This window comes from Phragmites australis, chromosome 22, assembly GCF_958298935.1.
Source record: "Phragmites australis chromosome 22, lpPhrAust1.1, whole genome shotgun sequence".
NCBI lineage: Eukaryota > Viridiplantae > Streptophyta > Magnoliopsida > Poales > Poaceae > Phragmites > Phragmites australis.
The window spans coordinates 16,770,603-16,842,544 of NC_084942.1; the positions used below are offsets into that span (position 1 = coordinate 16,770,603).

At 45.0% G+C, this 71,942-nt stretch overlaps 2 protein-coding genes and 3 pseudogenes across 3 annotated transcripts; 3 read left to right on the plus strand and 2 right to left on the minus strand.

Moving 5' to 3' along the window:
- The first annotated feature begins 16,386 nt into the window (after positions 1 to 16,386).
- LOC133904539 (uncharacterized) lies at positions 16,387 to 18,731 on the plus strand (annotated as a pseudogene).
- Positions 18,732 to 19,550: 819 nt separating this feature from the next.
- LOC133905393 (deaminated glutathione amidase, chloroplastic/cytosolic) lies at positions 19,551 to 33,309 on the plus strand. Its single transcript, XM_062347149.1, has 9 exons — positions 19,551 to 20,013; positions 20,830 to 20,966; positions 21,336 to 21,464; positions 21,886 to 21,944; positions 22,472 to 22,584; positions 22,716 to 22,808; positions 32,387 to 32,489; positions 32,791 to 32,873; positions 32,991 to 33,309. Exons 1-9 carry the CDS (start codon positions 19,834 to 19,836, stop codon positions 33,030 to 33,032), a joined length of 939 nt encoding a protein of 312 aa, XP_062203133.1. The 5' UTR covers positions 19,551 to 19,833; the 3' UTR covers positions 33,033 to 33,309.
- A 2,219-nt stretch (positions 33,310 to 35,528) lies between these two features.
- LOC133905221 (DNAJ protein JJJ1 homolog) lies at positions 35,529 to 38,886 on the plus strand (annotated as a pseudogene).
- Positions 38,887 to 39,596: 710 nt separating this feature from the next.
- On the minus strand, positions 39,597 to 40,162 carry LOC133904540 (uncharacterized; annotated as a pseudogene).
- Positions 40,163 to 42,840: 2,678 nt separating this feature from the next.
- LOC133904778 (ureide permease 2-like) lies at positions 42,841 to 47,882 on the minus strand. Of its 2 annotated transcripts, none has more exons than XM_062346320.1 (8): positions 47,534 to 47,882; positions 45,447 to 45,737; positions 45,202 to 45,340; positions 44,513 to 44,681; positions 44,251 to 44,294; positions 44,068 to 44,177; positions 43,546 to 43,920; positions 42,841 to 43,349 (listed from the first exon to the last, which is right to left on the minus strand). In XM_062346320.1, the coding sequence occupies exons 2-8, from the start codon at positions 45,681 to 45,683 to the stop codon at positions 43,191 to 43,193; spliced, it is 1,233 nt and encodes a 410-aa protein (XP_062202304.1). In that variant the 5' UTR covers positions 45,684 to 45,737; positions 47,534 to 47,882; the 3' UTR covers positions 42,841 to 43,190. The 2 variants fall into 2 exon arrangements, with proteins under 2 accessions (XP_062202304.1, XP_062202303.1); XM_062346319.1 differs by lacking the exon at positions 47,534 to 47,882 and adding an exon at positions 46,266 to 46,545.
- Between the last annotated feature and the right edge of the window lie 24,060 nt (positions 47,883 to 71,942).

Genomic DNA, 71,942 nt, shown 5'->3' on the forward strand with positions numbered 1-71,942 from the left:
GTAACCGCGGTTATCGCGCATTTTCAGTTACCACCGGAGCTCGGTAACCGAGCTTCGGTCGGTAAATGAAACCTTGCTCAGCATAGCAAGCTGATTCCTTCATAGATTTTTTTACTCAAAATTGCTACACGTACATAGATCACGTACCAGGAAGTTTGCGTTGAGTTCTTTTTTAGTTGAAAATTGCTATGTGCACCCACAACATACCAGTAAGTTTTTTTATTCAGAACCCACCATATTTTTTATCTGCATTTTTTTCTCCACCATGTCATCTGATAAATTTGACATTGAGAAATTCGATGTCAAAATATATTTTTCTATATGACAGATTTAAATGAAAATTATTCTCACATAAGTAGGCGTATAAAAGGCGTTGCTGGCTAAACTAACGGATATGTCAAATATCAAATAGGGGGAATTTGATGAATAAATAATTTCGCCATACAACTCAATTTGTCTACAGACGAAAGTTATTAATAAGACATCTACGCATCATTGTGGGCGAAAATTGGAGACATTATACATGAAGAGAAGTCTCACCAATAAATTGCATCTCAAAAAAATGTCTATACACAATTAGCATAGCAGAAGATAAATCCATCCAGGCCCACCTTAATAAGCTTAATTCACTTATCATTGATCTTGAGAAGTTAGATATGAAAATTTACGATAAAGATAAGACCATTTTTCTGATCATCTCTTTGCCTGCTACCTTTAAACACTTTAATGAAATTATGCTTTAGACAATCATGGTACTCTGAGTTTTAAAAATATTAAATTAAATTTATTTTCCAATGAAAAAATTGATATTAATTCTCATTTTGAAGTTAAAGCTAATGGCTCACTCCCTCCAATCTTCAAAAAGCTGACATTATACATATGATTTCACATACCAACGAGAGGTTAATTAGGAGGCTTGTTTACCATTCTACCCATATTAATTCAAACAGCATTGAACACAAAAAAGTTTGAGATCACTCATGTCGAGTAAAGAATATAGGGATCCCCGCTGGGATGGTCCACAACGGTCATTTTTGTTAGTATCAGTTTTCTTTCTCTACCCTCAGCCCATCGCGTGACCAGTCGACGCCAGCACGACCACGACCCTGACCTTCAGGGGATTTCTCGTGACCAGCCCTTGCTGGTCACAGGGCAGGTATTCATCTGGTCAATCAAACCTCATTTAATGCCGCTACTCACGCTGTTTTTCCTTCTCTAGGCGGTTCACTTCGGTTGAGGTGGTATGGTTGGCGCAGGGTTCCCGTGTCCCATCCCGTAACATTAATTGTTGCGGGATGGGCTCGTAGACGCAACAGGGGGTGTGGCAGGCGCACGTGAGAAACTGGTAGTGGGACAAGACAGGCCGGACGACTCGAGCGTGACAAGCGGGGAGGCGGCCGATAGATGGGACGGGCATCGCAGTGCTCCTGGGTAGGCACAACGCATGCGTATGTTGTAATAATAGCCGATATTGATCATCTAAGCAGGCATGAGTCTTTTTGTTAGGTCCGCATGTAAGACTCTTACCCCTCTGGAATATAATGGGGAGGGTATATATTTTAAGAGCAGGGACAGACTCCTTAAGAAGAATACACATGATGTAGGACTATTACCCTACGGGGAGTCTGAACCTGGATATCTCTAGTGTTCTTGAGTAACACACACACACATTCCGCAAGCACACCCAGAACACAGATCACTCACCCGTCGTTCGATACACCTGGAATAATTATCAGGGATTAACCCATGCCATTTGGCACGCTAGGTAGGGGCACGTTTCAAGTTCTGGTAAGTGCTGTTAATTTATTTTGGACTACCCATGTTCGAATCCCCGATTACCGACGAGTCCTGCTCCGAGGATCCAAGTCGTGGTGAGGTGTTCTTCATTGGATACGACCCAGACGAACCCGATATATTCCAGATTCAGGACATTGGATCAGGATCCGAAGGCTTCGGGATTCAACGGAGAGCAGTAGAGGCATCCATGTTCCCAACATCGAGGGGAGCTCACGGACCGCAAGCCCTGAGGAAACCAACCTCATCAATGGTAGCCTCACCCGAAAGAGTGCTCACCGTATCAGGACAGCCAACACCCAGCCTCGTGGCGCAAACCGAAACCATCGGCCAGATATGATCCGATCAGGTAAAAGAGTACCTAGAAACTAATCGGGTGTGTTGTTTCTTCGAGCAAGTTCAACTTGAGGACGAACAGAAGGGTCTACACTTTGCACTTCTAACATGAGTAATGACCACTTCCTGTTGGATAACAGTAAGGGAGGTAGCCTACCAGGATCTCAGAAAGCTAACTCTATCCTCCCCTGGTGCTGACCACCCATCGATCAGAAGAGGGAAACCTTATCCTACCCTGCAGGATTTCAAGGAGTCACGGGCACGGTACTGGTCACTAAGCGAGGCACGCTTCCCTTGACTAGGAACGAACGAGAACATGACCCTGCATCGTTAGTTTCATGGTTTAGTTATGTTTTTCCAATTAATAATAGCATTGCGGAGTATGATGGCCTCTTATCTGGAATGCGAGTAGCACCCGCATGGAGGGAGAAATGCCTAATAGCGATGAGGGACTCGCTAATGGGTGTGACCCTAGTGCCAAAAGGTTTTCTAGTGCTCGAACCAGGCGACGGCGACATACCACTCTGAAGTGAGAAAGCTAGAGCGACGCGCCATCGACCAGGAAGTCACGCACGTCCCTCGCAAGGACTACTTCCTTGGTCGATGGGCTAGTCCATCTGACCTCTTCTTGCGAACCTGCCCCGATCGGAGTCTTTGAAAAAAGATTCACACGACCACCCAGCGTGGTCTCAGGCCAACATGGAAGGGATGCTCCGCTGGGAAACGAAACACCAGAGGCAACACCTCCCTTGGTGCCATCGACCTTGGGTGTCCATCATGTGGTCTCCCTGCTCGATTTAGGTACGACCTGGATGGATCAGATCTTGAACTACCTTCAGAATCATGCAGCCTCTAAGACGATGTGTCAGCAAAAAGGGTCACACGGGCAGACCGCGAGAATCCTCCTTGGTAGAGGGACGCCTCTACCACCAAGGGAGCAATGACTCTTTACTGAAATACATCACTTAGGATGGGGGGAGTATAGCGTTCCCTAACATCCTCAAAGACATACGTGGAGGCCGAACCTCACACCACACTCCAAGATGCTTGCAAGCAAGTGAAACAATGCGAGTTGTACCAATACCATGGTTGAAATACCAACGTACTAGTCCAGGCATTGTAAACTATACTACTCTCCCAACCTTTCGTTGTCTGGGAGCTCGACATCATGGGGTCATTCCCTAAAGCCCCAGACAATTTTAAATTCCTACTCGTGGCAATCGACAAATTCATGAGGTAGATGAAAACTGAGCCCGTTAGGGATATCACCGCCGCAACAGCGATTAAAGTCCATACGAGCACTGGTAGGGTGGCTTGGCAGTCCAAGTCGCATAAATATAGACAACAGAACTTGATTTACCAGTTGGGAACGCACACGGGTCGCCTCGAATGGCCAGCCATCCGGGCTTGACCAGGTGGCCGGGTGAGGACGATGATAAAAACTCGAGAGAAGGGTTCCACGAACATGCTCTAAGGCTCGAGCAACCCGGTCCCAACAAGGCCTCAGGTGCCTCCGCGACCACTAGGCGCGGGAATGGCACTGGTCATGGGTGACCTCGACCTGGGTTCATTCCAAGGCTGGACAGGTCGTAATAGGCTCCTCCCGGGGAGGGAGGGGCACTCCAAAGCAACCTATAGTTCCCAAGCCTAACGGGGTCAGGTTAGCTAAGGTGGTCGGTCGCAAATTACACAATCCGTGAAACGCTGGTTCTGTGTATGAGGCTGCTCAATAATGAGCCTGTTTTTTCTATTTTGCAGGACTTTCCGGACAAGCGTGGACATTGACTTGTAAGTGTTTCAAATCCAAGAAACCAAGCTTTTAGTGTTGTAGGACTTCACGAACAAACACGATCTCCCACCAAATTGTAAGCATATCTGTTTCAAGAATTTGACCGCCTGGTCGGTAGTTTCTTCTACCGATCAGACAGTCGGGGGCTAGAATTATTGGGATATGTGATTTGTTTTCTTACAGCCTGATTTGTTTAGCCCACTCGCTCATGTTAATGGGACGAGATCCAAAGTTGACCGCTCGCACGCTGCCAGGCGGAAGGCGCCCAAGGGTTAACAACCACGATGCCACAAGCTCTAGCTCGGGTCCAGCGCTGGTCGCCACTGAAAGGCTTATCGTGCTAAAGGCCATCCTTAGTGCCGAGAACCTAGCTAATGAGTGGGTCAACACAATCCTCCCTAGGTACGGAAAGGCTTGGTCCCCCTAAATGTAACAAGCACTCAGAACCTACTCGCCATATGAGCGCAGGGAAAATTTACATAAAAGCAGGTTCTTTCTTTACAAAACAATCACTCGGGTAATACCGAGGGTTGTTTCTAACAGTTTTATTCAATATTCCTAGGATCCAAAGATGCCCTTCTACGGGTCAAAACGGACGAACCAAAGTAGAGACTGAGCCGCAAAAAGAAATGACCCCGTAAGGTCGTGAAGCTCCTTTGTGGTCTTCCGGACACTGGCGAAGCCTTCAAAGATTACCGTAGCAAGGTCCAAATCAGTGAACTGCTCGTTGACACAAGCGAAGGCAAGACAAGTGCCATGGATGGTGGTCGCAAACAAGTGGCCACTAATGTTCCTGCGCAGCCTCTCCTCGAGCGCACCCGTCTCCTCGGAGGCCGCCAAGAACTAGTTGACGTGACCAGTTATGATGTCTCTAGGAGTGGGGCAGATCTGAATGCTGGTAGCCTAGAGTAGTGAGTCGAAGGGGGTGAACGCCTAACTGAGATGATCATAGAAACACGCCCGCAGCTAGTCATCCTCCCTCATCACTCACTCCAAGTCTCCCTCCACCGCCAACAGCTCCTCCTGACAAGCTGGTCATGGAAACATGTCACAAACTATGCAGGAGTCAGCTGGTCGAGTCTCACTTGGCTAGCTTGGGAATTCACGTGACTTAATGGTGGTAGGGCCAACACACCTCAAAAATCACATTTTAGGATCCGTTGCTCGACCGCAAACCTAAGCTCGCAATCATTGTAACATCCTGAATCAGGTATGTGGTTGATTACAAAGTTAGCCCCAAATTAAAACTTTTTAGGATTAGATAAGTTGGCTAAGATGAGTACGTGGATGTGTGTGTGTGTCAGTATATGCACACTCATATCTGTTGGACTTGTTGAGTTGAGTAGGTGTTCTAAAAATAATAGAAGGAGTTCCAATTTAGTTGCTGCATCAAGTTAGTTTATATGTGTTGCTAGAGATTTCTATGGAACCTTGTAAGGAGGATCGAAATTGAATGTTTCTCAATTTCAATCTTACTCTTAGCCTCTGCTCAGCTCAAATCTATTTTGAATTCAAATTTATGGATTCAAACCATTTTCAAGGTCTCTAGATCAAGTCCAAATATTTCAAAGGAACTTGATCTTAATCCCAATTCAATATTCCAAATTGAATTATCCCAAAGATTCCAACTAATTCTCTCTTTCTTTTCTCCTTTAAATTCCAAGTGGGCCGACTTCTCTTTCTTTTCCCTTGCGCAGCCCAACTTCTCGGCCCTTTTAACCTTTACCTCCTCCCCTGCGCTGGGCCGCAAGCACGTCGCCACGGCCCACTCCCCATCCTCTCGGTCTCGGCCCGTTGCTACACGCTCGCGCTGAGAAACGTTGCCTGAGCCGTCCCCTCGTGCCACGCGTCAGCCATCGCCGCCGCCTGCGCGTCTCCTTCCTCCCCCTTCTCTTTTCGCCAGCACGGCGCACCAGCTCGCTGGCCATCGCTAGCTCTCCTCTCTCATTCCCCCCCCCCTCTCTCTCTCGGCCCCTTCAGCGCCCATGCCCGGCGATTGCGCTGCCGTACGCTCGCGCTGGCAGCCTTTTGCCGCGCGTCGCCCGGTCGTGGACCAGAGCCGCCACCGCCACCGCCACGCTACCGTCCTCACGCCGCACCCTGCCGCTCGCCGAGGACAGTACGATGCGCCACATTCCCGTGTCCCTCTCGCCGCACCGACCTTTCTCTCTTGCTAATAAATAGCATGGCCGCACCCCTGTTTGCCTCCTTTCACCAGACTTACCACCGCCGCCTCCAATTCACGCCACCATCACTCACCGCTGACGACGTGCCACCGACGTGTTGTCAAGGAGGACCGGGCGATCAGACGCTGTCCCCGTGCCACCGCCTGATCGCTATAGGCCGTACGTGAGCCATCCGCGTAGAGAAGCCGAGCCGCTCCGCCATCGTCCTTCAACCAAGCTTCAGCCATCACGACCACCGCCATCCGCCCTTCTGGTGAGTCCCCTCGCCCTCCTAGAGTTGCAGAATTAGCATATAGGTGGCCCCCGTAGTGATTCTGTGCGCATAGCCGTGCTCCGTCGTGTGGTTGAGTCCGCCGCCGGCAACTTCTCGCCACCGGCTTGCATTGGTACTCCATGTGACTGCCGGCCATAGAGCCATGCTGCCCGGGGCTTTAGGCCCCATTTTCTTGCAGGTAGATCACCTCCCCGTACAGGGGAAGTGCTGCCCGAGTCGCGCCACGCTATTTTTGCCCTCCGACCGCTGCCCGACGCTGTATCCATGGCTAGCTATCGTCGACGGACCGCCAGATGAGTCCGCCGTATTGTGTAGAGGCCTGGCGTGCTATCGTCGCTGCAAAATCCGGCTAGAGCGCGCCGCCGTCGAGGTTCCCGGCGCTGCGCTGCCGCAGCCACTCGCCGCCGATGCCAAATCCCCTTCCTCCCGCCACACGCCAGCGCGCGTGCGCCGTCGGGCCACACCCGCGCGCACCCGTACCAAAACGGCCTCGGGCCGTAAACTTGGCCTGGCCAGCAGGCCTGAATTGGCCCAGTAGCCGGCCTGGCCGGCTTAACTACTACTGGGCTATGCCCCGTAGATCGGCCCAGTTCCCCGAGCCCGTTAACCCCCAGCCCAGAGACTGTGCGAGCGCGGTACTGTGCGACCCAGCCCGTTCAGAGCCCAAATCCGGCCCATCCAGGCCCGGGTTGAAACTAATTGGGTCCTATTGGTACTGTTCACATGGGCCCCACCTATGAATAGTGTATTTTAGGATTTTATTTCTGAATTAAATTCGATTTAATCTTCCGAGAGCCGTAACTTTTCCGTTCTGGCTCCGATTTCGGTGATTCTTTCACCGAGATTCATCAAAAATCGAGATCTACTCATTGGTCACGTTGAGATGTCCTTTACGGCTTATTTGGATTTCCAAATGGTATTAAATGAATTCTCCCTAGTATAGCTCGTAGTTAATCGTAGTTATAATTGCAGGAGAGCAAGAGCACATATTCTGCGAGTTCTGCGCCGGGAGTGTCAGGACTAAGGAGGATCCTGACTTCAACCAAGACCTCGAGGAAACCTCTGGAGAAGGCAAGTCCTATCTCCTTGATCATATTGAACCTATGGTTTTCAAATAATATACATGATCAACTAAAATCGAACTTATTATCGCATGTGCTATATATTGCGTTTTCCTTTCAAACTACATGTAATAGTTAATCCTATCAACACTGCTATACCTTATATGTCATCATTCAGAATGCATATCACCCTAGGAATACCTGTTATTACATATATTAACAATAGACGACGTCTTAGTATCTAGCATGCTTAGGATGGAATACATCTCCTCGGAGATATCGCTTTTAAAATACTTCTCTTCAAAGGCAAGATTTACTATTATCAATGATAACTCATATACCATGCTTCCTTGATGGTTGTGAATTCCGTGATGGTCGGGAAATCCTTAATGTCATGTGGGACATGGAAGGTGATGTGTAAAAATGGGTGAAAACTGTTTTGGCGATGGCAGGTAGAGTAGTCCTCCGGGGAGGGTGCTCTTGGGGGCGTGAGGTATCGTGGGGGTACTCATTGCTGGAAGATACCTGCCCTGGTCGCTTAAGGACCGAGTCAATGCGCCGTCATGCTTAGCCACCCCGTGCAACCATGCGTCTTGTATGGGCAGGACTTGACTTTTCTTTCACCAAACTGAGTTGGGCATAATACCAGGAGGCTGAGAGCAACGCTTGAGCCAAGTTACCAGTTGTCCTGATGTTTGGAGGTTGCTAGCCGGCTTAGGCTTAAAAATGGGACTGGCCTTCGGAACATGGCCTTTGGTACTTGATGGATCGCGTGGAAAAGCCCGGCAGGAAAGGTGTTTGGAGAATCTCGTTATGATTCGCTCCTCCGCTTGCAACGGTTGGAGGCTGAGCATATCGTATGGGTAAAGCTGTACAACCTCTGCAGAGTGTAAACCTATTCGAATAGCCGTGTCCACGGTTATGGACATGCGACAGCAGTAACCGTTTTGACTAGACTCTGGGTGCGTGGGTTTTGATAAGTGAGTGTGTAGATTAGATATCCATGTGATGAGGTTTCTGGCTCGATCCGCCAGAAGCTGTGTGGTACTAGAGGTACACTAGATGTGATAAAAGGGACTGCGGAGTGAGGTGTAGCCCCTCCCATGAACGAAAAACCCCCAGATACAGCTGGTTACTGGTTTTTGAACTTTTGAAATTCTTTTAAAATCAATAGCTGATGATAAAATGAAATACCTGCATAAAATAGCTTTATGCTAAAACTATAACTGTAAAGCCTTATCCTTGAACTACACCATTATGCATCTATCAACCCTTGAAAGTAGTATAGGGCTTGCTGAGTACCTTCCGTACTCACTCTTGTTGTCATTCAGAAGAAGAAGCTGATGTCGACTTCGCCACAGGTGAAGCCGGGGATGAAGAATAGTCATGAGTGTCGTGTTCGCACCCTCACTGCTTGTGGCTTGGGCATGGTTTCCGCTGTGTACTTTGATGGCCGTAGGCCAGGTTTGTAATGCGTAGTACGGTTTGTAAACCTTTATTACTCAGTACCTTAAGTTTATGTACTAAGTTAGACTATGATACTACAACTATTATACTGTGCGTATTAGCTACGTAATCCAGGGACTGATACAGGAGGCACAGGAGATCCCGGCAGCGCGGGTCTTACAATCATCCACCGCTTCTAGGCTACTCTGGTCATAAGCATTTTCAACAGGCGTGGTCGGAGGCTAGGAGCGAGCAGGAGGGGTGGTCAATTCTGGGACTCTACAACCATAGCAGTGACACAAGCTTATCAGAGAAATTAAAAGCTTCATTCATGCATAATACAATCCTAAATTATAGTTCGAGATTTACTCTTCTTCTACATCCTCCTCAATGGTCTTCACCTGGAAGATAGGCCCTACGAAATCCACCGGCCCTTGACACTCTGCCTCTAGCATCTCCATGGCTATAGGACCGGCGGTCACGACCCCCTCCTGGATGGTCCTAAGGTTGAAGTTGGGGTGACGACAACAGTAGCACTTGAGAACATATGCCACCGTGGCTTTCACTGTCGTCGTCACGTCCTCCAAGGTCCTCACCGCCAGGATGCTCGGGAGTTAGGCAAACTTCTCCGTTAGGACTTGGATGGCGTAGACCCAACCCTAAGTAGCTTTGTCGTCCTTCGGGTCGACGGCGTTTAGCCCAACACTCTCAGGGGTTGCCGGGTTATCTTAAAGGCTTCCTCAAGAATATCGCAGGTCTTTCGCTCATCTTCCTTGAGCTAAGAACATTCAACAGTGAGCGTGGTATTTTCCTGTTGAAGCTTGGTATTTTCCCACTGAAGTAAGCGCCTCGTTTCCTTCTCTTTGGCCACCAACCTCTCTAGCTCGGCGTACCTACTTTCTATTGCCTCCTTCTCAGCGATCAATCTTCGAATGGAGGCGGGAAGGCTGGCGACTAAGGAAAGAAGGTCGGAGGCTGGAGCAGGATCCACGACCAGCTCCGTTGACGTGAAGGTCACGACCAGTGCTCCTGGCGTTGGAGCCACTGAAGGCTGGGGGTTGGAACGTCTTGATGAAGCATCGGAGGAGGAGTTATGACCGACACCTATGGTGGGGTTGAGGACCTGTAGCAACAACAGATCACAGAGTCAAAAAAGAAAGAAAACTTCCAAAGCATCTACACCTAACCAGGAAACTTACCGCATGGGTGGAGGGGTCAGCACGAGCCTCATTCTCATAAAGCCGCTGATGACCGGTGTCCCGCGGGCGTGTTTGGATGCTTCTTCGGAAGCCAAGTCCTCCGCCGCGCTCTCCCCCACTGGCATAGAGCCTTGTTCAGCAGCAGCCAAATAGCTTTGGCCTGGTCAGGGCGACGCTGGTTGAAGCGAGCCTAGTCGATGTCGGTCTGGTCGGTGCGAGCCTGGTCAGGGTGACATTGGTCGGAGCGAGTCCTGGTTAGTGTAGACCTGGTCGGTGCTGGGACTGGTCAGAGCGAGTCTGGTCGGGGCAGGGTTGGTCAACCCTCTGCCATCCAGCACTACTAACAGGGCCTCCACCAATGGTCTATATTCGGATCCGAGCAACTCGATCATCACCGCAACTAGATTGACTGCCGACCGGAGCGATGCTGGCCGATGGAGGAGTCGGGCGGGCGCCAAGTTGATTTCCCGGACGACATCGACCTCGAGAAGACCATGTCCTCGTCGATCACCAGGCCCAGGACATCGACCTCGAGAAGACCCTGAAGCGACACAAACCATGACACCCACACCCAGGAGAAGGCTTGAAGGTGAAAACTCCACGGGATGGCCTGGCAGGCGAGCGTGATGGACTGGCAGGCGAGCGTGACGGGCTTGCAGCTAGCATGATGGTGTTTGGCAGATGGGACAGGGTGTGCAGGATGAACACGGTGGGTTGGGTGTGCCCACTCCGTGTAATGATGAACTAAGAGTAATTATTTTCGTCAGTTATAGGGTAGCCACCGTACTTGACATGGTCTGCTTGTATGTACATGGTACATCTCACCTCCTGCTTGAAGGAAATCGAGGACGTCCTAAGAGGGGGTGAATTAAGACACTTAAAACTATTGGCTCCAAAACTTTCACAAGATAAACCTATCTCAATTTCTATCTAAATGTGCTCTAGGCTTATCTAGTGTGTCTATTCTACCGCTTAAGAGAATTGTAAGGTAAATTCCAAGTAAGTAAATGCAGAAATGTAAATAAGGTAGAGAGACAAACTCAGCACGAGGGATTTTTATCCCGTGGTATCGGTAGCACACAAGCCACCTCTAATCCATGTTGGAGCTCCACAAAGAATATGCTCCCAGTCGTCAAGTCTCTTCCGATCACGGCTCTTAAGATACCAAGCCACCAAGACAAGGCCTCAAGCACCATGAGCCACCAAGCCACCAATGTGAGGTCTCACCACTAACCTCTCTTTCGGTCACTTGTACGTCGTCTTTACTTCAGAGCTTTAGTCACAAAGATAAGGGTCTCCGCGTCCCTGCACAATCCTCTTGCCACCGCTCTACACCAAGTCGGAGGGTCAACAAGTTACCAGCGAGTCACAAAGACTCTAAAGCGCCAGCGTACCTCTCGGTACACTTTTGGATCACTCCTTGATCCACACTCTAGGTTGCATCATTTAGCAACTCTTCTCTCTAGACCTATAAGCACTAATCACTCAATAAGGGTATGTTTAATCGCCTTGGATGAACACTTTATGCTCTTGGATGGCTTGAATGTCTTCTTAGGTGTACAAGGGTTTCTTTGGACTCCAGCCGCTTCAAATGAATGAGTGGAGGGGTATTTATAGCCTCAACCCCACAGACTAGCCGTTGTCCCAACGGCTCACATATTCGGTGACCATTTAATGATCCGACGTTAACAGAGGTACAAGCACCGGACCATCCGGTGTGTACATTCTCAGAAACTAGCTGTTGGAACTCCATTCAGAGTTCTTATGAACACCGAATTGTCCAGTATAATCTTCAATCTATTACCAAACTATCCTATGAGTACACTTGAGCCTTCTCATCTTCGGCAGCATCTCTGTGTAAATTGCTGCGGCGTTCATTATCTTCATCGCCAGACGTTTCGGTGTGTTGAACTTCTCCTTTTCTGGATTTTCCACACCTTCTGTTAAATACTCCGGTGAAGCCTCCGGTGTGCATCACTTCATCACTGGACTATCCGGTGATTAGATCTTTGATCTTCTGCATTTGGATTTTTCTCTGCAAGAATTAGTTCGATGTACATCTCTTCTGATCGCCGGACCTTCCGGTGAGTGCAATCCACTCTGACTCCTTCTGATAGAATTGCTCCAGTATGTATATTCCTTATCACCGGATCATCCGGTGAGGCAAACTTCCTCTTGACATAATGCTCCGGTGAGTGCGATTCTTCCAGCGCCAGACCTTCTGGTGAGAACAATTTTTCTGGGACTTTTTCTAATTCAATCAAACTTTATCTCGGTTGCGGTAGTTTCTTGATGGATTGCATCTATGAGACCTACTAACATATTTTTTTTGATAAACATGTTAGTCTCAATGACTATGCTATCAGATCACAATCATAGCTTAATAGGACCATTTTTGCTACACTGCTATATGAAGGGAGAGGACCGGGCTTGTAAAGAGCGATACTCTGGATAAGTTCATCCAACTCATAAAAGAATACTCAGAACGTAAGGCTACTATCTTAAGAGAGGTCTGAACCTGAATAAACCTTAGTGTTCTTGAGTTTCTTCGACACACACCCACCAACAGCCACCGGAAATATTGATCACGCACCCATCATCTGGTATTCTCCGGATACATTATTAGAAATTAACCCTCGATACTCATATTTTTTCTATAGGGTTTTGTAGAAATTTTCTATTTGGTCTATACATATATCGATATTGATCAAGGGGAGTATCGTGAACTGATCAATCACCCTTAGCAACTGCCTGGTAGTTGCGAACGGACATAAACTCACCCGTTCAATATTTATTTATATGTGATCAAATCAATGGAATGAACAATGATTCTCTCTTTTCGATCGACTGTCTCTTATGTCTCGATTATTCTACAATAGTTTAACCTTACAAAACAAAGGGTTCCCAAACAGGGTTCACAAAACCGTTTGAAATTCAGAAACTGCTCAGCGGCCATTTTCTGAAATTCACGAATATTATGAAAATCACTCAAAATTCGATGAGAATTCGCTCAAATTCAGTAAGTCAATTTTGTAAATCAGAGAAAAAAACCGACCAAATTGAACCGCTCGATTTGAACCGAAAACTGATTGAATTGTAATGAAAACCAACCGCATTTCCTGCATCTTGTTTGTGATCGAAAACCGCTTGAATTCGATCGAAAACCACTCAGTTTTCGATAAAAAAAATAGCCCAATTTTGTAAAATCGATAACTAATTCATCTGAGTTTCAAATCAAGTGAAACAAATTTTGTTAGTTTTCTTGTAATATGATCTACATTATAAAATTATTTACAATCATAAAAAAGAATTTTATACTTTCTGTGAGAAAATGTATTTGCTAAACCTAGTTAAATGCATAGTTAATTCTTTGCTAATCCAAAAATCATTAAACTAATTTTTTTGTCTTCTTACATGATCCTATATCTTTTAAAAATACATGAATTCATGAAATATTTATTGTAACATGCATGATTGTGTAAATATGTTGCAACTAGATTAATTCATAACTACCGCATCACATCTCCAAAATTAGTGGAACCACTTTTATTAGTTTACTTATACTATGATTTATGTAGGAAAAATCATGGGAGACATGAAAAAATTAATTACAGTATTATTTATTAACATGTTCACTTTATACTTGTGAACTTTGTAAAAATTATTAAAAAAATAATAAAACTCTAAATAAAGTGAAAACAATTTTAAAGACCACCTTAAGATACATCCTATGTATAAAAAATATGTGTTTGCATGTTAAGATTTTTAACGTAATGGGCCAAATCATCATATTCATACAACCTATTTTAGCAACTTTTTTTTAACTTCCTCTCCATTAAATACGATGCAAACGTCATTATTTTTGATTTTTTTTTCACAGCAGGTCATAGAATTGTCTCTAGTATTTTTAGATTTTTATTTTTTAAATTTTTTGAATTTAAATTTAAAAACCGATTAATTTCTAAATACGGTGCAAACCAAATTAGCCAATATACATAAATACCGAGCTGTTTTCTATGATTTTTGAGACCCTGTTCTCAAAGGCTCTTGCTAAATGCGAATTTGGTGGCGGCCGAACCAAGGACGCCTGAGGAATGTAGATGGACTGGATTGAACTGATTCGCGCACAAACCAACCAGGCCATTCATTCGAGTACCTGCAAAGGAAAAAAGAAAGTGTAAATTGCATAAAACTACACATATTAGTTAGTCCAAGTGTGATTGTTTTATACTTTCGGCAAGAAAAAGTGTTTTCTTTGAACAAGTTCTCAGAAGTTTGGCTCTTTGATGGTTTAGGAAGAATAAGTACAGTTTATGAAATTTAATTTAATAAAGAAAAACCAGTGCCACCCTAAATAAACAAAAGAGGCGATGTGTGGCAGTGTGGGTGTTGTGTCTGCATTGCACCCAATCTAGCGCATCCTGAGGAATGAAGAAAAGTAGGTTTCTTGATGTGGGCAGCCGGCAGGAGATAGATGGATACTCTGAAAATCGATCCTTCTTCTATTTTTTCTCACTAGGGCAGGCCCGCAGCATTCCATTAAGGGTCTGTTTGATCCTCCGAAATGGGTCAAATTGAAATTACTTTTCAAGCCCGGCCTGTTTGGATGGACCATGGAATTGGAAAGTGTGATTCTAGCGCTTTCCAAACTTCATCGGAGGCCAGCTTCAGATTCAAACCCCCCCCCCCCCCAAAAAAAGGAAAGGGGCATTCCATCTGCTCCTCGATCCGCCCGACTCATTCATCTCAACCCCGAGTCCTGGCCTCGACACGCTCCTTGCTGCCGTCGTGCGCTCCCCATCGTCGCCGGTCGTCGGTATGCGACCACAGGTACCTCCTCCTCCTCTTCCTCCTCCCCTCCTCCTCCAGTGGTGCGATTCGGAGTAGGGTTTGGTGTTCCTGATCTACTTCCTAATAGAGGCCAACGCCAATTGGATCTACTCACCGATTCATGAGTCACGCTAGCAGTGCGCCTACGGGATCCGCCATGCGCTTGGGTTCGCGGATGACCAGGTGCTCCACGCATAACCGACCGTCGTACTGTAATTCTTTCCTGTTGCGACTGCCACACTCGTCGCAGTCACTGCATCCTCAGTGCCGCTACTCGTAAGTGGCGAGAAGGGATCCTCCCGATGAGTTTTCCTCCACAAGGCCGGTCCACCACTACAATATCTGAAATTTGATGCTCCGATCTGAATGTTTTGACCTCCAAATTGTTTGGACATGAAGTGATGTTGAGTGACCGGCTACATGCTTAAGAGACAAATCAACATCTTTGTAAATCCCCTTTGTTTGCTAGCATTAGTAATGAGGATCTTCTGCAGCTTTTTGTTATACAAAGTAAACACTTCGGAGCTCATTAGTTGGGTTTAGGGAAGCTTTGCAATTAGGAACTGAGGTTCAGGTTTCATTATTACTAGATTTACAAAGTAAACCCCCAATGCTAGATATACATAATACTATATTATTCTGTTGCGTAGTCCAGTTTGTTGTTACTATTTGAATCTAGCCATCAAATTGTGTTTCTTATTCATGTATATGCACTTCATGTATAATATTTTTTCCCTGTATATGCACGCCAATATTTTTTTTTCTTGTATATGCACTTCATATATAATATTTCTTATTCCTTGTATGTACATGTGTTTAGATGATGGTTTCTAATAATACAAGTGAGGATGAAATAAGGAGGAAGAGAAGGAAGAAGAGGAAGAGGGCAGCTGTTGTATTAGTTATTGTTTTGACTATGATCGCACATTGGTATCGTAGGAAAAGGCCTAGGTAAATTGTTAATGTTGATGAAGTGGCAGAGAGAGATGTTATTAGAAGAAAATAAATGCTGAGAAACCTGTACCAGGGTTCAAATGTTTATTGTTATGATAGCTTGCGCTTAACTATGAGGTCATTTTCTGACCTATGTGCCATCCTATATGAGAGGTGTGGTCTACATGATACTTTAAATGTGTTAGTAGAAGAAAAAGTGGCAATCTTTTTACTTATAGTGGGGCATGGCACGAAGATGAGGTTAATTCGCAGCACATACGGGTGGTCGCTTGAGCCAATTAGCCGACATTTTAATGAGGTTTTAAGAGGTGTTCTATCGTTATGCCATGAGTTTATTAAGCTTCCTGACCCATCAGCTATACAACTAGAGGATTCCAAATGGAGGTGGTTTGAAGATTATCTTGGTGCACTGGATGGTACACACATCGATGTTTTTGTGTCAATGGCTGACCAAGGGAGGTATAGGAATAGAAAGCAACATATTACCACCATTGTTTTGGGGGTTTGTGATCGGCAGATGAAGTTTGTTTATGTCTTAGCAGGGTGGGAAGGATCTGCTTCAGATTCACGTGTGTTATGTGATGCAATGACCCGAGAGGATGCATTTGTTGTTCCAAATGGTAATTACACATATCATAACACTAAATTAGATTTACTAACACAATCTTAATTGAAAAATAATGATGCTTATTGCTTAAATAATAGGAAAATACTATCTAGTAGATGCTGGATACACCAATGGTCCGGGGTTCCTTGCTCCATATCGATCCACACGCTACCACTTGAATGAGTGGACTGCTCAAGGGAATAACCCATCTACTGCAAAAGAGTTATTCAACTTGTGCCATTCATCAGCTAGAAATGTGGTAGAAAGAACATTTGGGCTTTTGAAGATGAGATGGGCTATATTGAGAAGCAACTCGTATTTTTACTTAAAAAATCAGGTATACCATAGTTAGTAGACTAGCCAAAAATTCAGTTCTGAGTTTTTTTAAGCATCTATTAACTCACTCGTTCTAACTTCGTGCAGATTAGGATCATTAATGCTTGTTGTATATTACACAACTTTCTAATTGATAGGCAAAGGTATATGGATGATTTACTTATACGTCAAGTTGATAGGGTGATATCTGCTGAAGTTCAAGGAGAGATGAGTATGATTACACATGTTCAATCATCAAATGAATGGAGCAATTTCAGGGACACCAAGGCTAACCAAATGTTTGTTGATTACGAAGCGAGACGAGGCCAACATGTTTAGTTCAAATTTACATTCTTACCTTTGTATGTATGTACCTGTATGTCTAAAATTTACATTCTTACCTTTGCATGATGTTGCCTATTACTTTGTTTACTTAAGTTGCAAGTTTAGTTCTAAGTTACATTCTTACCTTTGCATGTCTCTGGCCTTTTATTTGATTGAAATGGCTTTTACTAATGTCTAGTAATTTTCTTTGGCTATAGGATATGGAGAAAGGCAAAAAAATCTGGGAGGGGTTATGTCTCTTGGACTGATGACATGGACGAAGCTCTACTGAACACATTTGTGGAGTACTACAACAAAGGAGATAGAAGTCAAAATGGATGGAAGCCTCATGTTTACACCGCTGCCGTGAAGAATGTCCGGGAGAAGTGTGGTATGGATATCACCAATGATAACATCATGTCCAGGAGCAAGACATTTGATAAGCACTACTCTATCATAAGCAAGATGCTAGGGACAAGTGGATTTGGTTGGGACTGGGACAAGAACAGGCTATCAGTTGATAGTGATGCTGTTTGGGACGAATACATCGTGGTAAATTTCATAATCCCTCTACTTGTTACTCTTCACTTGCTAGTACATTTGCATAGAGTTATTTGGGTATGTTAAATTAAACTGTACATGCTGCACATTGTCCCAAAGAGTGACAAATTTAGAATCTACTTGTTACTCTTCACTTGCTAGTACATTTTCAGAATTTGGTTAGCCTACCATTGCCCTGGGTCACATATGTGCTTGCTCTGAAGAGCTGTTTATCAGAATCGTCACAAGGTGTATCGTGCCGACCCATGGCTGATCTGGATCTGCCCATTCATACCAAAAGCCAACGCAGTTGTAGCTCTTGGCTGAAACGGTTCATATCAAGAATGCCCAAACCGCCTAGTTGCTTTGGTCGACTCACCCGTTCAGACCAAGAGTGACCTCTGTTTGCTTCTTCAGTCCCTATCCATAGGAGATTCCTTCTCACTTTGTCAATTTGTTTTAAAGCCCACTTCTGTAGCACATATTAATATAAATCCATGCATATTAATGCTCAGCAATGCATAGTAGGAATATAAATCCGTTAACACATATTAATATGTAGCCATTTGCACTCGTGCTTTTTCCTCCTGTTAGCAACTGAGATGCTTGTGTTTGAACTTTTGTAGGCAAACAAGGAAGCAAATGCCTATAGGTACAAGGTTGTCAAATTCTGGGATCTAATAAGCCTAGTGTATTGCAAAGATCATGCTAACGGTGAGGCAGCAAGGACTGCGGCTGAGAGTTCTAGGGAAATGGGCAAGGAGGGTGGTGCTGCCAAGGAACCTGGTTCAATATCAACTTCAAGAAGTCTAAAAAGATAGCGGTCTAAAGATTCTTTCACCTCAATTATGTCTCAAAAACTGGATGCATTTGCTGAAGCACTGAAAGACGATGCGCGAAAAGGTTCTACATCAAAGGAAGTTCTTACCGCATTGTAAGAGATACAAGGGTTGGATGAAGATATTGAGCTAGACTTGTTTGATATCCTCACTTCTGATGCACGCAAGTTTGAGTCTCTGCTGGCACTTCCAATGGAAAGAAGAAAGAGATGGCTTTTGAAGCAACTTAAGAAGTGAAGCCTTGAGATCTCTACGGGTTATGCATTCAAATCTGCATGGTCTTAATCTCTCCCAATGTCTATGTGGCTTTGTGTTTATAGGAGCAAGTGTCATCTATCTTTATGGTTATATTTTGGAGAAAGAGCAAGTGTTTTCTATCAGCCTAGGAACCTGATATGAATGCATTGTGGTTGTTGATACCTACATGTATGTTTCTTTTCAGGTTTTGGTGACTTTTGTGATTGCCATTTGGATCAGCTTGTGAATTATTATTTTTCATTTGAATGTTACTAGCTTGCTATGAGGGTGTAAAAGTGTTTGTTTTGACCAATGTGAAAGTGTTTGGTTCTTATCTAGTTTCTTTATGAACGGTCAATGTGAAAGTGTTTGGAACCAGATGAGAGAGAGTCGTGTCATCAATTATGTATTATACCTTCACATTGGCATGTACAACAAGTAAACATGACACCATTGAATCTGCAATATCTTGAGAGAGAGAGAGGTGTTCATGTATAAGACAGAGAGCAATTGGATGAGAGAGATTAGTGTACCTGACAATCCGAGAGAGAGAAAGGGTGAGAGAGCACACGTATATATTGTATTGGTGGGTGATTTCATATTGAATCATTCAAACAATGTTTGTAATCTTATTCCTGAAAAGAGATTCTATTTGCATCCAAACAAGAAAAATAGAATTGAATTGGATAAAATCAAATTCAATTCTATTTGTAATTAGAATTAGAATCTAATTACTAGAATCAAATTCATTTCTTAGGATCCAAACAGACGTAACAGAGTTTTAACGGAATTTACAGCGACTCTAAAGATCGATCTCATTCCCGGTTCTGGATACAGGCTCTAAAGATCTCACCTTGACTCCGGCGGCGGCGGCGTATCGGCCGGAGGGCAACGGTGTCGGGAGGCGGCGCCGGCGTGGGGTAGTTGGACGTGCTCAGCTCATCAGGGGAAGCGGCGACGGCTCAACTGGCAAATGGGCCGTAGCAACGAGGGACTTCCAAAATCCAACGGCCGGTACGGGTACACGTGGCGTACCTGCCGCTACGCGCACCCGTAAGTGTACCCGCGCTCGGGACGCCGGCCGGAGTCGCGCTCGCATCGTATGGCCCTGGCCTCCCTCGCGGCCTCGCTCCCAATCGCCGCCGCCGCGAGATTCCGCGTCCGCCGCGCCATGGCCTCCGTAGCCGCAGCCTCCGCCGCGCCGGCGAGGGTAGGCGTGGTACAGATGACCTCCGTGGGGGACATCGACGCCAACTACGCCACCTGCTCTCGCCTCACCAAGGCAAGCCTTCTAATCTCCCCTCCCCTCAACCCCCAAACCCTAGATAGACCGCGGATACACTCGCCGCGCTAGCGCTGGTTGGACCGCCGCTGTGCCATTCGGGGCGTAGTTGTGATCAGCTGCGGCGAGTAGGGAGAATTAGGCTACTACCAAGCGATTATTAAGTTTCCGGGGCAGGTAACTTAGTCAGTGATGCAGATACGGTGTAATGGTCCAACAGCTGGTTGATTGTGATCATGATCATGGAACTTCATTTTTGGAAAAATAAAACATTGTGGTCAAGGAACTGGGGAGGCGCTTTCAATCTCAAAGATAAGGAAAGAGAGGAAAGGAATGCTGCATTTGATATGATAATGTGGACTATTGTGAAGTTATCTAATTTTTTTCATGTGCGTTTGTGGCTACAAATGCGATGGCTCTGCTGGCGATGAATTGGAGTTGAACCAACACTATGCTGTTTTTACTTGTCAACCATAGTTTGAGTGAATCCGTAGAGAGGTGATTCAATGACCATGCTTATGCTAGTTCAATGGCATGGCAGCTCTCGTTCCTGTAGGACACTTGCTGCACCAAACTAAGCAACCTTTTCAAGATGGAACTGCCTGACATGTGATGTATCTAACACTGATGAAACTGTTGTCAATGACACTAATAATTCAAAGTCTGAGTAGCTTAATTGTATTGCTCATATAGTCATATTTCTATCCCTGTTGGTTTTGTAATTTTAGGCTCTTAAGTTGTTCCTTCTATTTTTCCTGCTTTATTGATCAATAATGCTGAGTAGACTAACATGGAAGCATGCATTTTTGTTTTTAGGAAGCAGCTGCTTCTGGAGTGAAGTTTCTTTGCTTCCCTGAGGTATTCTCATTCATAGGCTCCAAGGATGGTGAGTCTGTTAAGCTGGCCGAACCATTAGATGGGCCAATAATGCAGAGATATTGCTCACTTGCAAAGTAAGTCAGAACAAAGTTGCTGATTTTCTTTTAATATTTCACACCTTCTCATTTTCAATGTAGAGTATACCGTTTAGTTTCCCGAAATGCTCCTATATTGGGAAATCATTGTTCTGGTGTCTAACTCAAATTTTTTTCACGTCACATAATTATCTTCTTATCATGTATGAGTATGTGTTTATGCTCTTTTGCCCATCTGTTAGCTGATTTCACAAAAATCTTTTAGTTCATATGTAACAACAAAAGTATATTTAACACTTACATTTTCCTTTAGCTGCATCTTTGGTATTCTTCACAAAATTTTATTATAACATAAATATTTTCTATCAGTGGAATTGGCACTTGACTTATCAGAATTTTACTTGACAGAGAATCAAGCATGTGGTTATCTCTTGGAGGGCTTCAAGAAAAGGGACCTGATGATTCTCACCAGTACAATACTCATGTATTGATTGATGATTCTGGAAAAGTTAGGAGTTCATATCGAAAAATACATTTGTAAGTACTTGAATTTTCAAATAGCTAGAACTTAAAATTACTTGTGTTTTCCTGATGTGAAAGGTGGTCTGCAAACTTTATGTTGCATCTTTAGAATGCTAAGAACTAGATTTTTTGTTTCATCTGCGTCAGTAAGGACACACGATGACCACATTTCACTATTTCAGTGGTGTATGAGTTGGTTGTTTTTTAATTAGAGAAACACTGCTCATAATTCAATTTTAGCTAGCCTTAGAGACATAAAGACATTCCAGCAATACTAGTTGTAGCACAGAAGTGTATTTACGTACTTCTGTAGAAATGATAAACTTTTGGTATCAAGGTGACTGTTGTTTCTTTATCTTTCTTTTTTTGCCCATCCTTTCTCGTTACGATACCCTTGCAATGTTGCACTTTGCATGTTCATCTTCTTGTGGTGAAGATTTGATGTGGATGTACCTGGCAATATGGTGTACAAGGAAAGCCGTTTCACAACTGCAGGTGATTATATATTTCCGATAATATCTGTTTTCTTGCAGAGATTGATCTGTTATTTCTAATACAAGTAAACTTTTCGGTGTTGGTCTGAAAATGACCGTTATATCTGTTGAATTTTTAAATATCAATATTGTCAAGCAGTGTGTCGATAAAATTATACAAAATATACACAAAACAGGCTTATAAAGTACGAATTTACTCTTGTATTAAAATTCATTTGTGAGTTCCTTTTTGTTCTTTTTAAAATTTCTTCTAGCTATAACAACTCAAGATCATTCAAATACCTAGAGGTTATGCAAAAACTGGACATAGCAGTTTCTTTGTAATAATTCTTGCCTTCCTTGTTGTGGGTATCTTATGATGAACAAAATAATTATTTATTGTAAAGGTTGTATTGGTTTGACTTGATTGCAAAATGAGTGTACTACTGTAGTACTGCACTAGTGCTGTCTTGAATAAAGTAGTAACTGTTATTGAGTTACGATTGACTCCTTATATGCGATTTCTTATGATATGTTTTCTCTTATCAGGAGATACAATTGTTGCTGTGGATAGCCCTTTTGGACGGTTGGGGCTTACTGTTTGCTATGATTTGAGATTTCCAGAGCTTTATCAAATTTTGCGTTTTAAGCATCAAGCACAGGTGATTATGTATTCTTTTATACTGTACACAAGCTATACAATTATTTTTTTAATGATTGCGTATCATAGCCCCTTAAGAAAGTGTAGGGGGATTGCATATTTTCTGGTTGTCTTAATATGTTTGTCTTATAGGTCTTACTAGTACCATCCGCGTTCACAAAGGTAACTGGGGAGGCACACTGGGAAATTCTCCTCCGTGCTCGTGCAATTGAGACACAATGTTATGTATGTAAATCGAACCCTTCTATCTTCTCATTTACTTGTGCATTTGTAGATTCAGTTGAACCCTTCTATCTTCTCATTTACTTGTGCATTTATAGATTCATTATTTGCATGTTGTTGGCAACTTGAGATAGATAATGCCGAGGGTAAATCCCTAATAGTGATTTCGGGGTATGTTGGACAGTGGATGTGTGGACGGTGTTTCAGGAAACGGGTGTATGTATTCGGTGAACTAGTGGACACAAGGAGTTATATAGGTTCAGGCCTCTCGGAGGATAATAGCCATACGTCATGTGTGTGTTGAAGGATCTCAGTTGATTACAGATGATGTTCTCGCAAGTTCCCAGACCCTTCCTCGCTCTCCCTTTAGGAACGAGGTCCTCGTCCCTTTATATAGTAGGGAGGAGGAGAACTTACATATGTGTCCAAACAGAAGACCTCTGTTCATCCTAATATCTAATCTAAACCATCATTACGGAGGACCAGGCGTGCCCACTTGCTCTGAGAGCACCATGCATCTTGTTGCCGTGCGCCGCGGACCAGGCGTGCCCACTTGCTCTGAGAGCACCATGCATCTTGTTGCCGTGCGCCGCCGTGCTGGCTTGCAAAGTTCCACCCCGCGGTATTTAATGCTACGGGACGGAACAAGGTCGTTTTGCGCCGACCCCATCCACTTACCTGGTCGGGCTGTTGATGGTGTCCCATCCGCCGACCCTGTCCATTTGTCTGGTCGGGCTGCTGATAACATACCATCCGTCGTGCGCCACCGTGCCAGCGTGCAAAGTTCTACCCCGTAGCATTTAATGCTACGGGACGGAACAATGTCCAACTACGCCGTCCATGACTTCGTCCTCTGGTGCTGGCGCCTGAGGAAAGAAAACACTTGAGTGGATATTAGCAACTGCGCTCTAGACAGGTTGCGTCAAATCTGGCCCTGCGACCAGTGGGGTTGGTAGCGGGTGTAAGCGATGGTACAGGGAGACTGGTCGTGCGGGCGTTAGACTGGTCGCTGTGGTCACACCCTAGTCGTACGATCGATCAGACCTCGGGAAGTATGCTCCTCTAGTTGTTAGGTCCCCTGCAGAGCCCGTTAGCCAGGGTACCCCTTTACTTAATACACTGACAGTAGCCCCTAAGCCTCCCCATGACTGTGGTTCGACTTAGTTGTGCCACTTGGGTCTCGGGTAAATGTAGTTCGTCCAAGGAGTGGTCGTTCTATGTCGTCAGTTCCCAAAGCTCGACTCCGAATTTCGTGTCATGTGAGGAGGCTTAAGTGTCCTGAGAGAGAAAAACAAGCGGGACGAGAGGAGAGATATTGATTGCCGCTGGACCTGAAGGACTTTTGGCTCCATCAGCGCGCTCCCTCGGGTTTCGAGTGTTTTGAATGCCGCGCCGGTTAGGGTGCCGCTGTGGGTTTTTAAAAGAGTGTTTGATGGCCTTCCGATCCACCCCCTTGCCTTCCCTACTCCCTTCAGGTCTTCCAGTGCCTAGAGCCCATTCGTCTCTATCCTGTCTCGCGCTCGACTCCGTAGTGTAAGCAGACCCTCAGGCCATGGCGTACTCCCTTCCTTCATCGCCAGAGGGGTCAATGATCTTGGATGACTCGGCGGAGGTGGAGTTACCTCCGCCTCCGTATCCGCCTGTCGAGGCGTTTCCGGAGGCGGCTTTCGTTGCGGATGCGCTTGCGAGGTTGGGGCCGGTGCTTGCAAGACTGGAGCCGGTAACCATCAAGCTTCCACTCTTCCAAAGAAGGCCGCCTTCTGCTGGCCCTTGCTCTCTCGCCCGGGTGGATCCCTCAGTCGTGGTCATCGATATTTCCGAAGACGAGGAGTGGATCGATTGGGACCTTCTAGATAAGGAGATCGATGAAGAGGAAGAGTTGGAGATGAAGAGGAAAAGAGGTCTTCATGGCGCGCCGGGGTCGGTCATCAGCTTTAGAAGGGCCTTTGCCTCGGCCTCCCTCCCTGGCCCTTATGTAGGTCGTCGCCCGATCCCTGGAGCGGTGAGCTGCCGTTCCAGGGAGGAGTATAAGAGGTTTCTTGACTCGTTCAGAGGTAGGTAGAGATGAGAGTCTGGTGGACTCTTTCTGTCAACTTCGTGTTAGTTACTTGAGCCAGGGAGGATAGGGTAGGTATGTACCAGGATAGTTGGTCCGATCGGATGTAACTAGTCGGCTTGTAACCTTTCCTTTTTATGAATGGAAAATATTGAGGTTTCATGACGCCTGTCTTTATCCCATCCCGCTTGCTAGTCAGATTCTTAGGGCGTAGAACGGATCATAGCTCGATAAGCCCGTCAGTGACGACCAGCGCTCAGCCCGAGTTAGGGGTGTGTGGCCTTGTGTTTGTTGCTTCTGGCCGTTCGTACCCCCGTTATCATGCAGGATGGGGCTTTGTACTATTCCAGGGTGCCTTGTGGTTTGGCGGATCCAGTAATGGCCATTAAGTGTGGTCGCATGTTGTGGTCGGAGCATTAACCTGTCGGGAGCCTGTTACCGGTAGGGGAGTCCTGCAAAACAAGGAGTCTGATTTTTTGAATCTTAGAACTTACAAGTCGTATTCCACGCTCGTTCGGAAGGCCTTGTAAAAATAGAGAAACATACCCATTTTCGAGCGACCCTACACATAGAACTTGCGCAACAGGGTGATGTTCCAATAGTTGTGTAATTCCCGGCCGTCCTACATGGCTAACCTGATCGCACCAGGCCGGGTGACATCGACCATCTTGTAGGGCCCTTCCCACTTGGGGGAGAGCTTGTTCTGACATGCTTTATTCTGAATTTGCCTAAGGACGAGGTCACCTACAACCAGTGTTCGTTCTCTTACCTTCCGGTCGTGGTAGCGTCTGAGGCTCTACTGATATCTGACGGCTCGAATTAGAGCACGATCGCGGAACTCTTCGATCAGTTTTATGTCATCCTCTCGTTGCGCCATTTGGTCGTCGTCCGAGTAGTTGCTGACTCGAGGCGACTGGAGGGCGATTTCTGAGAGGAGCATGGCCTCCACGCCAAAGACCAAGAAGAAAGGGGTCTCGGCCGTAGTCCAGCTGGGGGTCATCTGTAGCGACCAGAGTACTATGGGGAGTTCGTACGCCCAACGCCTTGAATAGCTTTTAAGCCGGTCAAAGACACGGGTTTTGATCCCTTGTAGTACCATCCCGTTCGCCCTTTCGTGAGCTACAGACGCATAGCAAACTTTGGTCCCGATTTCATCGCAGTAGACTTGGAAAACACTACTGGTTAGCTGAGTTCCATTGTCCGTGATTATGCTGTTTGGACTGCCAAACCGCACTACCAGCCCTCGTACGAACTTAATCGTTGCTATGGCGGTGATCTTCCTGACAGATTCGGTCTCAATCCACTTAGTGAATTTGTCAATGGCCACGAACAGGAATTCAAAACCGTCTGGAGCTTTGGGGAATAGTCTCGTGATATTGAGCCCCAAACAGCGAAAGGTTAAGAGAGTGATATGGTTTGCAGTGTCTGGGATGGTAGGTTGGTATTTCGGTCGTGGTACTGACACGACTCGCACCGTTTCACCAGCTCACAGGCATCCTGGGGGGCAGTGGGCCAATAAAATCCTTGCCGGAACGCTTTTTCGACTAGAGTGCGGTACGAAGCGTGGCTACCACATATGCCTCTGTGGATATCAGAGAGCACTGTGCCCCCCTCTTCCTGAGTGATGCATTTTAGTAAAAGGCCGTTGCTCCTTCGGCGATAGAGGCATCCCTCTACTAAGGAGTATCTGCGGGCTTGCCGCGAGACCTTTTCTGTTGACGCATCATCGTCAGGGGCTGCTCGATTCTGAAGGTAGTTTGAGATCTGATCCATTCAGGTCGTACCCGAATTGAGCAGGGCGACCACATGATGGCCGCCCGAGGCCGATGGCATCGAGGGAGGCGTTGTCTCTAAAGGTGTTGCCTCAGGTGTTCTGTTTTCGAGCGGAGCATCTCCTTCACCTTGGCCTGAGACCGCGGTGGATGGTCGTGAGAGTCTTTCTTCAAAGACTCCATCCGGAACAAGTTGACGAGAAGAAGCTAAACGGGCCAGCTTATCGGCTAGGAAATTGTCTTTGCGAGGGATGTACTTGACCTCAAAGCTGATGAAGCGTTGCTCTAGTCTTCTCACTTCGGCGAGGTATGCCGTCATCATCGGGTCAGAGCACTGAAACTCCTTTTGCACCTGATTCACGACTAGAAGCGAGTCCCCTATCGCTAACAATCGTTTAATCCCAATAGTCGTTTAATCCCAAGTATAGAGGCTGCTCGCATTCTGAACAAGCGGTTCTCATATTCAACAGTGTTATTAGTTGCTGGAAAATATAATTGAACTACGTACTTGAGGATGTCGCCGGTGAGTGAGGTCAGAACCACTCCTGCCCCGACTCCCTTCAGTGTGAATGACCCGTCAAAGTGCATGGTCCAATGCTTGTGTATCTCTAATCGTGGTACCTGCTCGGACAAGGACGACCACTCGGCTACAAAATCGGCCAGTGCCTGGGACTTGATAGAAGTTTGGAAGGTGAACTGGAGGTCGAATCCCCCGAGCTCTACTGCCCATTTTGCCGTTCTTCCTGTCGCATCTATATTATGGAGAATTTTCCTAATTGGGAATGAAGAAATCACATTGATTTTGTGAGCCTGAAAGTAGTGTCTGAGCTTGCGAGAAGCTATTAGAATGGCGTATAGCAGTTTCTGAGCCTGTGGGTACCGAGCCTTCGCGTCATGTAGAACCTCACTGACGTAATATACCGATCGCTAGAGCTCATCTCGCTCGACGACCAGTGGTGTTAAGGCAACATAGAGCAAGAGCTCATCGTTGGGCCGAGGCGCGGTTAGTATGGGAGGGGAGAAGAGGTACCTTTTGAGCTCTTAGAATGCTTTCTGCCTCTGGTGTCCATTGGAAGTGGTCATTTTTCTTCAGGAGTTTGAAGAGTGACAGTCCCCTTTCTCCTAGCCTTGAGATGAACCTGCTCAAAGCAGAAATGCATCCTGTTAGCTTCTGAACCTCTTTTAACCTGGTCGGAGATCGCATCTAGTCGATAGCCCTGATCTTGTCAGGGTTTGCTTCTATCCCCCGCTGGGATACGAGGAATCTGAGCAACTTCCTTGACGGAACTCCGAACGTACACTCCTCCGGGTTCAGCTTTATGCGCTATTTTCGGAGATTGTCAAATGTTTCTTGGAGATCTGCGATCAAGTCTGTCTTGGTTTTGCTTTTGACGACCACATCGTCTACATATGCCTCGACGTTTCTTCCGAGCTGTGGTCGGGGAATGAGTTGAATACACCGTTGGTAAGTGGCACCGGCGTTTTTAAGCCAAAAAGCATTTTTACATAGCGCAAGACTCCAAAGGGTGTAACAAAATCTGTTTTTTCCTCATCTTCCCTATACATACTAATTTGATGGTACCCCGATCGTGCATCTAAGAAACATAACAGATCACTACCGGCAGTTGAGTCAACCAGCTGGTCGATTCAGGGAAGTGGGAAGAGATCCTTCGGGCATGCCTTGTTGAGATCGGTGAAGTCGACGCACATTCTCCATTTACCATTGTGCTTCCAGACCATGACTGGGTTAGCTAGCCATTCTGAGTACTGCACCTCCCGTATGAAGCCTACTTCGAGGAGCTTGTCGAACTCCTGACGAAGTGCTTGCTTTCGGTCGATTGCGAACCCACGCACTTTCTGCTTTACTGGTCGTGCGTCTGGTCGCATAGACAGCTTGTGCCCTTGGGGACTCCGGGCATATCAGGCGGATTACATGAAAAGACGTCCGTGTTCGCCCAGAGGAAGGTGATGAGCGTGAGTTCCTATTTGAGGTCCAGGACGGCTCCTATCTGGACCGACCTGGTCGGGTTAGTGTTGTCCAGATCACTGCCTTGAGCCGATCGTCGGGGCTGGCGACTATATGGACTTTTTTCGGTGGGTTCCGTGGTCATGGGATGCGACCCAGGAGTCAGTTCAATCATGTCGAGGCTCCTTTTGTCGCAGTGCATGGTTGTCTTGGACCAGGGATTTTGATCGCCTGATATGCGTAGTGGGTAATAGCCATAAACTGGGCCATCGTTGGTCGGCCTAGGATCGCGTTATACGCAGTACCGAAGTCGGCCACATCGAAAAGGAATCTTTCGGTTCTGAAGTTGTCCGGCGAGCCGAAGGTGACGGGCAACTCGATTTGCCCCAGTGGCTTGGCCGAGGAGCCCGGAGTGATCCCGAAGAAAGGTGGAGACGGCCTTAACGAGCTTTTCAGAATCTGTAGGACGTCTAGTTCGTCGGCGAAGAGGAGGTTGATCGAGCTTTCGCCGTCGACAAGCATGCGGCCTAGGCGGATGTTCTGCACCGTGGGTTCGACCATGATGGGGTAGCGACCAGGGCGTCGGACGCACGCGGGGTGGTCGGCCTGGCTTAAAGTGAGCGGGATCTTTGACCACTTCAGGTGCAGGCTTGGGTCTGATGCGGTTGCCCACATGTCCCGGACCACCGACTTGTATTCTCTATTAGATGAATATGTCGCGGTGCCTTCGAAGATGTGATAGACCATATGGTCGTCTTGCTGGTACCCTAGTGCCGACAGCTCGGGGACGGCCCTGTTCTTACTGTCATCGCCATGCTTGTACTTGCGCTCTCCGAGCTTCTGATCGATGATGCCTCGCACAACCTTGCATTCGGTCAGGTCGTGGGCGTTCGTACGGTGGATCGAGCAGTAGCCCCGACCCTTTTTTCCCGTCTTTCTTTTCGAAGTGCCGACGTGTTAGGCCGGTTTGCTCGATCGCCAAGACTTCAGGAGGTCTGGCCTTGCGTTTGCTCTTCTTGTCCTTCCGGTGGACCCCTTTGGCAGGGGCAAGCTGTTTGGACGTAGGTCGTGGCCCAGTGTCGATCTGTTGTTCTCGGGCCTCGGTGGCCTGCGCGCACTTATCCGTGAGCTCGGTTGTGCTTCGAATTACCCAGGTGGTCAGCTTCTTGACCATTTTCTGATCTTTGACCTGGTGTTCCAGCGTTCAGTGAAACGCCGGATGAAGTTTTGCAACGACTCTCCTTGTCGCTACCAGATCTGATATAGTTCGTCCTCGACCCCTGGTTGGGCGTAGGTCCCTAGAAGTTAACGACGAACTGGTCGCATAGATCCTCCCAGGAGTGAACCGAATCGCGGGGGAGGTTCATCAGCCAATACCTGGCGGAACCGGTCAGGGCAGTAGGGAAATAGTTGGCCATGACCTTCCCATGGCCTCCCACAGCTTGCACCATGGTGGTGTAAATCTGCAGGAATTCTTCCGAGTTGATCGAGCCATCATACTTCTCGGCTAGGACCGGTCGGAACTTGTCCGGCCAACGCACTTCACATAACCGGATGGATAGGGCGTTACACCATGTCCCGTAACGGGGAGCCACTCGTTGGGCGGCGGCGCGCGCCCAGGGAGATAGACGACGGTCTCGGGGTCCCGCGAAGGGGTGGAGCCGTTCGATGCCTCTCTGCAGGGGGAAGGCATGCGGCCGGGCTAGTTGCCCTTTTCCTGCTCGTGCTGAGCCCTATCCTCCTGCTCTCTAGTGGCCACCTGGCTCTGGATCACGCCCCAGAGGTCACGTTGGTGCAGAGAATTACGCAGGTCTAAGGGTTGGCTGTACTAACGTGGAGGTGGTCTATGAGTACTCCCCGTGGTTGAGGGAGCACGGGACCTATTCCGTCATGGGTCCTGTTGTAACCCCTGGCGACCGTGACCCTCACCGGCCCTTGTGATAGGCGCGGTGCATGTTGACGTGGTCTGGTGCTGGGCGGTCTTGACCAGGAGGGCAAGATCACGCAGCCATGGTGCCATAGGCGAGCCCTCCGGTACAGGTACTGATGGGTGGCTGAGGAGGATCCGTAGGGTCTGTAGGTTCTGCGCTGCCGTCATGGTCTCGTAATCGAGACGCTGGGCGCAGAGCGGCGATAAGTCGTGAGGTGGGGAGCCCCTGGCTTTTAGGCGGTACGATGGCCTAGGGGACGACGCCATCGTGGACTATGCTCTGTGTAGGAGCTCCTCAGGGCGGTGCTAGGGATGCGGGGGTTGTCTTGAAGCACCTGCCTGTCTAGTGCTAGCCTGGTTTCCCTCTGAGTGTAAAGCCAGGGGTTCGCCACCGGCGTTTGAGGCATTTTGGCCTTCAGTGCCTCCTGTTGTATGGTCCGCCATGTAGATCTCGCGTTGGGTCTCGGAGCTCTCGAACTCCGGCTCGGTATCCCATACCTAGAGCACTCCGGGTTCATCCGGGTGGTACCCCATGACGAACACCTCGCGGCGGCCGGGGTCCTCGGAACGGGACTCAGCGGTTGCCGTGGATTCGGCCATGGGTGGCCTGGTCAAGTTTTTTAAACGTACTGAAATGACAAAATGCGCCCCCTACCTGGCGCGTCAAATGTCGAGGGTAAATCCTTGACAGTGATTCCTGAGTATGCTGGACAGTGGACGCGTGGACGGTGTTTCAGGAAACGGGTGTGTGTGTTCGGTGAACTAGTGGACACAAAGAGTTATACAGGTTCGGGCCTCTTGGAGGATGATAGCCCTACATCCTGTATGTTATGAAGGATGTCAGTTAATTACAGATATGTTCTCGCAAGTTCCCAAACCCTTCCTCTCTCTCTCTCTCTCCCTTTAGGAATGAGGTTCTCGTCCCTTTATATAGTAGGGAGGAGAACCTACATATGTGTCCAAACAGAAGACCTTTGTTCATCCTAATATATAATCTAAACCATCATTACAGAGGACCAGGCGTGCTCACTTGCTCTGAGAGCACCATGCATCTTGTTGCCGTGCACTGTCGTGCTGACCTGCAAAGTTCCACCCCGCGGTATTTAATGCTACGGGACGGAACAAGGTCGTTTTGCGCCGACCCCATCCACTTACCTGGTCGGGCTGCTGATGGTGTCTCATCCGTCGTGCACCGACCCTGTCCACTTGTCTGGTCGGGCTGCTGATAACGTACCATCCGTCATGCGCTACCGTGCCAGCCTGCAAAGTTCTACCCGGGACGGAACAATGCCCAACTACGCCGTCCATGACTTCGTCCTCTGGTGCTGGCGTCTGGGGAAAGAAAACACTGGATATTAACAACTGCGCTCTAGACAGGTTGCATCAAATCTGGCCCTGCGACCAGTGGGGTTGGTAGCGGGTGTAAGCGATGGTATAGGGAGACTGGTTGTGCGGGCGTTAGACTGGTTGTGCGGGTGTACCCTGGTCGTACGATCGACTAGACCTCGGGGAGTATTCTCCTCTAGTTGTTAGGTCTCCTGCGAAGCCCGTTAGCTAGGGCACTCTTTACTTAATACACTGACAAATATATAAAAAATTAATGCTGGACGAATTAGACAACATGTTCCTCCTTAGTAATTTTACATCATCAAGGTTGCCAACCATGCCACTAGGTTATCTGATGGAAAATCTGTCATATGCATGTTGGCAATTACCAATTCAGCACTAGTGACATATACACACTTCAAAAGCCTTTGCTTCATATGGAATTTACTGAAATATATTACTCGGTGGGTTGGCCAGTTGGCTTTGCATGAATTTAGGCAAGTTAAATAGAACTTCCAAAACCTTCCGTAGGTTATTGCTGCAGCTCAAGCTGGAAGGCACAATGAGAAAAGAGAAAGCTATGGTGATTCTATAATTATTGACCCATGGGGAACAGTGATAGCTCGACTTCCAGGTATACCTTTTTCGTCTCCTTACTTTGTTAAGTTAGGATTCTTTTGCAGATCTTCATTGCTTTGTTTATCCGATTACATCAATACCCTATGTTGTGACAGCTATAAATAATGTCTTTTTGCCGAATTCATCATCAATATTTGCTGCTTTGAAATGCTTGTCGTAGCAAATACTGCCGACTACATACTGCATGTTTGTGCTGGTGTCCATTCTATTCTCACACCATGTGTAACAAGTAACAACCATTTATACACAATGCATTGGGTGCATTGTTTGATCAAAAGTCTAATTTCTGCCTCCAGATCGGCTCTCCACTGGATTTGCAGTAGCAGATCTTGACTTGTCAAAAGTTGGGGCTGTGAGAACTAGAATGCCGATCTCAGAGGTACTATTGCTTTCCCGGGGACCAACTGTTGCTTTTGTCAAAACTGATGTCCAAATTTCAGATAGGACCAGAAGTTTTGTTGTCCCTAACATCTAACTGATATCTTGTGTTTTGCAGCACCGGAAGTTTGACAGCGAATGGAAATCCTCATTTCTGTAATAGCTGGGAGCTGGTCTTGTATTTCCTTTATTTGTACATTCACATTTGAGATATTCTTGTCTGCATAATTGCCACAGGCTTTGGCCAATGGTTTGACGATAGGGAATCCAGTAGGACAAGATGTTGAACCAAATAAGCTGCACTTGTAGCATTGAGCACAAATTGGGCGTAGGAATAATGCATTCGGTGTTAGTTCACAACTTGTAATGCCAATATTGTGATGACAAATCTTAGACGAACACTCTTTGAGGTGGAATATGTAATCAGTTTTCAGTCTTGCAGAAGTCCACGTAGAAGATAAACAACTAGCACCGATGCAAGATTTGCGAAGTCCACATAGAAGATTATCTCCCAGGGTTGAGATCGGTCACCCCTGGCTTGGCCCACTACCAAGTGTGCGCGGCCCAATAAAGCTAGGTGTGTTTCTTTATCTCTTTTTTTTCTTTCTTTTCTAAACATTATACTTGATTCATTGTGGATTATTTTGTAAACTTTTGTCTTTCATATGCATTCAACAATTTAAAAGACTTGATTCAACAATTTATAAAATCTACTTCAACAATTGTAAAAATCCAATTCAAGTTCTTTAAAAAACATGTCCAACATTTTTTTTGCAGGATTTGTTGAAATAGTGTATTTGAATTGTTAAATAGCATATTTGAAATGTTGAATTTTTTGAAAAATCAACATATATTCATAGTGGATCTTCTTTTGTTGCATTAATAGTGAACAACACTACGGTGCAAACGGTTTGCAAAATGGACACTCGGTTGGAGAGCAAAATGTGTTTGAAGTTTGAAAACTCTCCAAATCCGCTCCACCACCACCCGCTTTGCCCAACTCTCTGGTGCTACGTATGCGACCGATCATCCACTCCGAGTAGAACGACTGATGCATAGGAAATGTTGCAGCGATGTGGATAAAGGCCAATTGTGTGCAGAGAGCCTTGTATTTTTTCCTTTTCCTTTTATGAGGGGAAGAGGCTTGGGCATTTAGGAGGGGTGTAGAAGTTTATTCATTCGGTCATAAATACCACTAATATTAGTCAGAGCATTGCTCGGATTGTAGTTTCCAAATCTGTATGGACATAGAGAAGGAGGCGAATAGTGGTAATGTCATGAGCTACAGTGGTCTGTCCTTAAAAAAACTATACCGATCTGAGGTTGATAAATCACCGTTTATTTGAAGATTTTGTGGCAACTTTGTAGTTTGGTATTATGCCACTGTCCACTATATTGTGGCAAAAACCAACTAGGGTGGTCAGATAGTGGTTTTAGCCGTGCCATCCATGTACTTCATGAGATAATTGGCGAAGGAGGATAAAGAGATGTCCATGTCATTTCATGCAATTGCGAGAGTTGAGTTCTACAAAGAAGTGAATGAAGCATTTGATGTTGGTAATGTTGATGGCTATAGTGGAAAACTTGGTGTCACCTATGACAGAGGAGAGGATGCGGCCATGTGGGGGAAGAGAATGGTAGTGCACTATGCCTTAGACATCTGATACTATAAAAGTTTGTGTAGATTGTTCACATCTTTCCACGTCATCTTAGGTTTTTGAGTAATTTTGCTGATGTATGCAACTCAATAGCGGTGTTGCAACTTAGGAGAAAGAAAACGAAAAAGGCAATGATGTATACGACCCTAGGAGCTCTAGGGCTGGGCAAAAATCCCCTGAAACCAAAAACCGAACAAAAGTTGTTTCTATTTCTAGACTATTTGATTCATGGTGTTCGGTTTGGTTTGTGGTTTGAAAAACCGAACCACCAAAAAAACTAATAAAACCAGGCCATCCCACATTTTCACCCACCCATGGCCCACTCCACCCACGACCCACTCCGAATTATCGACCCACTCCATTAACCACGGCCCACAGCCCATCCCAGATTCCATTAGAATGTGAATTTCGGTAAAAACCAAAAACATAATTATAAAAACCGAAACCAAACTAGACGGTTTCCCAATATTTTCTAGCAACTTCGGTTTGCATATTTAAAAAAAACTGAAATTTTTCGGAAAAAAAAAACCAAACTGAAAAATCCGAATCAAGCATAAGGAGCTCCTTATTGATGACGCAGTGATAACCCCAGAAAAGGACTAGATGGTGATAGTAGCACTACTCTGATGCCAAGCCAGTTAGTAATTGTGTATAATGATAGTAATGAAGTCTCACAATGAAACTTGTAAATGTAGTATAGTAAAAAGAGTTGAACTCTGGACAACGATGGTTGACATGAAATAGACCATGTGGATATTCTAAAAGTGGGGAGAAAAAAATATGAAAAAAATTGTCAAAAGCGTCCAAAACATAAATATGTAACTTGTAAATGCATAAATAATTCTATTTCAATATTATAACCATGACTCCATAACAAACCCTTATTCAAGGTGGCATATATTCACCCTTTAGTTTTCCAGCTCGCAAAATTGCAAGTAAATTTACAAATTACAAGTTAGTCCTCCAAGAAAAGATAGTTATTACAAGTTAGACCCACCTTTGCACGGAAACGCCTCTTCACTCCCTCCCTTCGGCAACACCTCCGAAACCCTAGCGCCGGGGCGGCGGCCATGGCGTCCGCGGCGGCGGGGGCGCCGAAGCGCTGCTACTACGATATCCTTGGCCTCCCCCGCGACTGCTCCCCGACCGACATCAAGCTCGCCTTCCGCCGCCTCGCGCTCTCCCTCCACCCTGACAAGCAGCCCCCCGGCTCCGACATCGCCGCGTCCGGAGGCTCATGGAGGAGGACAACAAGAAGGCGATGCGCAAGGCACGGCGGGAGTACAACGATGCCGTCAGGGGGCTGGCCGCGTTCTGCAAGAAGAGGGACAAGAGGGTGGTGGACATGGCGCTGAAGAAGAAGGCAGAGGAGGAGAAGAAGAAGGCGGAGGAGAAAGAGAGGAAGAAGGAGGAGGAGAGGAGGAAGAAGGAGCGGTTGATGGCGTATCAGGAGCCCGAGTGGGCGAGGGTGGAGGAAGAAGAGGGGATGTTTGATGAGGAGGAGGAAGAGGAGATGAGGGCCAAGAGGAAGGAGGAGCTGTACTGCGTGGCATGTAATAAGAAGTTCAAATCAGACAAGCAGTGGAAAAACCACGAGCAGTCGAAGAAGCATAGGGATAAGATCGCCGAGCTGAGGATAGTGTTTAAGGAGGAGGAGGCTTTAAAGGAGGCAGAGGAGGAGGTAGATGGCGATTGTAATGAAGTTGATGTGGGGTTTGATTTCAAGCCGACACAGGAGTCAGATGAGAGTGAATGGTCAGATGCAGCAGAAGAGTTGGCTGAAGAATTGGAGGAAGTTTTAGAGGTGCATGATAAAGAGGATGGTGATGAGGATTTCAATAATGCAGAGCAGGAGGTTGAATCATATGATGAGATGAGTATATTGGAAATGATGCTGTCGAGCTGCAAGAACAGGAAAAGTAGTTTTGTGGTTCCTCCAGAGGAAGCTTTGTCGGGTGCTGCAGAGTACGACGATAATGAAAGAAGTTCTGAAATTAATAATGTCAAAAAGAAAGGACGCAGGAGACGGGCATCAAAGAAGGAACAAGATGAAGGTACTTATGTTGATAACGAGCAATGTGGGAAGAGTGAGGATCAACCTGAGTTTGCGCATGATAATGATGAAAATGATGCTGATAAGATGGAAGGGCCATCCTCTTCTAATGACAATGGTGCTTCAGCGAACAAAGAAGATCAGCAGAAAGAAAAAAGCAGTAATCCTAAAAAGAACAAAAAGAACAAAAAGAGTGCAGAAAACAAAACAACTGTTTCTGCAGACCAGAAGAGTACATCAAAGGGGAAGAAGCAAAAGGTACATTTACGCTTTCTTTTTTCCAAGCCTATCGTCATCCATGTTTCTTTTTTTACATGTATAGATTGCAACAAGCTTTTTTTGAGTTGTGACTAAAACCCTGTTTGTTATTTTGGTCCTATAGCAAAATTGTTTGCCAATTTGCCTTCTGTTTGAGGCACATGTGTAGCCACTTAAGCAATTAAGAGTACCACATAACTGCCTAAAGCCCTAAAGCCCGAAACCATGCATTCCAAATACTTCTATATTAAAAGCTGTGCGGCGAGGGTATTTGTTGCTTAAGAACCATTTTTTTGAACAAAGCATAGAGCAAATGACAAGATGCTTGTGCAAGGCATTATTTGAGGGCCATGTGCTAACTACTAAGAATTGAAATAAATTGGTAATGTAGTTCCTAAAGCTAGCATATTGTATTAATTCCTTGCCAGCTGGCTCTTTTTATGTGAGGGAAAGGTAGTGTGATGAGCATCAAGCGAGCTTGCTACTCTGCTGTACCTTTTATATTAGTGTGGGCTTTAAACGTTGTAATTCTGACATTTGGGAGATATATAGAATAATAACCTTTGTGGCAATTGCAGATGACTGGATGGTCATCCAGGGTATTGAGAATGTTGATGATATTGAACTAGGCAGCTGCTTGCTTTCTTAGTAAAAAGAAACCTTGGGAAGTCCTGGAACTCTGGTCTTCCGTTATAATGTTGGACTATTGTTTCTTAAAACAAAATTTGGCTGCAACATCCTTTTAAGTCATTCTTGCCCTGCTGTCCAGATACAAATGGGTGGCATGTGCTACTCCAAAATTTTATGACTTTTCACTGATCTTCACCTTCCACATTTTGAAAAAGAAAGTTGGGATGGTTAATGATACTACGATAGGTATATGGGATATCAAACTGCACTTGTCTACAAAATGGTTAGGAATAACGTGTAGGAAGACAGAACATTCTTGGTTACACATGATGTTGTATTGTTGTGATTAATCACATTCAGATTGCCTGTGATGTCTGTTCAATTTTTTAGGTATAGGCTTTGGCAACTCTAGCCTCCTGTTTATTCTTGTCGTGTTAGAAATTTGTGCTTGTGCTTTGGATCCCTAACTAAACCCACACACATTTGTGCTCTCACAGAGAGAATGCTTGGAGAAGTCTCTTGTTTTCACTGTTGTGGTGGATTGTGTACTGTAATGATATACCCCTAAAAATGTGTTCATAGGATATTGGTTATGGTTAGAGTAGATGCATCATGCATGGCAATCAAAGCTAATTGCCTTTTTTAATATTAGATGTTTGTGTTTATATTTGATATTTGAAATTGGATATATCATGCAAAAGTTTGGGTAGCTTTATTTGAGAGCATACTTTTGGAAATTGCATATATTCAAAGCTTACATGCACAGAAGTTTACTAGCTCCTGTTACTACGTGTGGTATGATAACCTTGATATGGAATTCTAATATTCAGCAGACATACATGAACTGTAGATCTAATCCTACATAGCCACCTTAATTGATAACAAATGCTGTGTCAGGAGGCCTCGAAGGCACCCAGTAATGATTGCGGAACATGTGGAACAACATTTGAGTCAAGGTATTGTAGCTAAGTGCCTAAGTTTATTCCCCCCTTCCAGCACTATACTATGTTGCCATCATACCTTGGAATTGGAAAGAAATTTATGGTTAAGCTCAAATGCTCTCCTTGCAGGAATAAGTTGTTTTCTCACTTGGAAGAAACAGGTCATGCGATGCTGAAGGCACGACAGAGAAATCGTTAATGAGGGAAATAAGTTAAACTTTTGAGCGTTTTGGCACTTGTTGATTCCACTAGTTAGCACATAACAGCATGTTTTTTATATTTGTGGCCCAATTTTGATCTTTAGTGGACCAGAATTTTCCTTGATCTTCTGTGTATTGTCCAGATGTTTTGGTTGCAATGCCTTGTGATACAGAGTGAGAAAAAACTGATGGTTACAATAACATTATTCGATCGACATATGCCATCCTTGTAACTCTTTTACAACTAGCCTTAGGTACTTTCTTGCTTCATGCACAGTGGGCTTGAGCTTTTGTTGTGAAACAATGGTAGTACTGATATAATGCCTGATGTCTTTTAGGTGTACTAACCAATGGCTTCATCGATGTTTTTTTAGATTGTTATCCTGTTCATGGATGAAATGTAAGTTTGATTAGAAGTCACCTCGTAAGCTTTGTTTGGCATTGAGGTGGATTATTTATATCTCGTTTGGTGGCACTGCTTAAAAAATGTAGCTCGCAATCTGACTGCTAGGAAATGTTAAAAAAAAAGAGTGATCAGTAGTTGTTCGGCCGGTCAGGTAGTAGGGATTTATCAGTTAATTAGGGATTAACTGAATTAATTAGTTGATAATTAATTGGTTGATATAAAATACTTATGTAAATATGAATAAGATGCTAAAAAATTACTAGGATAGCAAGTTGTTATCTTGGTGGCTTGAAATTGTAATTTTGATGATGAATGCTTGATTCAAAGGCGATAAAATTTACAAAATAAATAACAATCTATGAGTATGTATTTTAAATATAAACTATAAATTTTAAAAAATAGCAGCAATCATTCTCATTTAACCAAACACATAAAAAATAAACTCAAAAATCTTAAAAATAGATAAAACGATAACAGTCTAGCACACATGAGAGTAGTTCATATGATCACAGACACATAGTTCATCTAACTTAAATAAGTTATATGCAACAAAATAAATAAGTCTACAAGTTGTAGACTTAAATATCCATTGGTTCATCATCTTCATTCTCTTTAGTGGCTGAAACCATCCACCATCATCAGACTCAAATTTAATCTCTTCATCTATATTGAACTCTTATTCTGAATCATTAGAAACAAATTCTTCTACTTCATAGAGCTCTCTCACTCTTTAGCTCCTACAAGACTCCATTGCTTCTGTGACCCTATCACTTCATCAATTACATCATATGACAACCCTGTTGTAGGATCAACCTCTTCATCACATTCACATATTCAATCATGTACATAGAAAGCATCTTCACATAGAATATCACTATAGATAGAACATTTCTTTCTTTTATCCATCATTCTTCCATTGAATTGAACAAAGACTAGATTGCTCACATAACACACATCTAGTTTATTTCTCCTCTTTGCATCTATCTTCAAATTGCAAAATAAAAACTAGTTAGGAAATTTTGTTGAGGATTTAGCAAGCTAAAGATTTCAATAGTAGGATTGTGAGAGTTACCATTTCAAATGCACTCCAATTTTTTTCACATCCGGATGCACTTGAGGTCAAGTTTAGTATCCTGACAGCCATTATTTGCAATGTAGGAGCTTGCAATCTGTAAGTTGACAACCACAACCCTACAATTAAGCATGCATTTTTAAGTATGTATATGCATGATAATTTTGCAAGAACACACAAGCTTACCAGTAGCAAAATTATCATTGTGAATTGCTTTTGTGGCAGCCACCTTCCCAAACATGCCTTGTTGATATCTAAACATAGGCAAGTCTACATTAAGAGCAAGATTTTACTTATCATCATCTCCTTGATAAAACATTCCAATAACATTCATGAAGCCAGTCATGATTTCTACATCTCCAAAGATTGATGTATCAACATAGCTATAACGGGGATTCGAGAGGTATGCCGCCATGTGCAATGGAGAATCAAGCCTCGCACGCATCTTGCTTTCCATGACTCCAATGATCACATTATAGTCTCTTTCTGAATTTCCCATAGCAAGCTTGATGGCCTTTTTTGCCTCTAAAAGTTCTCTATATATAGAGGCCATAGATGTACCATCACTATCGGCCAAGCGAAGCAATTTCACCAATGGCTCAAAAACCTTGATGCAAAGAGCAATATTGTTCCAAAAGTCCCCACTCATTATTGTGGCATATGCTGACTTTCCTTTCCTTGACCTTGTGTGCTTGCATTGTTCTCGAGCCTCAGAACAAGCCATTTCTCTTAGTTGTTTTTTCTTAGCAAGCAAACTTTGCAAGTTAAGAAATACGGAAGCGAATCTTGTCACACCAGGCCTAACAATATCTATTTTTTAGCATGAATTCTCAACAAGGACAGTGTGGCATGATACGAATATATAAAAATTGTTATTTCCTTGGCTTTAGTGATTGCAGGAGAGAATTGTTTGAACTTGCCAATTGCTTCTACCATTAAGTTGAGGGTGTGAGTTTTACATGAGGTCCAGAATATGTTTGGCCTTTTCTCCTTTAACATCTCCTTTGCTCCCATGTTATTAGAAGCATTATCTGTGACTACTTGCACAATATTTTTGGGACCCATTTTCTCAATGCACTCATCCACATAACTAAATATGTATGCACTTGTGTGTGCATCAGCTGAAGTCTCTTTTGATTCTATAAAGGAAGTCCCTAACTTGCAATGCACACACAAGTTCATAATGCTCCTCCTTTTCTTATGCGTCCAAGGATCGGTCATGATAGAGCATCCTATTTGTACCCTCTCTAGTTCATGTGGATTCAACAAATCCTTAGTTCTTTGTACCTCCTCCGACAACATCTTTCCCTTAAAAATATAATGAGAATGTTGCTTCCAATTTGGACCATACCGACCAAGAGCCTCACAAAATTGCTTGCAGTCATCATCAACGATACTATTGAAATGAATATTTTTCTTGTACATCCATCTTCCCAAATATTGCCCCACCTTATAAGTTCTCTCCTTGTTAAAAGCGTCATTTATATTTTGTTGCCTCTTTGTCATAGAGATAGAAGGATCAATTAGGTTCACAAAATTATCCATAGGCCCTGCCTTCTTCGGTGTACTAACACTAAAACTAGTTTCATCAATCCATTCTACATCAGCTCCATCTTTTTCAATGGTGACCTCCCCTCTTAGCTCTTGCTCACATTGAACCTTAGCCATCTTCTTTGACTTTGCTTCGTTAAGAGACTTCTTATACTTCTCTTGCTGCTCCTTTGTGGACTTGCCACAGCTTGTCACCTGCCATTAAACTTGAGCAACATGACACTTGAGCCTATAAATCCCTCCACCCATTTGCTTTCCACACAATTTGTATTGTACTCTTTATAAATTATTTGCATCAATCAAGCATCCAAATTCTCATCCTACATCATCTGAATTTCTCTTAAGGACACTAGCATTTGCACTACTGCCGATGCTCGTCATTCTTAGTTGCTTCCCGCTTTCAAAAGCCAAAAAGGGATGCTCAGTTCCTCACTCAGCCGGTCTACAAAGTGCTACCAGTACCATACCTGGCCTTAAGGAGACTTCTAGCGCGAGGAGGAGCGACGGCCTACTGCTAGGCGATGACCTCTTCAGGAGGAGCCGAGGAGGGGCGGCAATACTGCTGCTAGGCGACGATTTCTTCAGGTGGAGCTGCTGCTAGGCGGTGACACTGCTGCTGGACGACACTACTGCTTCTTCAGGATGCCTTTTGCGCTGGGCTGGTCGGGGTTGTGATGGAGAAGGAGATGAGTGGCAGGCATGGAGCGTGGCGGTGGCTCGGGAGACTAGAGGGGGAGTGACGGCGGGGGGCCTAGAGGGGGCGGTGGGTCTGGAGGGGCGCATAGGAGGAGGAGGATGTGGAAAGGCATGGTGGCGGCGGGCCTGGAGGGGTGCACATGAGGAGGCGGCGGCTCGGGACGGGGAAAGGGAAGGTGCAGAGGATAATTTTTGGGGACAACGAGTAATCGGTCAGACCGTCTATTAATAGGTCTGACAGAATGATTAATCGGCTTAATGTCCCAATTTTCAGCTAATCTTCATGGTCCACCGCCGATCACCGATTAATCGGCTAATCGGTCGATTTTTTTTATCACCGCTTCTAGGTGCATAAATTTGCCATAGTTCAACCAATTTTTTGTGTAAACTGATAGGCTCCTTATAGCTCTGTCTAGCTGCTGCCTGCTTGTTGCTGATGCTTTTTCCATTTTTTTGCGTTGTGAAAGAGTCCAAGCAACCAATTTTTCTTCTTTGAGCTGAACTTTCGTATCAAACCAAAATGATCTTTTCTTGCGAAAGAAATAAAAAAAAATCCTGATTTAGCATTCTTGGAAAATTCCAGTTTCTATACTACCTGCAAATGTTGTTTGGAAAGAATATAAAATAACAAACTATATTCTATAGTTCAACAAGCTATATTAGAATCACATCACTACAAACTCATTCCATTGGAAATTTCAAGAATGGAGTTCACTTCTTGCTGTAGCATGATCTTGCTGAAGGCTGAAGCAGGGGCCATTGCCTTCCTGCTTGGATTTCTTTGCCTTCTGACTGCATGAGTGGTTTGCACTTGCAAACACAAGAAGATGAACATTTGGAAAACGTTGGGTGATCACTTTGTGCTCCTGTGACCTGATGAAGCCATGAGCACAGCAACCGCGGCGATGAACATGAACAGCATGAATCCGAGTAGAATGTATGTTTTCCGTGACGACTTCCGGTACTCCCCGAACAGCAGTATGCCCCAGAATGTGCTCACAAGTGGCAATGCCTGATGAACATCAATCAGAATCTCCGTAAACAGTTCACGATGCTAAACATATCAAACTTTTCAGAAATTTTTTGTAAGTTGCTCATTTTAAGATTCAGAGCTTTTGTATATCAGCTTGAATCACAGATTTCAAGCACGATCATTGTCTCTCCTGCTGTGGAAAAAATGAAAAGAATGGACAAGCAATCAGGCAAACCTGAACAGCATCAGCAGCAGCATAACCAGCAGCCTGGCCACCCATGAACTGGAAGCCATTCCCAAATCCGCAGAGGAAGCCGGCCAGTAGAGCCCAATGCCTGCCTTTCCAGTCATTCAGGTAGGCTTTGAAGGACGACTTTGGCACGCCGGCCATTGGACGGTAGAGGAACAAGATGTTCAAGCCAATGCCGACAACGAAACACGATATGGAGAAGTAGAAGAAGGCGGTGTACACCACCAGGTGCGGCACACCGTCTTTCAGGGTGTGCCACTGGTCGTTGGTGGCTAGGTTGAACGCCGGGGAGAAGAGTGAGAAGCAGACGCCTGAGAAGAACACTATCCCAAGCCCTATGAAGGTGCTCGATCCGAATACCTGCGCAAGAGAAAAAAGGTCTTGCAGATCAATCCAGTGCGTTGCAACAAGCATGCTTCTCTTCTGAGAATTTTTTAGAACAAACACTAAATGCTGTCTGCATTGTTTTGATAAGGATGTCGGATGACGCAATGACAAGTTAGTTACCTTAATTGAGCGCTGCTCTTCGAGCTCGATAAGGTATTCTGCAGTTCCTGCTTCAGCTTTGGCCTGATAATTAGCTGCAGAAGCTCCATTTTCCAAGTCCTTGGGGGCATCTGAAACAAGGGAGGCTAACAACTGGAATCTGCAAAATCAATAGTGTAGTTCTCACATATTCGGGCAATATACCTTTGTCTAGGGCTTCTTTGTTTGGTTCCGCGCTTCCATTTGTCCTGTAACATTATGCGTTATTATGATCAGATCGGTGAATAAAAGATGCAAAAGGCGTGTCACAGGGTAAGATCCTATGTTCAGCATAATCCCTAAAAGAAGTAGGTAAATCAGTTAGAGAAGTGGTTATGATTGCTTGATGTGGTTAAAATTGTGAAAGACCATACCCCCTTGATGTAGAGTGAAAAATGAAAAGAAAAACATCATACAACATAGTTACCCAAGTTTGTAGGCATTTGTAGATCCACTTAGTTTTTCTTCATTATCAGTTGCATTGGAGGCATGGACAGCTGAACCAAGAATGACAGCAACAAGGAAGCATGCCACTCCAGGGAAAAGAATCTCTGCTCTGTTGATGCGGTTGTCCAGGAAGTAATTCAGCGTTGTGCCTGGAAACAGAAGGGACAGCAGATGTGATTTATGAAATAAATGTCCAAAAATTAGGGAGACAACTAAGAATTTTGTGGAACACATTCATAATAGGATAAAGAGAAGAATCACTAGTATATACTGTCGACTTATACCAATAATGTTCGTTTTTCATAGGTCAACTACATATTGTATTTATATTTCAATTCTCTTATTGAACAGACCAATTTGCTGAAGAAACTTGATCTGCCATATCTTTTAAAAGAAAAAAAATGATTCCTTGCATCTCAACACAAATGGTGTCGACATGATTCCTCCTAAGAAAGATATTTTTTAAAAGAAAAAATGTACTCCCAGTTTCTAATTCAAAGAACTAATGCCAACATAATCATTGGGTTCCTCCCCTATGTAAATAAAGATGGAACATGAATACATGATGAAGAACGAGCTGTGCCTCATGCATCACCAAAACCATAGCCAGCAAACTCAACAAGAACATTTGTTGCAAGTTGCAACCTTACGGAGGAGAAGATCACCTACCTATCACAACAACCATGCTAGAGCTGATGACCTCAGTCACCGAGAGACCCACATATGCCCAAGCATACTGGGTAGAGAGGTTCCCAACGCTGAGAACTACACCTCCTGCCATTGCAAACAGCACTGAAGGCCAGTTGTCCTTCAGTTGATTCATCCAGAGTCAGCAAACCACGGACAACGAATAGACCGGCCGATGATTTATTCGCAAAAGGTTACAATCTGACACCAAGTGAGGCTAGGCTGACCTGACTGAGCTGAGTGAAGAAATTAGGCATGTCGTGCTTGCTCTCCCCCAGCTGACCGAATGTAAGCGCGATGAGGACCGCGGCGAGGAGGTTGGTGATCGAGTAGTCGAGGTATGTGTGCTGCGGCAGCCGGCCCCGGCGCTCCAGGAGGGTGAGGACTGCAGGCCAGGTGCCCAAGAATAGGAGGGAGGCCAGCATGATCGCAATGGCGCCGCCTTTGTCCTCTATGAGGAACATCTTGAGGCCTTCTTTGATTGACAACCAAGAGTTCAGGAGGGGGCCTTCAAGCACCTGCAGCAGGGGGTAAATGTTTTTCAGAACTGTAAGAGACCTGAGAGTTTGCATTGAGCTGATCAAGAAGCTGAATTCATCTCAGCAAAGATTCTATAAACTGGAAATTCCTCTCCACAACTGATCATGCTTCTTTTCCTCCTGACGTTTTCCTCCTGAGGTTTGCTAAAACTGAAGAATCAAAAGTTCCTCCTTTTTTGGGAATTTTTTTCCCTGTTACTATACCCAATTACCCATCCTAAAGCTCCATTTCTTTCCTCTTACTTTTAGAAGAAGCAATAGCAACATCAGGAAGAGAGAGAAAAAAAGAGTGGCATAAAAAATCCATTGGAAAAGGTTCCAATGATTGAGATCCAAACATCAACAGGAAAGGCTCCATCTGCACCCCCACCCATCAGATTCAGATTCTTGAGAGCAGGAGAAAATTCACCCCCAAATCCCAAACAAACACATCACACGAACAAAACAAAGAGGACGCATCGATGAACAAGGAGGAGGAGGAGAAGAACACCACGCAGTGGGTACTACCTTACGGCAAGGGACCAAAGAAGACGAAGCGCATGCAAGAACATGGTCCATGGCCATTTTATAGCAGCGACAAGCACTGCTTCGCAAAAATTAATCTCCTACCACTGCAAAGTCCAACTTGATCTGCACGAGTTTGACTCGCGCAGCGAACGCGAATCTGCGGTCTACTACCTTCGGATTCACCAATGGAGTTGGACCTTCATGGAGAATGGGAAAGGATGAAGAGTGAAGAAACAGACAAGTGATGCACTCGTCAGAGTTGAAAATAATTGCTAGAGTGATAATGACCCCTGGTTCTCCTCCTCCAAGCAATATAAATGATGAAAAAATAGCTAATTGTGTAGTATCTGTGCACACTCCACACATTTCTGAACATATGGTAAGCACTGGGCAGTACCTTTCCTGCTTTCCATATACTATAGTGATCTACTGATCTGAAAAATGAAGGCTTTTTTGTTCTCTTGGATTTTGCATCCAAGGAAGAAAACAGAAGAATAATGGAATTAGAGTAGTGCACTCATCAGTCAGAGATAAATAACCAAAAACCGTCTGTTTCACTCATGTCATATCGAAAGAAAGGAGCATTAACAAAAATGCACGATACCAACAAGAAATGGTTTTGTTGGCACTTATCAAGATGAACAAAGAACATTTTTTCCCTTTATCAAGATGAAGAATATAGATATTTTATCCTACACGTATCCAATAGCTTGTGACCAATGGAGAGAGAAACATGCTACTATTTGGCTTATTTGAGAGATTAGAATGTTTCCCAGAATCGAGTTGCCGTCGGGCGAAGCACGTAGGAATTGAAGCGCGAGAAGAGACAAGGGATCAGCGGTCCAGGTCCAACCCACCGCAGCACGGCGTCGGCGGTGAGGTCGCCGGGGCGGGCGACGGATGCCGATGGAGCTGATGTTCTGTGTTTCCCTTGATTCTCCCTGCTATTTGTCAACGGCTTTTAGTGGCTCCAAACGAACTGGAACGGCCCAAAACTTTGGAAACTTTTTTTTGGATTTCATTTGAGGAAATTCCCAACAGATGATCCAGCCAAGAACATATCAGAAATGAGCATCCGAAAATTTCCAGATCACACATCAGCATGGCGATCATGAACTGATGATGGTGCCGTCGGTTGCAAATCCGAAGACGGAAAAATAAAGCAGATAGGGACGAATAGCAAATGCGAGATACAGAAGCCAAAAATGAAGAAGAAAATCATTCATGGCAGGACTAAAGAAGCAGGATAAGAACAGAGGAAGATATACCTCAGAGACTGATACAGGGGACAAGACGAAGAGCGAATTCCTCTCTTTCTTTCCTTCAGAGAAGTCGCCAAGAACTGAGGAAGAGCCTCTTCTGCTGCTACTTAAGTAGATCCATTGGAGAATTGGTTATGTATGTGGATGAACAATTATATTCTATTATGCGACGATAATTTCGTTGATCACAGTTGTCTAAAGATTCTTGGAGGTGCTTTTACTAATATGATCCTTTGACTCGGATCTGGAGACTGGTTGGAGTACAGATTCTCATTCCCAATCAATTCTCAAAGAATCCCGCGCCACTCGGCTCTGTTTGTTCCCACTCTCCATGCGTGGACGCGGTTGTTTGCGTGCCACGCGTCACGGAGTGGGCGAAATTCTTGTAAGTAGAGACAGATAGATTGATTGAACTCTGACAATAAAGTAGATAGAATAGAACACTTATATTGATTTATATAGTGTTTATATATTGGTTATTATTTAGTTGAGCCTCACATGAGAAATCTAAATAGAAAAAAATTATTTTGGTGGGCTTAGAAAACAATAACTATGATGTACGGATCATAGTTATAGTTAAAACCTCTAAAAACCTCTGGAAAAATAGGAGCAATAATAATGATAGGTTGTTAAAACTCCTTTTAAACCCAGTGAAAAAATAAGGAGAAAAATGGTACAACATATATTAATTATTGTCTCTTTATAAACTCATTTGAGAAAATCTTTAAAAAGAAAAACCCATAAGCGAGTTTAGAGAACAATAGATATATCTTTGATACATCCTTTAAAAACCCCGGAGGGAAAAATAGGAGATATGACATGTTCTTGTGTAGATATTACCTCATTAAAAATCTTTTATGAGAAATCGTATAGGAAAAACTCATAAAGGAAAAGAGTGCAATATAATTATGAACATGTTAAATTCAGGAGAAGACTCCCCCTGATCCTTGCAAATATCGCAGTCGTCGCATACCAACTTCATGAATATTGGAATGTGAAAGTTGGTAAGGACTTAGTGAGTAAATCAGTGAGATTATCATATGATTTAGTTTGCAAGATTTCTATCTTTCCATTATGTGGATAGAACAATTTAGGAGCAATATGTTTGGTTATATTGCTCTTTATTAACCTGTTTGCATTTGAGCAATACATACCGAATTATCATGATAGATAATGGCTGATGATTCAATGGAACCAATACCACATGATAGTTGTATGTGGATTATCATTTTACGAAACCATACACTTGTATGTGATGTTTCAGAATGATAGGTGGAAGTAGCCACTGAAATCTGTTTTGATGACTCCTATGAGAAGGCTATATCACCATAAAATCAGTCTATGATCTGGTGTTATGAGGATCAGTTGTATAGCTAGTATATAGATATCCCACTGTGATCATATATTGATTTTTCTAATAGAAAAATCTAGAATTTTGGTACCATAAAGATATCTGTAGATATCCTTTTTGACTCCCGCCTAATGGCGTTGTTAGAGATGCGCTATTTAAGCTAGCAAGTTATCTGCAAATGCAATATCAGATATGTTACGATTTGCAAGATAAATGAGCGCTTTGATGGCACTAAGATATAGAACTTTAAGTTCAATATCTTTTCATTGTCAACCCAATGTATGAATGTATCTTAATTCATATTTAGGGATTGAATGATCATAAGTATTTGATGGATATGATTGTTCAATATCATTTGGATATTGGTAGATTGATGGATAAATATTCCTGAAGGAATATGCTCAAGTTTGTAGACTTAAGCAAAATTTAGTTTTACCTAAATCATTCATCTCAAATTCCGTCTTTAAGATGATTACATATTTTGTCATGTGTGGTTTGGAGATGAAACAAAATCCAATTTAGACTTTGTTATGAACACACATATGCAATCATTGTGTTTAGAGTAACCATTCTGTGGAAGAAACTCATTTAGTAAGTTATACCACAATCAACTTAACTACTTGAAGTCATGGAGTGACTTTAAGCTGTACACAATATATATTGCGATTTGTATTAGATTCAGAATGTGAAGTCCATTAGGGACTTATATGTCCGAATATATCCAATTCATTTGATCTGGTAATGATATTGAATATGAGAACATATTTTTCACACATACCATGGGGTATGTAGCATCGTAATTGATGCCGGGCCTCTGCGTGAATCCTTGTGCTACTAGCCATGCTATTTCACCACATTATAGAATAAAAATTCATTTTTCTTCCGTAGGGAAGACATCGGAGGTGTAGGTATTACTTCTGTGAATACCTCTCTTTTTGTGAGCGAGTGCAATTCTACCTCAATTGCTTCCTTCTATTTGATCCAGTCTGAGTGCTTGAGGCACCCTACTATGGCCATGGACTTTGGCCTGGATCCAATTGAAGATCTTTTGTAATTTTTGAGGAGAAATTATTTGTCGACAATTTGTAGTCTTTGGTGTTGATTGATTCTATAGAATTAATATAGTTTGTGGAAATATTATCACATTTAACTCCGTGTATTTCCCAAAATAATGGAGTTAGGGAGTTCCCATGACCTAGCGCCTGAATTTGTGTACACATTTGTGCTGGGCATTTGGATGCTGAACATCCATATGTGTTTGGATAGTGAATATCCATAAGGTGTCTATCAACTTGATGTTGATTTGCATTTACTGTTGTGGAGGAGGGATTCCTCTGTTTCCACAGTAGCTTGCAAGAAGCTTTATCCTTTATGACCGTACTTCTCCTCCCTCTTGATTTGGGAGTTGAGTGGTTTTGTTTGGTACCTCCACTCTTTCCGGCACATTCTAGTTGGAATTTAAGATTTGGTGACACCTTTGTTGTCAGTAAATGCATCTGGCAGGTTATTTGCAATATGTTGCAAATATAAGATGTTCTGAATAAAGATTCAGATCTCAGGTATGTGGATATGAGGAATGAATGTGAACGTATGTGACATTCTCTTATGATTCCTGGCATTCTTTGTGGTATTAATCTCCCCCTAATACCTTAAATTGTCCCCAAAATGTTATGAGCATACGAGCAATGAATATGTCACATGTGAGGGACTCGAGGTATTATATGATTGACGGATAATTATACCTCATAAGGATCCCCAATGTCCTTTGATGTATGTTGTATCGTGGTGATATCAGTACATGCAGAACGTAACTGATTCGCAGATGGGAAATACTTGGCTGAAGCCAAATTTCCACGTACTAACTGCAACGGAGGGAGCCGTATGATTTCAGTTGAATGAATTTGGTTTAATGATGCGGTGTGTAAAGCCGCATGTTACCAACAAGATGTTGGTAAATTGTAATTCTATGATTGTTCATGCAAATGAATTGATTCTCTTGATGAGAAATTCAGCTGGACCATTGTGGATGTGCACATATGATACTTAATACAGTAGCGCCCAAAAGCAAACAATAATTACATGCACGTTAAGAAACGACATTATCCATGTGAATGGATTTGATCCTGCGTACAGGATAATTTGCTCTAATTTTGAGTATCTGAGTAATGAGTTTGGCATAAGTGTGGTGCCTTATGTATAAGGGACACATTTGGGATTATTTTGTAGATGCATCAATCAGCATTATAGAGTACCTAGATGGTCCATAAAATTGCTGAATAGAGCCACATGCATGTTCTTGAAGGTGTTCAAGAAATTGGGTGGCACATTTTGAATTTTAAGGTAAGAGGACCTTAAAATTAATATTCCCCGTGACACATGCGGTGTACACTAATATGAAGATTTTGGGAATATTGTGACCAATATAATTGTTAATATTTTTTCTCATCATCTCTAAGGTAGAGTGACTAAGGCAATCATGCCAAGTCTTGATGTAATCAAGATAGAAAAATTATTTTGTACGCAATATGTGGTACGGGATTTAATGTATGTATAGTACAATCCAGATGGTATATAGGGAAGCTTGGCATATCCGTTGATTAGGAGGAGAAATTCCTCATGGGTTTTGATATGGAAACCATTCTGACGGATATCTCTATAACTTATAAGGTACAGGTTGAATCGAGATACTATACAGTATCAACGATTATGACTTGTGTACCCATATGACCAGAGACAATAATCACTACATCGCGTCCAACGATTGTCAAAACATTTCATTATCTCTAAGTAAGAGTTTGAAAATATTTTGGTTTCCCTAAGTATAGAATTTGTGGTGTAACTATCCACAAGGCACATTTCCTCCATTGGATTGACTCCAGTAGAATTCTATATATAGAATTAAAGAATTTGATATGAAATTCTTTATCAGATATATAGAATACATTCAAACTATATTTAGTATTATAAGTGCTGATACAATATTGTATTACAACATTTAATAGGACGTAGATAACATGATATCTAAGGAATTGGGAGACTAGATAAGGTCTCCAAACATGTCGTGCGAAGCAAATTCGACAATCATGTTTTTCGTGCTCATGGGATCTTCTGGTTGCAGAAGAGTCTGGTTGTTACTTGGTTCTTATAGAACATGTTGTGAACAACTAGTCTCCTTGATGGAGTCAGTTTGAAGATTGAAGTGTGCTTCAAATCTTTGTCCTTGAGCAGATCAGTTATGTCCCACAAATTATAAATACATATCAATTAAATGTCTTGGGGTACTGCATTTCTTAGTGGAGTGCTTGTAGCATCCACACTTGCGACAAATATTAGATGTGTCAAGTTTGCAAATGCATTGACCCTGATCTGGTGCACATGCTGTGTCAAGTTTGCAAATGCATTGACCCTGATCTGGTGCACATGCCTTCTGCTTCTTGTTGCGTTGCATTTACCATTGAAGTTCTTTGGATGGCGTCTAAAAGTGCCATCGAACTTATTATTATTCTGGGCTTTAGTATGTACTTTAGGTAAAGAAGCAGTGCCATTTGGACGCTAATGATGATTTCTTAGAAGGAGTTCATAATGCTTTTCAAGTAATACATGTATTGAGTCAGAATAAGCTTGGTATTTTCTTGCATGATATTGTTGCTATAAGATCCTATTAGCGGGAAGCAAAGTAGAAAAAAGTTTTCTCTATTTTTTTCATATCTGTAGGTTTTTTTTTCTCAAAAATGCAATTTTGAGCAGATTTTATGAACAACATGATTGTAATTTCCTATGGACTTAAAGTCTTGGAGTCGGACATGTGTTCATTCATGCCTTGCATCGGGCAGAATGTCTGCCTTTTTGCTGTTCATATATGCTTTTAAGAGCTCAGATTTTCTTCCATCAGATACTTAGATTTGAGATCCAGATGGATATGATGCCTTATGTATAATGCACCATATTTAACATGATCTTGTAGCGGTGGTTCCCCCTCTTGGGGAGGTAGTAGTGCCGCTATTATTCTGCGGGACACAAAGCTAATCTTGACATTCATTGTCCATGTTGGATAATTGTGACCGTCGAGTGTGAGTTCATCGAACTCTTTGCCGGTCTTTGTATCGTACATGGATTTTGACCATAGATTTGATTAATTTATAGTAGGTAAATTAAAAATAATTATGGTAATGTTGTAATAATAATGCAAAATTGGTAAAGTCAAGTTGAGACTTGAATTACATAGTGTAGACCTCAAATTATGTAGCGAACATGTTGAAGATAGTCACCAGATATGGTGTATATCTCATAGTAGTAGGAGGCATAATCGACATTTGTCAGTAGATGCCTATATTCCTATTACATTATGTTATGCAAATATTGTGTTAACACTATGTGCTAAACATAGTATAGATGCCATAGTATAGATCCCACAGTAGTACTTAGGTACTACCTTGTGTATGGCCAATATGAGATATGAATTAAGGTAATCACCTGAAAAGGTGTAGACCTCTGTTCCAAATTTGACATTGGGTATGCACTTTAAGGATAGTCACTATATGTTAGACACAGTGTAGATCCCGCAGTAGTATTAGAGTACTACCAGTGTATGGCCAATATGCAATAGTTTGGAACATTGTGTTATATCAAGTGGAAGAGGTAATAACTTAATTTGCATTAATAATTTTGCAAGAAATAGAATTTCAATTGCAAAATTAATAAAATCGTTAATTCAACTGCATGTTATAGGGAATGCTCAAAGAAAACACATTGAACATTGCACAATATTCCGGAAAACAAGGTCTGGAATGTAATTTTACATTAGTAAATAATACAATGTGCAATTACTGAAAACACCGAGGGCCTAAACATGAAAAATGCTTAATATATAGTACTTGTAGTTGGACCATCTTGCAGTATTCTATAAAACCAAGGGGTTTTTCTGCAAAATGGCCTTAGACTTGGTACATTTTGGCCTAGCCGAGTGGGCTAAGCCAACTTGGGTTGCGGCCCAGGCGGCCTTTTCGGCCCACTCAGCCCAGCAAGCGTCCCCTGCTCCCCGCCATATAAAAAGGGGAGAGTTGGCGGTTAGGGTAGGCCGCCCCCCTCTCTGTACGTAGCCGCCGCCGTCGGTGCTTGGCTGGAGCACCGCCGACCTGGAAGGGTGCGGCCGGGTGCCGCCACGAGGATGGCCGGCGAGGAGGGTGCTGCATTTGCACTGCCGTGCATTGTCGGAGGTCAGGCATGCCGGATGGAGGTCCAATGCTTCGGCTATGCCAGCCACTGAGTGATGGCGTGTTCGGTGCCAATTGATGGCGCTGCCGCCGAGAAGGGCCTCCTCCCGGCTTGCCCAAAGGGCCGTCGCGGCTTGAGGGGAGCAGCCACCGAATTAGGGTGGATATGGGCCAAGCGCCGCCGCTATGGGGCTGATGCGCCGCCGCGGTTGGAGCTACCAAAGGCTCAGAATTTCACCCGCGCCTACCCCCGGAAGGCCACCTCGCCGCTGGGCAGTCCAAGGCTGCCACCGGGCGAGTCGAGCCCGCCGCCTGGAGGGTGACTGTAACACCCCAAATTTCAATTTTTGTAATAATTTAAAATTTTGCTAGAAATTAAATAGGTGTTGCAATTTTTTTAATAGAAAAATTAATTTCTAAATTCAAATTGGCCTAGGTTATAATTGTGCTTGTGCGCCAATCGCCGTGTTCGGAGCCTCTCGGCGACTCTGAGCCCACCGTCAGCATCGCAGGAGCACGGGGAGTCGTCTCCCCCGCTCCTCAATGACTCTTCGGCGCCGGAACCCCTTCCCCGATGCCTCTCCGACCACCGCAGCCACCATTGCCGTCGCCCTACTGCCTCGCCTTCGCTACATCGCCGTTTGTGCTCGGGGTAAGCTCGCCGCCCTCCTTTCTATCTCCTCTGCCACTCACCATCGTCTCCCGTGTCCGGCGACGAGGCCCCCGGCCTTCTCCGAAAGAGTGCCACCGCCACCGAGCTCCCACCGCCGCCTCCTCTCTGTAGCCAGCCGGCCAAACACCTCCCTCAGCTCTCCACCATTGGATTCAATTTGGATGGCCTAGATTAGATCTAACTTACCTCTTCGCCGGACCAATCATGTGATGACACGTGGCCACTTAATCCCAGTCAACATCCTTTGCCATGTCAGCCAGCCACCTCAGCAAAAGAGCCTACGTGTCAGCCACGTCATCGAACCCTTTATCCAGTCATTGTTTCTATTTGTTTTAATTCAGGAATTATGGCTTTTCAATAGAGAAATAATTCAGTAAATCTTTATTGCGGCATAAATCCATTTTTCAGTATAAAATCAATTCGGTATTTCTCTGAAATTCAAGTAAAATTTGCAGAATAGCCCCTATAACTTCAAAAGCTCAATACTTTTTGCTCGTAGCTCCGATTTGGGCGATTTTCACGCTCAAATGTTGTAGCGACGTGTAGAATCTTTTTATATGTTTTTACATAGTTTTAGTACTATTTGATATACTATTCTTAGATGTTTCTATTGTGTGCCTTTTCCGGTTTATCGATTAGGAGGTGAGCAGCTCGAGAATCTGCAAGATCAAAGGTTTGAAGACTTTGAGCAACCCTTTGCTGAAGGCAAGTGCCCTTGAGCATTTTTACCCTATTTTAGGATTTGCAGGTGTAGTTTTTATCCTTCATATGCATGCTTGTCTAAATATGAATCCTATGCTAGGGTTTATTAGTTCTGAATGAATATTCCTTGTCACCATTGTTTAGTCATGAGATAAAATGGGTAGTCATTCTAGTGCAGTCAGAGTTGGGAAGATGTTAATCTTGACTAATAAATTCTGGAATAAGAATCGAGAAAGGGTAATTTTGCAGCAACATGGTATAGGGATCCTATCAGGACGGATGGTTTGAGGTGGTGCCTGTGGCAGGCTTGTGTTTGTTCCTGTGTTGGGTCCTAAGGACCGGTTCTTGAACATGTAACCAAGTTATACCCGCACAACTACGAGGCCTATGTGGGTACGACCTGGCCAACTAATTAGCCACCCTCCGGTTCTGTGGGCACTATTGGTCGAGTAAGTGGCACAAGAGGGGGCTTATGCAGCGACTTAGTCGTCTGTTAGCGGTGAAACCTTAGTGGGTACCTACAAGTCGGCGGGAGCTTTGTAAAGGTCTTGTAGTGAGACCCCGACTCCTTACCCCGGAAGTATGGAGCAACACGGGAATCACGACTCGTGGAGCCGTGCAAACTCTGCAGAGTACCAATCTGGTCGATCAGCCGTGCTCACGGACAAGAGCGAGCTTGGACTTCTTCAAGATTAGTTGTGATCTAGGTTTGGTATGGTTGGTTGGGTTGCCAGGTAATGGGATCACCTGGTGAGTTTTGGGTAACCGGATATGGGATATCTGGTGAGTCTTGGTAGACGGATGGAATCCGATAAGTCAAATCCTTGTGTTACAGTTGTGTCTTTACTCCTAGTAAATAGGATGCTTGTTGTTGGAGTCATAGGCAGATCATAGTTGCTTAGTGCTATTAACCAGTGTCAGGTCTCTCCTTGACTCAAGCCCCATATCGTGTTTCCCTACACTTGCGGAGTACATTTTTGTACTCACACCCGTTGCTCCCTTTCTTTCTTGCATCCTGCTACTGTTCAGAAGCTGTCAATGAAGCTGCTACCTTCGACGAAGATGTTTTCGACCCGGAGTTGCTGTTCTAGGCTGGCGTGCCCCCGGTTAACGCCTGTGGAAGATGGAAGTACCGCTGGCGTTGAAGATCTCTTTAGTTCCGCTGTGTTTTCTTTTTGACCCTCGGGTCCTTTTGTAATAGTTATTATCGTTATTGTAATTTTGACACTGTAATGATACACTGATGATGTAGACGCATGTATGAAATTTGATCCTGGCATACATGTGTTGTGCCTGGTTTTGTTCCTTTAAAACCGGGTGTTATAGTGGCTAGTGCCATTGGCCATGAGGAGCTGCCGTATCTGTGCTTCGTGCGACGTGCACCGCCGCTTGGATGGTACGCCGCCGCCGCTTGGGCAGATAGCTAGAGATGAGGCGGCCACCATGGATCGCCATGAAGTCATACCGAAGTCAAGTCATCGTCATGCGGAGGAGCCGAGTCCACTAGATAGGGCTCCACCGGTATGGTACTGATGCGCCGCCATCTAGGCGCGGCCAGAGGTCCACCACCATAAGGCGAGGGGAGATGCCGGAAGAGATGCGGGATGATTTGGTGGCAAGACCGGGCACCACATGAGGCCATCGATGGAGCGGCCAGTCTCCACTGGCAGAATAGGAGCCGTCGTTTGCCTCGTCGGAGTCGTGTGGGTGGTCGACAGGCGCCACCAGAGAGCGGGCATCACCGGATCGATCTGTGCGTGCACGTCATCGGAGGGACACCATCGCAGTGCGTTGTGCAGTCGGACGCTGCCGGTGACACCGCCTGAGGGCGGTTGCGACTCCAGCGAGCCGATAGCCATCTATGATATGAGACGGATGCGTCGCCAAGGGCCACCGACTTGAAGACGGTGATGTAGTGGTTGTTTCGGTCGAGGAAGAAAAATGAAGGATGACATATTCGAGTGCCATCAAAGTTGTAAGAACGTCACCGATGTGAGATGCTATGGAGTTTGCAGTGAAGAGCATTGCTGTTGCAACGAGGACGACGTCTTCCTGGTGTCGAGGTCGATTTGCCCCTCTTCTGTTCTTCCTAGATGATCGAGGCCGAAGGCCTCTGTGCTTCTTCTTTGTGTTGTGGCTTCTGCCCAGTGGAAAACCAAGCGTGGACGATGGACGGAGTCGAGCAAGTGCTCTAGTGAGGGCTGCCATCGCCGTAGATGATCGGTTTGGCCGAGTAGCGATCGTAGAGCATTTGTGATGTTGGAGAGCTCCGCGCTTCCTTGTTGTGGTCTTCGCTGGTGTGAACGATGAGCGACTTGGAGAGTTGTAAGTAGAGAGAGATCGAGAGATTGAACTCAGAGAATAAAGTAGAAAGAATGGAACACTTGTATTGATTAATAGAGTGTTTACATATTTATACAAGTTGAATGGACATAATGAAATGACATGTCTATTAGGAAGACACATCTTTCTAATAGACATGACTATTGGTAATTGATCACATGGTGTTTATTCTCAATAGAAATTACCTCTCCTTTCTCCTTTTTTTCAATTCCAAATATTTTATGGTTCTCCCATAGAAATGCTTTTGCTTTGCTTTTGCTTTTGATGGGATGGAATATTAGCTGGTTTTTGTCATGCTTGATTACTTTAGTTGGCATTTGGGCCCTCCGATCTTTATCCTCGCGTGTGCAGGGGATGTGTGCGTGTGATGGCGTCCATCCGGAAGCCTAGGGCCTTCTGATGTCTGATCTATCGTGTGTTGGAGACAACACGCTTGTGTATATATATGTTGTGACGTGAGTGTTGTATATAATTTGTGTGAGTTTCCTTGTACCTTAATAATAATAATATTTGAAAAAAAGTATGTATAGCTGATGTGAGAAATGGTGACATCCTAAGAGTGTGGTGAATTATCACACTTAGAAACCTAAAACAAATTAGCTCCAAAAGATTCACAAGATAGATCTATCTCAATTTTTATCTAAATGTGTTTTAGCTTTATCTAATATGTCTACTCTACCGCTTAAGAAGATTGCAACATACTCTAGCAAAGTAAATTGCAAGTATGTAAATACGAAACATAAATAAGGTAGAGAGATAAACTTGGCACAAGAGATTTTTTATCTGTGAACACCAGAGACTCCGGTCATTTAATTTAAAAGCTAACCGAGAATCTCTGGCGGAGTCTCATTCGGAGACTCCGGCCAAAAACTACATCTACCCGGAGTATCCGGTGAACATCGAAGACTTTCTCGGAGACTCCGGCCAAAATTCACCAAGTGCCGGAGTATTCGGTGAACACCGGAGACTCCGGACAATTAAAAATAATTCGGAACCGAGACTCTCTGGCGGAGTCTCACTCGGAGACTCCGGCCTAAAACACTGAGTACCGGAGTATCCGGTGAACACCGGAGACTCCGGACTCAGGACATTCTGCTTATTTTCCCGTTGTCCGTGGGTGAATGTGTCTCTTAACTATTGGTTCTAATAGGTTACTTTGAGCATTGAGACACCATCAAAACTAACAATTGCATCCCTCTTGATAGTACGGCTTTCTTAGAATCAATTTCAAAGATAAAACAAATTAAATCCTATTGAGTACTACAAACCGCTTCTCTTTTCTTTTTGAGGGACGTCACATCGTGTATCTTCACCAATGAGACTAAAACCTGTTCATAGCTTCAATAAACACATTAGTCCCTTAATCGTTTTGTCATCAATAATCCAAAATCCACTTAGAGGGTCTAGATGCACATTCAATCTCCCCCTTTTTGGTGATTGATGATAACACGATTAAAGCTTACAAGAGATAGCTGAATTAAAAGATTTTGAATTCTAGAATATATGGTGAGCTCCCCCTTCCTCATGAATTTCTTGAATCTCTTCACAAAGAAGGCCATCTCTTCATCTTCGGATCTCTCTTCTTCACTTGTGCTTGATTCTTGAATTTTTTTTGCTTTTGCTTGCCTTGAATGCAACCTCCTTGTTCTTGGAGGTTGAGCTTTGCTTGGCATGAATCTTCACTTCATTGGCTTCTTCCTCTATGAGCTCATGGAAAAGTATCCTCCCGAGCACATTGCTCGGTGTGAGCCTTTTGTAATCTCTTCTCTATCTGAGAAGTGTCACCAAAGTGGGATTTCTAGGAGCAAAAGCTCTAAGCAATCTTTTCACCACTTTGTGATCATCAATGTCTTCACTCCCAAGCCCTCTTAGCTTATTTACAAGCACCATCATCCGATCATACATGGCTTGGGGGAGTTTCATGGTCTTCCATGACGAATCTTCCTAGCTTGCCCTCTAGTAGCTCTATCTTGGACTCTCTCAAGCTTATAGTGCCTTCGTGTGTAACTTGGAGAGTGTCCCAAATTTGCTTAGCCTCCTTAAGTCCATCTACTTTGTTGAACTCCTCTGGACTCAAGGCACTAAGCAAAACACTTGTAGCTTGAGCATTGCAGTGCATATTTTGCTCTTCATTGGAAGTGAGCTCTTAATCTTCATCCGGCAAGTCACAACATGTGCAAACGATCTTCCAAATACTTGGATGAAGAGATATTAAATGCATTTTCATTTTGTTCCTCCAAGCGGCATAATGTGTACCATCAAGATAATGATGTTGACATATTGAATTCCTCCAAGCGGTGAAGCCTTGCAGGAGGTTAGGCTCTGATACCAATTGAATGTACTTAAAGTCGCCTAGAGGGGGGTGAATAGGCGTTTCTGAAAATTAAAACTCAGCAACGGATTATTCAGAGGCCGGATACTCTGGTGAAGGTCGGATACTCCGGTAGTCCGGAGTATCCGGTCTAGTCCGGATTATCAGGGTTATACAGGATTTCGAAAACAAATGAATCTAAGCAAGTTTACTAGAATCTAAGAGATACCACATGTTCTACTATGAGTAAAATGCTTAAACAACAATAGCCTGCAGTAAGATTCTCACGAATACTAGAATTTGGGAAAAATCCCAAAACTACAACAATTAGTAAAGCTTGCACAAAATAAGGAGACAAGAATTTATCCCGAAGTTCGGCCACCTCACAAAGAAGTGCCTATATCTCCGTTGAGGAGCTCACAAAGAGCCGGGTCTTTTTCAACCCTATCCTCTCCTAGCGACCACAAAGATCAAGGTAGGTTTTCTTACTCAAATCGATGGCGATTACAAACTTCCCGTGGCACTCCACAATTCTTGGGTGCTCTACGGACGACGCCTTGCCGTCTAGGAGCACGAGGCTCCAAGAGAAAAGATCACAAATGAGTGCTTGATGACGAACTCAATACTCAACAACTCAATTACTCTTTCAAACACAATCTCTCAATTTTGGCGCAAAACTAAACACTAGAGAAGTTTGGAGGGCTCTTAAATGCTCTTAGGAAGCCTTTTCAAAGTGTAGCTCAGTAGCAACAGCAAGCATTTAATGCTAGGAGGTGTGGGGGTATATATAGCTGACCCTAAAAAACTAGCCGTTACTGTTCTGGTTCACATAACCCGGAGTATCCGGTGAACACCGGAGTCTCCGGCCTGAAATCCAAAACAGGCTCAGAACAGTGTCAGAACTAGCCGTTACGGTTCTATTGAACTGCCTGGAGTATCCGGTGAACACTGGAGACTTCGGGTGGGACTTAGTCACCTCAAAGAAACAGTCCGGAGACTTGCTGGATTCTCCGACCTCTCCAGGTACCGGAGTATCCGGTGAACACCAGAGACTCCGGTCATTTAATTTAAAAGCTAACCGAGACTCTCTGGCGGAGTCTCACTCGGAGACTCCGGTCAAAAACTACATCTACCCGGAGTATCCGTTGAACACCGGAGACTCCGGTCTTTTTAAAATAAAAGCTTAACCGAGGCTCTCTGCCGGAGACTTTCTCGGAGACTCCGACCAAAATTCACCAAGTACCGGAGTATCCGGTGAACACCGGAGACTCCGGACAATTAAAAATAATTCAGAACCGAGACTCTCTGGCGGAGTCTCACTCGGAGACTCCGGCCTAAAACACTGAGTACCGGAGTATCCGGTGAACACCGGAGACTCCGGACTCAGGACATTCTGCTTATTTTCCCGTTGTCCGTGGGTGAATGTGTCTCTTAACTATTGGTTCTAATAGGTTACTTTGAGCATTGAGACACCATCAAAACTAACAATTGCATCCCTCTTGATAGTACAACTTTCCTAGACTCAATTTCAAAGATAAAATAAATTAAATCCTATTGAGTACTACAAACCGCTTCTCTTTTCTTTTCGTGGGACGTCAACGTCGTGTATCTTCACCAATGAGACTAAAACCTGTTCATAGCTTCAATAAACACATTAGTCCCTTAATCGTTTTGTCATCAATAAGCTAAAACCCACTTAGGGGGCCTAGATGCACTTTCAGCTTTTAAATTCATCACCGGACCTTCCGTTGAGTTATCTTGAGCTAGACCGCGCCACTTCTTCTCTGTGTTAAAAGCTCCGGCGCATTGATCTTCAGAGCACCGGACCTTCTGGTGGGTTGTTCTTCATTCTTCAACATTTACAGTCGCATCTGCAAGAAAAGCTCCAGTGCTATAATCCGGTGAGCATAAACCAAGCACCGGATCTTCCGGTGGGTTGATCTTCAGTCTTTGCATGTGCATTCTTCTCTATAAGAAATACTCCGGTGCAATCTAGTGCAGATCACCGGACTATCCGATGAGGTCCTTAGCCTTCTCCCCTTTGTCAGAAATGCTCTGATGAGTTCAACACACAGAGTATCAAACTTTCCGTTAAGGCTAATAGTCTCTAAACACAAAGCTCTAGTGAGTGTAAACTTTTTTACACCGGACTATCCAGTGAGGTTAATTCTCCTATGACTTCTCCAATTCAATCAAACTTTATCCCGATTGTGATGTCTTCTTGATGTATTGCATCCATGAGACTTACTAATATATATTCTTGATAAACATATTCGTCCTAAACTATATTGTTATTAATCACTGAAATCACAATCATAATCTAATAAGTCTATTTCGCTATAGCTGACAAACACACCATGTGAAAAGCACCTAACACTTTTTCCAAAAAGGAGGTGAGCTTTGGAGTATATTAATTCATTCCCACATGCAGGGGCAGATCTTAAGGGGCTCCATCCCCTATCGTTTGAAACTCTATTAAAGATTAAAAGTGGAGAAAAAGGAAGAATGAGAAAAAGAATAGGAAGAAGAGATGGAGGTGGAGGAAGATCAGAGTCCCATCTACTCACCAAATCTACAACCACCCCTGCTCACGTGTATTATGTGGGCCAGATCTAGCAAGAGGGTCAAATCCTCAAAGCACGTGCGCACTCCTCTTAGCTATCACATCACCTTCGTTCAGCCTAGGCATGCTTTTACGTGAAGCATTACTAAGCTTCCAGGATCATTGTATAAAGGTCCTGGGAAGTACATTAAATTAGTGGGAGCATATCTCTTCATGAAACCATGTTAGAACAAGTCTTTTGCACATGCTTATATATAATAAACATATGGATTGTAGGGCTAAATTTTCCAATTTCTTTCTACAAAGATTCCGTCATTCGAATAGTATACATTTTATTGCTCTGAAATTATCCACGACCGCAACTAGTGTTCAGAGATGGACACTCGAACGGGTCCCAGGTCTCGAACTCTCATAGCTTCTCTAGGTGAGAAGTGATTAAAACTGAACCTTTGAACTTTGGATGCCAGGCTCAAGCAGAATCGATCGGTCAAGTGTATCTTGCCGGCCATAGCGATTACATTTACTCCATATCAAATCATGCACGTATCTCGAGATGATACGCAACACGTGCGTACACGCCTCAGAGAATCTGACTGGTCAGAGAATCCCTGGCTGTCAGTGTCAGGTGCTACGGCAGAGCCAATAATAAGCCCCCACGAATGCGAGCCGTCCGATCCGTATGGCGATCAACGATCGAGATCGATCTCAGGAGCAGATGGTGTTAGCAAATTCAACCACAAGGCTGGCATTCTATGATTAGATGGGAATTGAACTGACTTATGGGCTGCCGTTTGGTGAAGTCGGCTGCATTGTAAGCGAGGGGTTACTTGGGTTTGGGCTGAAGGTAATTGTGCTCACATGACCCCGGCCCCTTCTAATTGGTCCTTTTTAGTTTTATAATTTTAAATCAATTTTTTTTGAAATTTTATAACTTTATACTCATGTCGCCTGTTGGACCTATTTGGGTGACAATTTTTTAAATAAATACAACGCTCTAATACTTCAAAATTTAAAACACTATCAAAATAGCTATGTACAATTCTAAAAAAAATTGTGATATAGAGGATACTATCATATAGCTCTATAAAAATTTTCAGAAAAAAATGACATTAAATGATAAACAAAAGGACAAATTTTAGGGATGCTGAAATTTGTCTTTTTGTTTTTCATTGTATAAGTGATTGTTTGCATTGATTTTTTTTTAGTGTTAGATTATAACATCTTCTACACCACAAATTGTTTTCACTTGTTTCATAATAATTTTGATAATGTTTTGAATTTTGAGAGCATTGAACCATTGTATTTTTATTTTTTCCTATTAGGGGTCGTCATTAAGGACCCCCAGTGTCTCTGGCCCCGCCAGCTTACGCCTACGGATCACGGATCTCCGAAGACCCTTCAGGTCTTCATGCTCCGGGGCTCATGTCCTCTGAAGCCTGGGCAGGCTCTCCAGAGCCTGTGTCCTCCGAAGGATGGGGCAGCCTCCCTGAAGCCCGGAGAGTGAGCCATCAGGTCTTGGTAAAAGATCAGCTAGAGGGGCCGCCAGACATCCTCCGCTTGCGAACAAGTGATTGGCATTTAATACCCATGCAAGTGGAGGCCATCCTAACATCCCAACGCAAGTGGTGACCGGCCTGACACCCTGGACAGTGCGGCGCCGCAATAGGCGGCCGGCCCATTACATTGCCCTTAGGACCACTTGTACCATTATATTTACCATAGTAGATAATATCTTCTAAAGTAGGGGTAAAAGTATTCTTCCTGAACCCAAGCTGTGTAATTTGACTAGCCCAAAGTCCCTGTAGCATGACAATAACTTGTATCGCTATCTCTGTAAGGGTATATTTGTATATTTATACCCCGAATGGTACTAAATAAACACCCATGACCATCAGGCCAATGGCGGGGGGTGGGGGAATCTTTTTTACTATCAACACATTTGACATTCTTTTCTCTCCACTTCGTCTCCAAGCTTGAGTCTTCTCTCTAGAAGAGGCTCTTACCGCACCTGTTCATGGAAGACTTTTTCTTCCGCCAACAATGCATCATTCATGGGGAGAAGAATGTAGAAGTACTAGAGAAGTAGGATGTCACCCAAAAAGAAGACCACCAGAGCTGCAGCATAAGCGGTCGACTCCACAGCCACGCCTGTGCGAAGGTCCACACGACCATTGCATCTAAGCTTGTGATATGCCAACGACAGCCCCCCAACTAGAGGAATGGGGGCCCTATGACCACCACCGGCCTGGCCACAACCCTGGCCGTGCCAAATGCTAGGGGCCCCACTGTCTTGGAGGCCCTCCAGCAATAGCACAACGAGGCCCCCAATGTGTCCCTAGGGGCGGTAGCTTAAATCATCGCTGCAAGAGCCGCCGTGACCCCGGCTGCTGTTGGCACCAGGGGGCCAACCGCCCCCATGGCCCTTTGGCAATAGCATGGCGAGACCCCCCGTTGTGTCCCTAGGGGATGTAGCCGAAATCGTCGCCCCGAACGCTGCCATGTCCGACCAACAGTCACGCGTGATGGCCCTTTAGGCTTAGCTGGTGGAGCTGCAGGCAGCTCTGCGAGTCACACAGCAACCCGCGGGCTTAACCGCGACTGCTCCCATAATGGCGCGTTATACTGGCTGGGGCTCCGGGGGTTGGTGAGAACTTCGGTATCCCAGCCCCTAGTCACCACCAGGCACTACCGGTAGCTGGTACGTAGGATACGAAGTCTCGGTCCCATCAGCGTGAGACCCCGTTACTAGATTACGATTCTCCCCTACAAGCAAACCTATAGGTTGTACCCTTCCCGGAGGGGTTCTGAACCCCTAAACTACTCAAGTCTAGGGGTGATTCGGACCTGGAGGAGTTTTTTTCGCTTGTACACCCTCACCATAGAGGCCAGTGGAGGTGGGCAGGCACCATGGCCACATGCTTCCCTCTCGTCCTGGAGGGAGTAGCCCTTTGAAGGTTATGGGCGTTGGATCTAGGGACCATTTACACCTGGGCCCAGGTTCGAGACGCCTTCTGCAATAATGAGCACGCTTATCAAACCCATGACCATTGGGAGCCTATTTACCATCAGGCAATAGCCAAGCGAGACCCTCTGTGATTACTTCTGGCGGTTTTCCTACACTAAGGCCTAGATCAAAGGCATATCAGAGTCATTGGTCATCGACGCCTCAACTCAAGGCCTGGCCAAAGGGCCCCTCTACGATCGATTGAATCGATGCCCTGTGCGCTTGGTGGAGGCCCTCATGTGCAAATTCAAGGAGTACGCGTGGGCGGAGGAAGAAAAGCTCCGCCAGAGTCTCACGCAGGCTACCATGACCCCTAGCGTCGAGCCTGAGACGTTGCACTCATAGGCAGGGTCCTCGAACGCCCCTCTTCCTCCAGCAACAAAAAGAGACCCTGAGGAGGCTGAGGGCTCCGGGGTGCGCAGGGCTCAGCGGCGACAACACAACGTCAACAACATCAATCAAGGTCAAGGGGCTCCGAACCCGCCTCGTCTTAGGGGCCGCAGTCGAGGGCGCTCCGTAGCCTTCCCTAAGCGGCGTCACGCCCTAGGACGACACCCTAAGCAGGGGCATTGGTGCACCCTACACGGGCTGGACGTGGCCACGGCACTAAAGATTGCCGGACCCTCATAACCTTCTGAGAGGAGTACCTCGGGAGGCATGCAGCCAACCCAATAGCAGAAGGGGTCGATAGCGAATGTATCGAAGGCCGAAGGTTAGCGGCGGTCCAGAAGGTTGATTATGGCCTTACGGAACCCTCTCTAGCTGGCCTTGCCTCCTCCGCCTCTGCCCTCTATGGAGCATTACGACAACGAGGGAGATAGGACCAGATAGGTGGTCCTCATCATAATAGGGGGAGGAAGCTCTGGCTACTCCTCCAAACAGCAGCGGCCAGACTACGCATGTGGGGTGAACCATATCGGGGTAACCAGCATCCATCGTCAGACCCTAGGATGGGCCGACGCCCCCGAAACATTCACTTTCGATGACTCGGAGGGGGTAAAGTTCCCCCACTCTAACGCCTTAGTCATCTCATCCAACATTACCAAAGTAGAAGTCCAGAGGGTCCTGGTAGACAGAGGCAGTTTGATGGACCTCCTCTTCATACAAGCCTACGACCAACTCCACATTCATGGAGCTAGCTTTCTCTGGCCCACAGGCCCCTACAAGGGTTCAATGAGGCCCTTCTTGATGCCCTAGAACAAATAGAACTTTCGGTTGTCTTTGGTGAAGGCTCCATAACATGGACCGAGATGATTACTTTCGACGTTGTGGACACGCCTTATGCCTACAATGTTATCTTAGGCCGAGGGACTCTAAACAGGTTCAGAGCTATTCCCCATGACAACTATCTCTGCCTAAAGATTCCCGATCCTATGGGGCTAATCTCCATCCACGGTGACCAAGACTTGGCAAGACACATCAAGTATGGGCACTCTGCACCTCTCAATGGCCGTCGCGTCCATAACATGTCCCAAGAGAACTTCGAACACCCCCTTCGGTGCGCCCTGGACACCATGGCCCTCGAAAGTCACAACCAGAGGGGGATATCAAAAATATTCCAGCATGTCTAGACCACCCCGATCGAACTTTCCAAATCGGGGCGGACCTCAGTCTGGAACAAGAAGCTCAGCTCCTAGCCATCCTGCGGGCAACCTTGACGTCTTCGTATGGTCCCCATAGGATCTCCCAAAGGTCGACCACTACATCACTGAACACGCCCTCCGGGTTGATCCGAGGGCCAGGCCGATACGCTAGGGGCTCCATAAGCTCTCCTCTGAGTGAGCGGAGGTCGCTAAATAGGAAGTCCAGAAGCTGCTAAAGGTCAGAGTCATCCAGGAGGTTATACACTCCAAGTGGCTCTCAAACCCCGTCCTGGTCAAGAAACACAGTGGAAAATATTGCATGTGCATCGACTTCACATCAGTCAACAAAGCTTGCCCCCGAGATCCATACCCACTCCCTCGTATCGACCAGCTGGTAGACTCCACCGGCTGCGAGTTGCTGAGCTTCCTTGATAAGTATTTTAGATACCACCAAGTGTGGATGGCTACAGAGGATGAGAACAAGACTAACTTCATCACCCCTGTTGGGGTATACTGTTAGATTCAGATGCCTTTTAGCCTTCAGAATGTCGGAGCCAACTTCTCCCATTTGGTACATAAAATCACGGTGCAAAAATTAGGTCGCAATGTCAAAGCCTACATCGACGACATCGTTGTGAAGAGCAAGCTTGAGGTTGACCATGTTGCTGACCTTCAGGAAACATTTGACAGCCTCCGGGTGAAGGGCGTGCAGCTTAATCCTGAGAAGTGCTTATTCGGCGCCAAAGCCGACAAGCTGCTGAGATACCTTGTCTCCCGGAAGGGCATTGAGGCCAATCCTGGCAAGATCCGTGCCATCACAGAGATGTCACCCCCACTAATGCGAAGGGGTCCAACGCTTGGCCGGTCATCTTGCAGCCCTTAGCCGTTTTCTTCCAAAATCCGCTGAGCATAACCTTCTATTTTTCAAAATGCTAAGGGGCTTTGAACCTTTCCGACGGACTCCGGAATGCCAAGCCACCTTCAAGACCCTCAAGGACCACATTTTCGACCTCAAGATGCTCGCGATACCTTTCTCTGTGAAGGGCTCCTCTTGTACTTATCCGTCTCTACCGCTGCTGTAAGTGCTGCACTAATAAGGGAGAAGGAGAGTGAAGGTTGTTCTACACAAAGGGCCGTATACTATGTGTTAGAGGCCCTAGCCGGGGCCAAGACGTGCTACACCGAGCTTGAGAAAATGGCATATGCCCTTCTGGTAGCCTCGCGCAAACTCCGACACTACTTCCTCGCCCATGACATCACTGTACCAACCTCATACCCGCTTGACGACATGTTCTGCAACCGAGAGGTGACCGAACACATCGGCAAGTGGGTTGTGGAGCTAGCCCCCTTCATGGTAATGTTTGTGGCCCGTACAACAATCAAGTTGCAGGTCTTGGCCGACTTCATCGCCGTATGGACTTCGTTGCCTGCAGGATCTCCCCACAACCATTCCTCAAGACGCATGGACAATATAGACTGATGGAGCTTAAAATTTCATCGGCATGGGGGCCAGTGCAGTCCTCATCTCCCCCAAAGGCTAGTAGGACGAGTTCCCCGCCCACTTGGAGTTCAAGACAACCAATAACATTGCCAAATATGAAGCCGTCCTCTTAGGCCTCTAGAAGGCTCACGCCTTAGGAGCCGCCAGAGTCATCATCAAGACCGACTCTCAGGTCATAGCTGGGCATGTGGACAAGAGCGTCTAGGTTCGACATCCAGACTTGGCGAGATACCTCGAGGCCATCCGCAAGGCAGATTGGTGCTTCCGCGGCATACCACTATGGAGCATACCACTGACGGACAATCACCAGGCAGACAGCCTGGCAAAAGCTGCCGCTGGGGTGACGATATGCCGTTGGGAGCCTTCTACAAGGTCCTCCACAACACCGCGCCCTGTACCCCAGATGAGGCGGCCACCACTGTCCTCCCTATTGAAGCACCGGACCGAAAAGCCCCCCTCTTATCCTTCTTGAGCGGAGCGAAGGAGCCGGACAACCCCATCGCGCTTCGTCTCATCATACATCGCACTAGGGGCTATCTCTTGGTGGACGGGGCCCTTTATAAATCAGGGGTCTATGCTTCCATCCTCCGCTGTGTCACTAAGCAGGCGGGGGCCACCCTCCTCTAGAAAATTCACGAAGGACTTTGCAGCAATCATCTAGCTCCCAAAACCCTTGCCGACAAAGCACCTTGCCAGGGGCTCTATTGGCCGACGGTTATGTTTGATGTGGCAGCCCTCATCCGCACCGGCCAAGGATGCTAGTGGATGAGGTGTTGGAGCCATCGACTCTCGGCTCCCCTGCAGCTGATCGCTCATGTCTGACCCCTGGCATGTTAGGGGATGGACCTCAACGGACCATTCCCTCACACCAAGGTCAACCTTCGGTACACAGTAGTGGCAGTGGAGTACTTCTCAAAATTGATCGAGGCTGAGCCCCTCACGACAATAACATCAAGGAATGTCTAGAAAATTTTCTAGAAAAATGTAGTTTGTCACTTCGGCGTCTCGCGACAACTCACAGTCAATAACGGAACATAATTCGACTCCGGACCATTCAGAGAATTCTGCGTCGAACTCGGCATCGAGCTATGCTTCGCCACCGTCCGTCACCCACAGTCCAACAGGGCCGTTGAGTGTGCCAACAACAACATTCTCCTAGGCCTAAATTGACGTTTCGTAGGCCTGGCTAAAGTCCTATGTGGGTGAAAGAGCTTCCGAAGGTCTTGTGGTCCCTCTGCACCACGATCACACGACCCACAGGGTTCACTCCCTTCTGCCTCCTATACGATGATGAAGCTATGACTCCAACCGAGAACAAAGGACACTCATTCCGGGTTCAACTGCCACAGACTGCCGAAGAAAGAGAACAATATATATATATATATATATTTAATTTTTTCAGCCCCAAAGAGATCGATTCGGCGGCCGACTATCACTGCCAGATGAAGCCTTAAGCCGGCAGTGATAACCTCTTTACTGCTGGTTCCCGAACCGGCAGTGATAGTTGGGACTACCCGTTGCCCACTGCTGGCTCCAAAACCGGCAGTGAAACCCTTTTATGGACCGGCAGTGAAGAGGTTTTTGTAGTAGTGATAATTACGAAGTTCTACAAAAGCACCTATTTTCTACACATGCTTATCAACATAAAGGCCCAATGTTAGGATTATGTTTTATTGATTTGATCATTTAATTACAACGACCAAGTTTCTGACAACACGGGTAAATAGCCTTCTTCGCAGTCGTCAGTTGGCACCATATTGCCTTAAATCTTGGTAGTTGAAACATGGATGTGGATAGAATCCAATGGCACTCCATGCTCCCTAAGTGTCTCCATTACTTTGACATGAGTCATGAACTTCTTGTCGACCTTGCAGTGCTTCGCATCCGTGATGATGGATTGGCCCCGTCATCTCAAGCTGGACAGGTTTTTGAGTAGCAGATGTGGAGAGCCATGAAATGTCCCACATTGTGTGTGGAAGGAATGCACCAAACTTAAAAGTGAAGAGCCCTCACCTCATTGGCTAGCTTTTGGAGTATAGAAAAGCCCATTCGATCCTATAATTAATATCAGAGTTTGGTTCATAAGATGTGTTTCATAATCTTTATCCCGATGGACACGGGTGTGTGTGAATGTCTGATGGACCATGTGTGTTGGTGGGGCACGGCTTGATGAAGGACCATTGGTGTACGGTGAAGGGGCGGTGAAGGATCACATTGGCTACGGAAATGCAATGCACTCAACTTAAAAGTGGAGAGGGACCGCATTAGCTACGGAAGTGCAATGCATCTAACTTAAAAAGTGAGGAGACTTTCTCCTGGTTGGCTAGCTTTTAGGGTGCAGAAAGACCATTTCAATTCTACAACCACTCATTCCAACAAGCAGACATGTAGTTTAGTTGTAGAGGTTGAACAACGTGTAATTGGGGACGTGGTGGAGGTGGAGGTAGACGTATAACTGGGGTGGGGGGGGGGGGTATGCGATACATCACAAGAGCCAACACGAGCAGTGGCCGGGAGTAGAGGAAATAAAGCAGCCATCCAGTGTTTGTATTGGGATGATAAGGCAAGATAATGTGAGAACTGAAGGTGGTGGGTGGGGGATCAGATGATCCGAATTCATCAATGAAATTATTAAGTTGCGCATCACATGAGGATTGAGAGGGTCCGGCGCACACATTTCAGCTTGCTAGCTAGTAAAAGTACCTGTAGTACTTAATCAGTGCAAAACCATAATTCACTTGTCAGTCATTGAAGTTCAGCATTTTCCAGTTATATAAAAATAAATTAGCATAAGCCGAAATTTTCCAATTATATAAAAATAATTTAGCACTTTGAAACTTAGTGGTCGGAATCGGAACAATCATTTAATTTGTCGCAGTACGTATTCATAGAGCAATTGATGGCTATTTTGGCAAAACTTTAACTTCAGACAAGTCGCACTCGCAGAAGAGACGACGCCCAGCAATGTTCTTTTTGTTGATATGATGCTATAATTATTCCTTCTCGCGCGCGTAGCGGTGGTGATTACATTTGGCATGAGGCGAGATCAAACTGGAGCACCAGCTCAGCTCGCCGCCGTCTTCCCCTATTGCATACGTCCACCGTGGCTAGCTAGGCAATGGCTGCATGCCTCTCTCATCAGCTTGGTGTAAATAGAATGCAGTCTCTTAA

Coding starts and splice junctions, on each gene's coding strand:
- LOC133904778 (XM_062346319.1), bottom strand. CDS start 46,322: ATGGCCATGGACCATGTTCTTGCATGCGCTTCGTCTTCTTTGGTCCCT. Junction 45,738..46,265: donor CTTTGGTCCCTTGCCGTAAG/GTAGTACCCACT, acceptor CCCCTGCTGCAG/GTGCTTGAAGGCCCCCTCCT. Junction 43,921..44,067: donor AAGAGCAGCGCTCAATTAAG/GTAACTAACTTG, acceptor TCTCTTGCGCAG/GTATTCGGATCGAGCACCTT.
- LOC133905393 (XM_062347149.1), top strand. CDS start 19,834: ATGGCCCTGGCCTCCCTCGCGGCCTCGCTCCCAATCGCCGCCGCCGCG. Junction 20,967..21,335: donor AGATATTGCTCACTTGCAAA/GTAAGTCAGAAC, acceptor TTTACTTGACAG/AGAATCAAGCATGTGGTTAT. Junction 22,809..32,386: donor CAATTGAGACACAATGTTAT/GTATGTAAATCG, acceptor AACCTTCCGTAG/GTTATTGCTGCAGCTCAAGC.